The following is a 72,089-nucleotide window of genomic DNA, read 5'->3' on the forward strand; positions in this document are numbered from 1 at the left end:
TATCCGTATAAAATACAATACGAGTCCTGTACTGCATGCATTCAAAATAAACTAAGGTTTAACAACTAATGTCAAGTGTTCAACCCTATCTCTAATCCAAGTCCGGAGCCTCCACTCTAATCACGATCTCTCCTCATCTCCTGGACCCTGATCCTGTCCCACCTGTTGTCAGGTACACATACAGACAAGACAACAGCCGGATATACCGGTGAGAATATAATCCCAGTATAAATCAATGACACATGCAATCATATAAAACAATATAAAGCATGTAATCAGGTAACAGATATATGTATCAAAATCTGAAACATAATCAATATCAATCTGTCGACATAACTCATAATTCAGACTAGACTCAATCCTAGTCTAGGGATCCCGGTTTCCAGATGTGGTATTCCTATATCGAATTCCGTAAAGGATGGAACCATAATTTCTATTACTCGATATAACCAGTGCCCTGGTATTCCTATATCGAATTCCGTAATAGAAGAATTCCAATACCCTTTACTCGATATAACCAAATATGGTGTTCCTATATCGAATTCCGTAATAAATTCCATTACTCGATATAACCAAACATCCAGTGTCCTGACCTAACCGTCAAGGACTGTAGCTCTATCGCTAATATCCTATCTTGAGACATCGTGCAATGTGCCGTAGCGATACCACCACTATCCGGCACTTCTGTCACAAGATAACTCGTCTAATACCTGTCATCTAAATTCAAGAGAACAAGTACATTAATCAATGTAATGCAATTATCCATGCAATAAAATAAAGTATTTGATTTAGGGAAACCCAAGTCTAAACCGACTCAAGTCCATCTCCCAATACCACATTGACTTATACCTTTCTTTCGTCGGTTTCTGGCTCAGTCGAAGTCCTGAACTCACAGCCTGTCTGGCAATGACAATATCAATAATCTCATGTCAATATACCATTCCAATTAATAACAATCTGATCAATCTGGATTTAATTCAAAATCAACAGTATAACGGTACAATCTCAGTATTCCCGTTCATACTATAACACCAGATAATAGTTACAATCCATAACCCATATCCAATACAGTCCGTAATCTACTCACGATTCAAATCTGTCTGGTATAAATCAATATACCCCAGAAAATTCATAACAATTCCATAATCAGTCCGTTTCTTAATCTGACTTCGATTCTATGATGTCTACTATGTCAAGAACGACATATATGAGTTCCATTCAATTCTGACAATAGCATAATTTCAAAGCATGTCAAAACGTAGCAAAACTTACGTCAAGTTGTAGCCTACGTCGCTAGGAACTCGGTACCGAAGTCGGATTACAATTCAGATGGACGGATTTCTCATAAAAGACGTAAGGATTTTTCACTCTTTTCCCCTGACCCTTTTCTCGATTCCTTCTTTGTTTTCTTATCAAAGAACAAACGTATATATGTATATATATACTTACGTTGCATGTTTCAGCAACGTGTCACATTTCTTGAATCTCGGCTGGCGCTCGAGCGGTAATAAACTACCGCTCGAGCGCGGCAGTTTCTGTCCGATTCCTTTCGGATTTATACATTGGCGCTCGGGCGGTCAAAAACTACCGCCCGGGCGCCACTTCTTCTGTCCAAGATGTATTCCTATTGGACTTTGGCGCTCGGGCGGTCATTTCTTACCGCTCGGGCGCCAATGTTTCTGTCCAACAATTGCACCCTTCAAATATAATTTTATTTCGTGTCCCGATTAATCCTTTCGTAATCATATCACATTATAAATCAATAATTACCGATTACTAGGATTAAATTTCCGGGCATTACAATATAGTTCGATTAATAACTTGTGATTTGGTGATGATTGTTTTCTTGAGATGATGATACTGATTTGCATCATTACATTGCATATTGAGCCACTTGTCGATTCAGATTTGATATGGCAGAGAACGCCTTGATTTATTGATTTGTTGGACGTATGGGGCTATAGTTGAGTTGGCATAGTGTTTGCGGAGGTCGCTGCTATGGCCTGAACACTCTTTATAGGCACACCATAGTCTTGGGATTGTAGAACACAGCAACCCACCTCGAGCGGATGAGTCGGTTGATGTTGCTGGGGGATTCTCTTCCCTTGGGTACCCTATGACCAGATGATTCACTTGATCTTGAGATTTATTGATAGCTCACAGCTTCTCATATATTGCATCTTTATGAATTTCATATGAATTATTTGTCATTTTAAATTCTCATATGTTATTGATTGTATCATACTAGGTTTATACTCACCGGCACGTCGGCTACCTATTGTTTTCATGTGCTTGACGGTAGGTGAGGCCAGGCTTGGGATGCCAGAGTCCAGCTCCAGGCGAGGAGATACGAGTTAGAGTGGGATTCTCGGGTCTTAAGAGCTATTTTATGATGTTGGGATTACTTTGGTTCACTACTTTATTTTGGCATGTTAAAATTTATATTTCAAACATTTGTGACATTTTAATTATTTTGACGATGTTTATGTGGATTTGTGAACCACATAATATGTATTTTACTCAATCATTTGGTCTGTTACATTTATAATTATTAATATTAGATGTCGACCCGGGGCCCCACACAAGAGTTGTCACTTCCCGTTACGTTTGTGGAGAATCAACCCTTAGTGTCTCCCTTGGCTATTCTGAATCATCGTCGAATTCGCCGGCAAAATACGTGGGTGCCTCAAATCTTGGTACAGTTGTCAGGTCTGCCTTTAGAAGATACTTCTTGGGAAGATTTAAGCTCATTCCAGCAACACTATTGAGCTTTTCACCTTGTGGGCAAAGTGTTCTCTAACGAGGAGGGCAATGTTACTAGTCCAGGGATGCTTGAGGAAGGAGAGCAGAGGCAGCAACGCATGAGAAGTGCACCTAGGAGATTAGTAGACTTTATATCAGAGTAATTGTATATCAATTGTATGAGAAGTGTATATCAATTGTGAGATTAGTGTACAAAGCGTGAAATAGAGTTGAGGAGGCAAAACACGTTTATAGCTTGACTATTGTAAGTCAAAATGAAAGGGACTTGTTTGCATATAAAGAAAGGAAAATAAAAGAAAAAGGGTAGGCCCCTGAATCGACTTCTCTCTTCTCTGTCGTTCTTAACTTCTCTCTGGATTTCTCTTCTTAGATGCTAACTTGCAGGTGGATCTGATCTCCGAAGCGGTGCTCTCACACTGGCCCATTTGAAAAATATTTTAATATTTGCTTTAGTTTTAAGTACATATAGACGAGTTTACCTGAAACCCTCAAAATCTTCTATTTTGTATAGCAGAAGAAAATATGTCCATTCCCCATTAATGAGTAGTTCTCAACTCCCTAAAAATAGAACGTGCTCTTAAAACAATTGTATGAGGTTTTTAGTTAATTAAATGTTATTTTAGGACATTATTTGCATCCAATGATCAACATTCATTTTTGAAGGGTTCATATAAAAAAAAAATCATGTAAAAATAAATATAAGTCGTTGGATATATACACATTTAGGATAATACTTTAAGGTTATGTTTACTTGTTATATATGATAAGCATAGAATTTTACTTAATACTATCAATATCATATTTACTAGTTCTTTTATGGTCCGTACTAGCTCTTAAAATCACATTCATACTTATCTAATTTAGACTTTAACACTTGATGATTTATCACAAATAAAAAGTGTGATAAATAATCATTTTTAACTAATACTATTTCTCACTTAAGAAAATTAATTAATACCCTTTATTTCCAAAAAAAAAAATTATATGAAAGCTCATTAAAAAACGTAACATGAATAGAAATTCAAATAATTTAAAATACTTTTTTAATACATTTCATTTTCTTTTATTCTTATTCATGGAAAATTTTTTAAATTCAATTTATTTATTATATTCTTTAAATTAAATAATACATATACCCAATATTTTCGATGAATTAAAATAAATTTATATGTGAATTAATAATAATTTGCATTTCTCAATAAAAATCACAATATCTTTTTACAAATACAAATTTAAAATAAAATTATCTATTATAAGTAGAGGGGAAAATTGTAACTCGTCACGTAATCATAATTTTACGTTCCTACACACCAGTAAAGAGCATATGACTCCTCCAGCTGTTTGAAATCCGGAATGTATGTTCATGCATCTCGGTTGTATATGTCTTGATAAGTACCTTTATGATATGTTGTATATACGTTTTGAAATGCTTTTAAAAATGGCTGCATTGTAGGAAAATGCCTCTTGAGCGAAAGGTTAACGAAGGGGAGGGATAGTTCGTCCCGTATAGTGGGTGACTTTAGTAACCTCTTGCAACAAGAAGCCACAGTCCACAGCAAACAAAGTCAACAGCTCATGTGCATGCAAACTCAAGCACAAGGACGGGGAAAACCTCAAGGTAGAGAGCAAGCTAGACAAGAACAACACAATGAAGGGACCGACGACCAATTATTTATCTATCTTATTCCACATCCTCTAAAAGAAGTTCAATAGTCTCATATGATTTATCCACATATGATCACATCTCACTAACCTGATCTTTATTCGTGTTTTCACATTAATTTTTAGTAGAATTCCATCTGAATGAAGCGAGGGTCTTGAGATTACATTTACAGGAACTAAGAAGAAAATGCTTTCGAAACATGGTGCTCTGATTACCTCAAATATTGGAAGAAACTGCCTCTGTACGACAAACATCCCATAAACACAATGCAAGGATGATACCCAAAAGCCACTACCACAAATTGATGATAATTACACACTTCTAAGTTACAATGCTGATCAACTGTACAAACTACACAAAATGCTACAGTGCACTGAATCGGAGCCGACTGTAAACAATCCACACCTCGTCCTACTCCACCGAAGAACTTGTTTCTGCATTTCCCTCATCTTCACTGAAACTAGATGGCATCTCTGCTCTGGACCTAAAGCATATGATAAGTGCATCGTGATCAGGCAAATTAAAAAAAAAAAACCTATAGAAGTACAAAATGTGTTGCCATTTTAAATTCTAATAATTATCTACAGCTTCTTGATTTAGCTGGTACATATAAATCGAGCTCGAGTATGAGTAATGATTCCTTGTCAATCTGAAGGCATACTTCATTCACTTTATAAAAAATTTTAAAATTATTATGATATTTGAGTTGTTCAACCATAACCTGTCTTGCCGACAGATATTTTGAAGATATGAATTGTAGCTTAGTCAGTTTCAAAATTCTAAAATTTTCAACCTTTTTGAACAACTGAAACACATAACAGTCTGAGCTCGAGTATGTTACTGCTCAAGCTTAATACGGCTCGTGTGCACCCAACTACCAAGACTCGTAGATTGTGAGTGTAAGGAAGATAGAGCCAAGATCACTGGAATTCCGTAAATAATTTCAGGGAAATGTATAATGTCAAACCTCATCACATGAGAGGTCAATGGCCGGTTATCAACTGGTAAGGATCTTTGCTGATATTGCTGGTGCAATGTTTCACCCCTCATCCTTTTGGGAGCCTGTGTTGAAAAAGATGTTGGGAAAAAATGCTCATGGCTCGATTGGGAAAAAGTTGAAGATTGGTGTTGGCATACAAAACGAACTTACAGGCATCTTATTCTTAAAAGGTATCTTGACTTCAGCTGGCTCATAGTTTTCATTCATTATTCTCCTTTCTCCATAAAATTTGCCATCCTACATGATTGGAGTATAGAATTTCAGCACCAAAGTATATAAATGCAGTACTTGATCGAAACTTCAAAGTTAACATCGCACCTTAATAATATGTCGGGAAACCCCTCCGTCTGATATATTGCGATAATCGTTGGCTTTAATGGCCATATAAGAAGGCTGCTTCTTGACATCTCCCAGAGATATCTTAGCGATGTGATCATTGGATTTACAAGTCCAAGTCTCTGCAGGTTCTCTTTCCACCCTCACACCACGGGATCTAGGAGTCCAAGTCTCCGCAGGTTCCCCTTCCAACTTCACACTACAAGGAAGTACATGACCATTATTCAGCAATGAACGCTTTCTCACTACTTCAACACCTTGTCTTGACCTTATTTGGCAGTCATCTCCATCATCGCAACCAGTTGCATACTTGGATGAATTTTCGGGCAATTCTACCGAGAAGTTCATCCTCGGACAATAAGCGCCACTATGGGGAAGCAAAGTCTGTAGCCCAAATTTTTGCTGGAAGTTATTGTCTGAAGTATGAGACACGTTGGTCGTATTAGCTCTATCCATGTTTGACTTATAAGAGGTTATGCCCGAGCTGTATCCAACGTCCCGAGAGGACTGAGATAAAATGAAACTATGATAAGAATAGCTGTAATATCAGGTTATAACATTAATCAATGATCTTAAAATAGAATCATCTGCTCTTCACAACTTGTTAAGAAAGCAATTACCAAATTTCTGAAGTGTGATTGCGATATTATATCATATTTTTCAGATAAAGACTCAAGGGATTTCTCACAGAAACCCCAAAAAAAAAAGTTGTTTGAGACATCGACAAAGATTTCATAATCAAAAAGAAAAAAATTCTTCAAGACCTCATCAAAAGCCTAATTTCAAATTTTGTAGTCCTGCGGGACATTATAGTTCTTCAATAACTTGTCCATTAGCAAAACATGAACAAAGTCAAACAATCAGTTCTTATCAACTTTAGGTGTATCTCACAAGAATCCAAATAGAAATATGTTTTAGTTACTCAAGAATATGGTCATCCATGACATCGACCCTTGCACCATGTTTTTTGCCTTTCCTATCATAAGCAACAGGACAATAATGCATCCATAAAGTTTAAGCTTGCAGTTGTCATAGCATATGTTAAAGATTAGATAATCTTAGGAAAAACTGAAGCAATAATTTTTAAACTCCAACACTTGCTGTATTTTAACAACTTAATAAGCCTGAAAATAATCCAAGTAATTGTTAGTTCTTTAAGAAAAAGTCACAAAATTGACTCACTATTTTAACAAATTAATAAGCCTGAAAGTACTCCAACAAGCAATAGTTAGTTCTTTAAGAAAAAGTCACAAAATTAACTCACCTTGTCAAATGTGGGGTACTGGCAGATCTTTGAAACATTGGGAGAAGCAGGAACAATAGGTTCTCCAGAGTCGTAAGGTTCTGAAAAATATTCACATTAGGAAAGAGAAGTCAGAAAAAACTGCTGAGTGGCATCCAAACAGCTCAGATAAAGTGATGAATCGCCATGTATTGTAATAGGAATCAGGTAAATACCACAAATTGAGAACATATCATATTGCCAAATGAGAAGTAACATGAGATGAAATTATATTCACCATAGTTCCCTAACTGCTGACAGTTGCAGTTCAGGATCAACATGTCAATAGAGTAAACTAAGACCATTATTGCTAACATTTTCCAGGCATGGGTATGGCTGATAATTGTGACAATCAAATTTCAGGAAAATGGCTAGACCGATGTCTGACAGTAGTATCTCGAAAATGAAATCAAGACTTACACGGTGAAATATAATCTCACAAGTGGCATATAAGGAAGTTAGCGTCTGTGAGCTCCATCCCAATATTACAAACACTGATCAGACAGCATTTTAGAATTCCACAGTAGACAAACAATATCTATTTCTTTTAGGAAATAGAACACTCCTGCAAATATTTTATCTGCTAGGCATCATATGAAATCTTTAACATTAATAGTTACCAAAGTCAAGAAAAAAAATTGAAGTTTATCATGAATCCCAAATCAGCTCTTTATATGAAATGGTTTCAGACGATTCTAAACGCACTAAATTAAAGCAAATAACATATTTCAGGGGGTTCACAGAATAAAACACTGACATGATTTAAAATTGCAGAGCTAAAGAAAATGATGCACATATTAACAATTTATAATTAACAACTGTTCTAACTTACCATCAATTGAATTCTGCATTGGGGGCTCAAATGCACCAGGCGGAAGTGGATCAAATTCAACACCAAGTGGTGGGCCATCCTCCCGATAATGCCTCCCTAGTTGCATTTTAACAGCTGTTATGGCAGAATTCTCAACTTGACCCTTCACTTTTAAGTAACCTGATGGACCGGACCTAGCTTTTACACCCTTCACTTCCACTGGAAACTTTGGTATTAGATATCTTGAAGTTGCCAAATCCAAAGGCTTCCCATTGCGATGGGAAGACAAGTTAGGTAATGAAGAACTACTTCCTGAAGTTGAATCATTCACCGGAATGTTGTTTCCCATATACTGACTACCACATTCACGTGTGAAGTCTGCTGTGGAAATTTCTTGGAGATTTAATCTTCCACTTTCAACTTCTCTGGTATCAAAATTCCTATCATCGCCCTGTTTTGTGCTGCCACAGGAATCCTGCCGAAGTCCACTACCTCGATCCTGTATAACTCCACTTGAACGGTCTTGTCTTCCAATTACACAAGTTTCCGCATTCAGCAATCTCTTGTCCTTCAACCTCCGGTGGCAAAACCACCCAGAAACTTGTTTTTCTGTCAAACCTATAGACTCTGCAAGTTGTATTTTCATGGTTTCTGAAGGATATTTATGTTCTGTGGGAAAAAAATACTTTCTTCACAATCACGTCAGAGATGCACACAGAAACAGGAAGATTTAAATGAGCAAGTTTACCACTATAAAATTTCTCCAAAGCTTCAACCTGAGCACGTGTCTTGACTATCCTCTTCTTGTTCTTGTCCGGAAGGGTTTTATCATCTTCAGAATTTACCTCACATGATTCTAAGAAATTGAAAAGTAAATGATAGCTATAACCCCAAAGTGATAGATCACAAGAAGCCCAAAAAATCAATGACTGCAATAGTACAAAAAACCTTTTATTTTATCACATATTACCGTCTTAATTTGTCTGGTCTTACTCCTCATATGGAAATTTTTTTTTATCACATATCATCATCTTATAATTTATCTTTCTCATTCATCATTTGTTTTCCACAACAATAAAACGGACAAATAATGCACCATTCTTCTGTTTAATGAAAACAATCTGATCCTCTAAGTATACACGATTCCCGATGTTAGCACCTGAATGATATTAGTCACACGAACCAAAGAAAACCAAAGATCAGAGTATAAAACCTTGCAACACTAACGCAAATAATTATGTCTACATAACATTAGAGTAAAAACCAGTTGAAGCCAAAAAGAGATTCTTTTGACACCAAAACAGAAACTCCAAGAACCAAAATCCAAACCAAGGTAAAAAATCAGTTCTCACAACAATGCAGCAGAAAACATAAACACGAAAAACAAAACCTAAAATCACGAATACCCGAAAACATTCAGGCGTCTAATCAACCAAGAAAATCTAACATCAAAAGCCAATCACGATCTAATATAAAAAAAAAAACTACAAATAAAAAAGCTACCTTCTTCCATATTGAGGTTCTTATGGCTCAGAAATTTCCCAATGTTTTTGTGTTTATACGTTGTACTCCTGCTTCGCTACTGACCCATCAACGTTTCGGACCAACCCCACTTGGCGGAGAATTCAAGAAATTCTGGACAGATAAAAAGAAAGGAATCTTTGTGGGTTTTTCATGAGATGTTCAATTGATGTATATATCCCAACAGGCAAGCAGAGGAGGTTTAATTAGGAAGGGTTTGAAGAATAATTCACATCACTTTTTAACTGGTTTGTCGAAAATATATATAAATTTTAAAAAAAAAAAAAACAACCCACCCAGAATCATATTCCTTTTTTATTATTTCTTTTGGAGTACAGATTCGTATTTCTTCTGGGTATCACTCTGTAATATTATATATGTATTTATAATTTGATTGTGTGTTTCAACTCGTCCACTACAAGCAACTGTAAATATAGATTTTCACGATCGGTTTTGTTGAATTTTCATCACATAACCCTCTTACACATGGAGATTTTCCCATTCCTGGAAAATCACTCGAAATTTGAATCGGGTTCAAAAATTAAATTTTTAAATCGAATATATTCAAATAATAAAAACTTGTAAACTAAATATATTTATTAAAGGAATCGTGACAAGAGCAACAACCCAACGTTGCTCTACATATTTTTCTAATTTTATATATTATATTTTAAAAAACTTTGTCTTAAGCAACTAGGCACTGAACAGTTTCACCCTCCAAATTTTCATAAAGACAATGTCTTTGAAGGCTTTTAAAAAATCGACCTTCTAAGTTGTCGTCTATTCACCGCCGTTGAGACAACTCAAAATCCGTCTAGGGGACAATCAAATTTAATATATAAAATTGTAGATTTTTAAAATTTTAAAAAAAAATGTTTGACATATTTTCAATCAATTTATATCGGATAAATATCAAGATTATGTCATTAATTTTGATTTTGAATCCGACAAAAGAATTATTGATGTATATATATTTATGTAAAACAAATACCGCCTACGCAATGGGTGGGTGGGTGGCTGTTTATGTATATATGAATAGGGATGTATGTACATAAAACTTATTTACAAGAATCAGACTGCATGTTTTGTTCCCTTCTCGGCAGATTTAAACAGCTCCCGCCACTTTTGTGGATCACTTCCTGGGCCTTCCCCCTGCAAATAGTATATTGATTTTGCCATTTATGATCAGATTCAACCACAGGAAGGTTCCAAGAATTTAACTTTTTGTAACCAACTTAAATCTCATTTCCTCTAATGGTGCACCTTCAAATGCGTTTCTTGCATCTATTTTCGGATCGTGTGGAGCCAAACAGCACAGCGTGATAGAAACTGGTTGAATACTAAATCTTAAATGCATACCTGGACAGAGTTAATTTCGTAGATCTGGCCAGCTGTGAAATCTATGTCGAGCGCCTGTATACAAGCTTCTGCAATTACTAGTCTGCTAACCTCTCCAACAAGTTTATCACCTGAGATACGATGAAAAAATTGTCAAGTTAACACCAAGCAAACTCAAGCTGTCAAATTTTCTTGGATTCATTTCATTACGCTCCAGCTCTACCTTGATCTATGACTACTGCACGTCGTTCCCCAACTGTAGCCTGTAGTAAAGTATTGAGATCGTAAGATGTGTAAGGTCCATCTGTTAACCGGCCCGCCCTGGTACAAGGAAAACAGATATTTAAACCAACAGAGATACACCGAAATGTATAAAACTAAGAATAGAAGTGTGTCCAGAACTCCGGATACCTGATTATTGTGAACGGGAGGCCAGAATTTCGAACAAAATCCTCCCCCATTTTCTTGTACTTTAGGACACCAAAAAGGTTCATGATGCTATGGCATAAGACAAATACAATATTACTGAGTCATGGGCCAATATTGTAAGTTACCAATCACAGAAGGGTATGTGCTAGAACAGATGGAAGCATGCCACACCTCCAGGGAAGTTCGTTGAACTTCGTGACTCCAATCGAAGAAACAAGAACAATTCTTTCCAATGACGAAGGCAAAGACAGCACTAGGTTTCTCACACCTTCCCAGTCTACAGAGGCAAAACATAAGTGCTTCAAATAAGGCATTATCATGAAAAGTATAGGACACGGAATAAAAAATAATGAAGGCCGATTTGAAGGAGAAATACCAAGTTCGAGGACATATTCATCTGTAACAGTGATACTAAGGATACAAGTTTTGCCAAAATTGAAGTGTTTAACTATTTCCGAACCAACCAATTTTCCGCTTAGTGCCTTCTCTTACCTAGGAGTATTATCTAAGAGTACCTTCAATGTTTAAGGCCTAAAGTAAAAGGTAGTGTAAATCCTAATTCTACAGTTTAGTTTGGCCTATTCACATTCTAAGGAATACTGCAATTTAAATTTTATATGGTGGAAAATAGCACAATGAGCAAGAAATTGCGATCCATTTACGGAATTCTGACCGACTCTTTCAGGTGAATTATCTCCATTCCACCTCCTAGTTGGAAAGGCTGTCGTTCCAGTGCAGCATATAACATGTGTGACGCCCTATAACACAACATTTTCCAAGATTTATTACTTACGCTGAGTGCTAGAAAACAGGTCCATTTAACATTTATTCGCAAACAAAGCAAGAATGGAGATCTAAAGCAGACAGTGATCCACGAACCTCAAACATAGAGGGAACTAAATCCTCTGGATTCCTAGTATCACCTTTCCATACCTGAAAAGTTAAGAAATTTTCGTTTAGAACAAGGACACCATGAAGTTGGAAAACGATATATTTATTTTTTTGGTATGCCAAATTTGAATGAAAACAAAACAATGAACAGCTAATATTGTTATTAATATTCATACACATTCAGCTCCACAATTAGAGTAAGATGATGATATCTCTTGTGGAAATAAAAATGATACCATGGTCAGAAGCAATGAAGAAGGAAATAATAATCATATTAATGGGATAGATGATTGATTGATAGATGATTGAATGGAGTACATCTGCTTCATGATCAAAAGAGATGATCTGTTATAGTTCTTAAATTAAGGGATTGTAATCTTAGTTTCTACATTTATCTCACATTAAATCCTCTCAATATATGTATATAATAGAAGTTGTAAACCTCAATCAGTAGCTCACGTTGAATATTGAAAAGCAATACATCGTGTATTTCTTAAAATTTTTCTATTGTCAACTAGTCCATATTTCAGATAAGAAAATAAAAAACCTGTAATATTTCCTCGTCCTGTTTGCCAAATAGTGTGGTGGCCTTCTCTGGATTTCGGAGTAAAAGGCGTATCTTGATTTTCCGATTGAGAAATGATGCTACAACCAATTGTCCTATACAAGAGATATATAATCAACTTAGTGCGGAATAAAAAACGAGTTTCTAAAAATAGGCTCACAAAAATGAAATTTAAAGGACTTGTTCCGAGTCATTTATCCCATAAATTGACAGGAGGAGCATTGTTTAAAGAGTTGTCTTCAAACTAGACCTCTCCACGACAAGTCGACTCAAAGAGACTAGTATCGATGCATAAAGGCCTCAAATAGTAATTGGTATTTGGTTCCAAAAGATTCTTGATGAAATGTTGCCCATCCCCCATTAAAAAGTGATTTTGGGATTTCCTCTATTCTACAAGATAGCATGGAAATGTTCCTCGGAAGTACATGAGTCAAAGTCAAATTCTTTATTTTAACAAGATAAATAGACACGCTACTACTGTTCGTCTACGAAAAATTACATGTATACAAGGCCAGCCAGTAGGTTGCAGATTCACATGAGAACAAATTTTTTTCATTAATAACTTTTTTTTCCAAATATCAAATCGTCGCCGGCCTAAAATAAATTAATGCTACTCATCAAAAGTATCGAGTCGGTTTGTGCATATAAACATATGTATGCACATATGCGGCTGGGTGTGTGCGTGTACATGTGAAAAACACAGAATGGAAATAAGGAAAATACCAACGCCACCGGTGCCACCAATCACAAGAACCAGCTTAGACCTCGAGGGCTGTAAAGGGGCATCTTCAAAATCCTGAATCGAGTCTATCGCCAAAGTTTCCCCAACTTTTTCACTTGCAGCATTTGAGCACCACAGATACGATGATTCCACTTTTCTTGTTCTGTAATAACCATGGAAAGAATGAGAATTCAGGGGCAGAAGAGGGAATAAAGGGACTGGAAGGGGGTATTTGGGTAGTGGCACTCTAGATATCGGAAGATCAGTGGCGGGAGCTAGTGAAAATTTGGACGCCATATGCGAGAGAGAGTAAGCTCAATGAACACCACACGTGGTGCGGGCAGTGCGTTGACGGCTGTGGTAGAAATGTGGGTGGTGGTGATTTAATTTTCAAAGTAATAATAATAACAATACCGTTGAAAATTAATATTTATAGGTAACGAAGAATTCATTTTTGGATTATTTGTAAAGAAATTTTATAAATAGGCTCATCATTTGTGAAGAAATTCACAATTGAGTAGAGAGAAAAATATTATAAAGTGTGTAATTTGGTAAATTTTGAGAGTTTGATATTTTTACTTTTTACCATAAATTTTTACTTTTTCATAACACGTTATCAGCACGAAGCTCTAAAAGTCCTCCATATTTTTCTAAGCTCCAAAACAGAAGAAAAAGATAACAAAAGTAATATTATTTATTTTATTGTTTATTTATTTATTGTTTATATATTTAATATATAATATAAAGTTATTATATAATAAATTTTTCAAAAAACTTGTTATAAATCTTGGGAGGAGGTTAAGACGGCATCTCACACTACCGGTAAGGGATACAACAAGTATAAAAGCCAATAAGGTTTTTAAACAAAATAACCAATGACACATCATTATAATAATGTGATATGATATACATAATTATTTAAATATGACTAATATTATGTACACCATATTATTACCATAAAATTATACAAATACATACATTTATTTTTTTTGTACACCAAAGGTCATAAACGGTAACAAAACGGCTAGTTTTTGCCTTATAAATATGATCTCACAATTACATTCAATCACTTCAATTTTCTCTTCTTCTCTAAAAATTATTCTTCATCAAATTTTTCGAAGAAAAAGAAGACTTTCTCAAGGTTATTTTTAATTATTTAGGTTATCATACTCACGAGTCTTGTATTTATCGGAGAATATCCTCCTCGTGTGTTTTCTTTATTTTTACAAATCCTTGTACTTGTTGTTTATCCATTACTTTGTATTACAATATTCATTAACTAATAAAATGCATTGTAATTTTTTTAGTACCACTGTTAAGAAATGAAACTAGCATTTCAAGAATTTTGGTGTATGACAAATCAAAATCAACCGCGGCTAGAATCCTAATAAGCTCCACCGGCAAAAACCTACAGGTTTCTCAACCGCTGATTCTTCAGATTACGGCTAAAGTGAACCGGTTCATTTAAGAGAATCACTTATTGCTAAAAGACATTCTCTGACCGATTGAATGCATTCAAAACTCCTTGAAGTCAACGATTACACATCAATTCCAAGAATGATATGCATTTAACTTTCTATCCCATAAAGGAAGCTCAGAGATAGACTTCGTATTCTGATGCTAAAAGAACAGTTGCCTTAAGAGGAAATCCTTAAGGAAAGAGCTTCATATTTATGATGAGCAAAAGAAATATTAAATGCGAACATTTATTGCTCATAAAGATGAAAGCGACTCATCTGATTCAGAAGCTCAGGTTTACGTTAACTGTCCTTTCCGACCGTTAAGTCATTCGGCTATATCAATAGAGAGGGATGCAAGCTAAACAAGACAAGCTATACAACTCATACAGACATCCAAAAGATTATTGAGCTTGCCTTCAAAAAAATCTTAGAGCGCAATCATAGTCAATATTCATCTTCGCTCTCTCTGAACGCAGTTTAACAGAAACATACTTGATCATCCAAGGATATTTTCGTGCTACTCAAACAAACTACGATTTCATATCAGCAACCCGGTGGTTATTTGATTAAAATTTGTGGTGTCTGGAGAACTAAGGGTTCTTAATATCCAGAAGTGTAAAGTGATCACTAAGAGTTCCAATACAGGCAGTGTGATAAGTCCTGGTTGGATCGGGCTGTTACAAACATTTTGTAAAGTCAAAGTTTTTTAGTGGAATCCTTCCTAACAAAGGAAGAAGGGGTGACGTAGGAGTATTCAATCTCCGAACATCCATAAAATCCGTTGTCATCTATTTCTTGCATGCTTAAACATTTCACAGTCACTTATTGTTGTTAAGGGTGTCACTAATTTTATTGATCATTGAAAACTCTGAACTGTTTTCCGCACAACTAGTAGTCCAAGTTTTCAACCGTTTAAAAACGGTTGATAGCAAAAATTCAAAAACAATAAAATTTGAAAGAGTTCATTCACCCCCCCTCTAAATTCTTTCCCGATCCTAACAAGTGGTATCAGAGCGGGGTTTTCTCTAAACATTGACATCATTCAAATAATCATGGCATCTTTCAACAAAATTCCTATGTTCTCCAAGGAAGACTATGATGATTGGAAAATTCGCATGCAGGCACATCTAGCAGCACAGGATGACGATATGTGGTTTGTAATTACCGGTGGACCAATGAAGATCATGAAAGTAAACACAGCTGTTGGTACAACTGAAGGTGCTCCTCAAATGATAGAGAAACATAGATCTGAATGGACAGCTGAGGATAAAAAGAAAGCAAACCTGGACAACGTTGCAAAAGATATTCTCTATAAGACTCTGGATAAGAACATGTTCGCCAAAATCAAGACATGTACCACTGCAAAGGAGATATGGGAAAAACTTACTCAACTGTGTGAAGGCAATGATCAGACCAAAGAAAACAAACTGACCGTGGCTATTCAAAAATTCGATAATGCAAAGATGAAGCCAGGAGAAACTCTTGCAGAATTTGATGAGCGGTTTAGCAGCATTATCATCGAGCTCATCTCACTTGGAAAAGAGTACTCCAACAGAGAAATCTCTTTGAAGGTCATGCGAGCTCTTCCCAGAGAATGGGATGTGAAGACCATAGCAATGCGCGAATCCAAAGATCTGAACAAACTGAAACTCCATGATCTGTTTGCTGATCTTAAAGCATATGAAGCTTGGAATACGAACTAAAGAAGAGCCATCCGCAACTCAACAAACAAAGGCTTTGGCAGCTGCTACAGCGACTCTTCCGGTCGAAGAGTCCACAAGTAAGAAATCGGCCGAGCAACTAAGCAATGAAGCCATGTCTCTTTTTGTTAAGAAATTCAGCAAATTCATGCGCAAAAATCAATCTCAAATGAATAAACCTTATTTTAAAAAGTACCATACTGAGGATGGTAAAGGTTGTTTTAACAGTGGAAAGAAGGGACACTTTATTGCAGAATGCAACAGGCCAAAGAAGGATGAAAAGAAACAGGAGAATAGAAGACGATTCAAAGACAACAAGAAATTTGTCAAGAAAAAGAATCAGCGAGTTCTGATTGCAGAAGAAGACAAAGGAAAATGGGCTGAAACCGAGTCAGAAAAATCCTCTTCTGAGGCATCTTCAAGTGAAAGCGAAGACGAAACAGTCGAGTGTCTCATGGCCAAAGAAGATCAAGAATCCACAGATGAAATTTGACTTTAACTCTGAAGAATTTACACGAGAAGATCTTGTTACAGCACTACACGACATGATAAATGAGTTCAAAGGACTATCTATGAAATTCAATGAAGCTGAAGCAGAAAAACAAGACTTAAAAAACAAGTTAACTCTCTCTAACTGTTCGCAGCACAAAGAGGTTGAAAATTTGAAAGTTAAGTTAAGTCTGCTAGCGGCTGAGAATGATGATTTACGAAGATTGTTCCATGCTACACTAAAATAAAACAAACGGTTAATGAATACCGTCAATACTTGGAACAAGTCCTCTGCTTCTCTTAATAGGATGCGTGAGATGCAGAAACCAGCCGGAGACAGAACTGGGATAGGTTACAACATCAATGATTGCAGCACCTTAGAAGCTTCAACTCCACCGTTAATAGAAAAAGACAGTTTAAGATCAATTAAATTTGTCAGATCTAGCTCGGTATATGAACATGATAAACCTGAGGATCAAGGAATTCAAAATATGAATCTTGAGAATAATGGGAGGCGACGTGGTTTGGGTTATGTTCAGAGTGATAAATCCAAACGATATTGATGCAAACCCGGGCCAAAATCACCCGGTTACGATGGCTCAACTGGATATCACTCAAGAACCAAACCTAACAATAACTACAATTGCCGACCAGTTTAAAAGAGGTATAGATTGAATGCCAGTAACCAAAGGCCCAAACAACATATCTTGCATTCACCACCAGATTATTTATCCAATCATGGTTACCCTGGAACACATCACAAAAAATCCGCAAGGATAATTCAAGTGTGGATTCCTAAGGGTCTAATTAATTCAGGACCCAAATAAAAAGGGTACCAATTTATTATCTCAAAATTTCAGGAACTAAAGAAGAAAAACTTGGAAAAATCAACATGGTTTTTAGACAGCGGATGCTCAAGACATATGACAGGAAACAAAAATCTCTTGTCATAAGTTGTGAATTTCAAGGGGCCAACAATCACTTTCAGTGACAACGCTAAAGGTAAAGCCATGGGTAAGGGTACGATTATTCATGACAAAATTATCATTAAAGATGTTCTCTTGGTAGAAAATTTATGTTATAACTTGATCAGTGTAAGTCAACTGTGTGACAATGGGTATACGGTTGAATTTCATAAAGAAAAATGAATGGTTAAAACTAATGCAGGCACCATTGTGCTGACTGGTTATCGAAGTCAAAATACCTATAGAGTAGAATGGAATGACGAATGTTTAAATGCATTTACTTGCTTCATTGCTCTAAATGGTAATAAAAATTGGCTATGGCATAAAAGGCTCGATCATCTAAATTTCAAATCCATTGCTACTATTATTAAGCTTAAGATGGTATCTGGACTGCCTAATGTTGACTTTGCCAAAGATAAAGTATGCAATGCTTGTCAGCTAGGAAAACAAGTTCGATCAAATTTCAAAATCAAGGGAAGAAACTCTTCAGCAAGATGTTTGGAACTCCTTCATATGGACCTGTTTGGACCTATTCCGGTGATGAGCTTAGGGGGAAAGAAATACACTCTTGTAGTTATTGACGACTTCTCCAGATTCACATTGGTATTATTCCTAAGCTCCAAAGATCAAACTGCCGATCAACTAATTAAGCTGCTCAAGAGGCTTCAAAATGAGAAAAGGGAAGAAATTGACAGAATCAGGAGTGACAGAGGAACTGAATTTCTGAACAAATACCTGTCATCTTACCTTGAAGATCATGGCATTAAACACGAGTTATCAGCTGCAAGATCGCCACAACAAAATGGAGTAGCAGAAAGAAGGAACCGCACACTGAAGGAAGCGGCTAGAACCATGCTGGCTGAATCAGGCATCTCACAACGATTTTGGGCTGAAGCCATCAACACAGCTTGTTACACTCAGAATCGGTCTATGATTAATAAAAATCATGAAAAGACTCCATATGAAGTATGGACCGACAAATTGCCAGAAGTGGGGTACTTTCGCATATTTGGTTGTAAGTGTTTTATTCATATAAATGGCAAAATGCATCTCACTGCATTTGATGTAAAGGCTGAAAATGGCATCTTTCTGGGATGCTCAGCAGTAAGAAAAGCATACAGAGTTTATAATCAAAAAAATCTCTCTGTCGAAGAATCCATACATGTTGTGTTCGATGAATCATCTATATGTCATGACAATAGCAACAGTAGCATGCATGATTTGATAAATAATTTTGAACCTGCTAACCTTGAAGCTAGCAATGATGATGACATAAACCTAAGAAGAACAGGTGAAACCATCTCCAAAGAAAATCCAACCGGTCAAGAACAAAATCAGCAGACAAATGAACCAGAAAACAATTATCAACCGCAGAACATACAAATGGAAGAAGAGGCACCAGAATAAGAAAATGACATCAATCAACCAACCGAGCCAAATCCATATGGACCTTGTCTCCGGTGGAACAAGGATCATCCACTCAAGCTGGTTATTGGTAACCCTACTGCTCCTCTTAGAACTAGAAATCAGATGATAAATGAATTTATGTAGGCTACTTTCGTTTCTCAAATAGAACCCAAGAAAATTGATGATGCTCTGTTAGACACAAAATGGATAGAGGCTATGCAAGAAGAACTTAATCAGTTTGAAAGAAACAGAGTATGGCTCTTAGTATCTCGACCTAATAATGCTCACATAATTGGAACTAGATGGGTTTACAGAAACAAAATGAATGAAAGTGATTTAATCATCAGAAATAAAAGCTCGTCTAGTGGCTCAGGGATATAGACAGGAGGAAGGAATAAACTTTGATGAATCTTTTTCCCCTGATTTCAGATTATAAGCCATTAGAATATTTCTAGCTTTTGCAGCATTTAAGGACTTCAAAGTATATCAAATGGATGTTAAATCTGCCTTTCTAAATGGTTTATTAAATGAGGAAGTTTATGTAGAACAACCACCCGGTTTCGTTAATCATGCCTTTCCTGATCACGTTTACAAACTGGATAAAGCTCTATATAGACTCAAGCAAGCTCCGAGAGCATGGTATGACACACTAACCAAATTTCTGCTCGAGCATGGATTCTCTATTGGTACAATTGATAAAACTCTATTTAAATTCTCCAGAAATGATCATTCACTTTTTTTTCAATTTATGTGGACGATATTATTTTTAGATCAACTAATCCTAAGTTATGTGAAAGATTTTCTAAGATGATGCAGGAACAATTTGAAATGAGTATGATGGGCGAATTAAACTATTTTCTAGGGCTGCAAGTCAAGCAGTCTGAAATGGTATCTTCATTAATCAAGCCAAATATACACGAGATATGATAAAGAAATTTGGCATGGAAAATTGCTCTCAAGCACTCCAATGAGTTCATCAATCAAATTGGATAAAGATGAAGGGGGAATTTCGGTGGATGAAAAAATGTACAGAGGACTAATTGGGTCCTTACTATGCTTAACCGCAAGTCGACCTGATATTATGTTTGCCGTATGTTTATGTGCACGGTTTCAAGCTAAACCCATGCAATCTCATTTTACTGCCTCTAAACGCATACTCAAATATTTGAAAGGAAATGCCAATGTGGGTCTTTGGTATCCCAAAGATTGAAGTTTTAATTTTGTAGGTTACTCAGATGCAGATTATGCTGGATGCAAAATCGATCGAAAAAGCACAAGTGGTTCATGCCAATTCTTGGGTGAAAGACTTATTTCATGGGCCAGCAAGAAACAAACGTCAATCACTACATCAACCGCTGAAGCAGAATACTTAGCAGCCGGAAGTTGTTGTGCTCAGATGCTATGGATACAACAACAGTTAAAAGACTATGGAATCCAAGCTGCTGAATCTCCCATATTCTGCGACAACACAAGCGCTATAGCCATAACATACAACCCTGTCATGCACTCTCGGACAAAGCATATCGATATCAGACACCATTTCATCCGAGAACATGTCATGAAGAAAGAAATACGGCTTGAATATGTTCATACTGATCAACAAACAGCCGATATTTTCAGAAAACCACTACCCGAGGCTAAATTCTCTTATTTTCGTAATATGCTTTGTTTGATTGACTTATCATGATATGATTGTTTCTTGTGTATGCTCAGTTTAATTTTACAGGAAATCAAAGAAAAAGGCAAGAAACAGTCAGTAATATAAAATAAAATTATCCTATTATACGAGACGGGGGCAGTACATCATTAGAGGCGGGGGCAGTACATCAACAGAGACGGAGGCGTACACTCTTAATCTCCCTATCGACGTACAACCTCCAGAATGCAAACTAGCTGCTCAGCCCTCCGATGGAAATACGTGAAAACTCCTCTGAGATGGCTATCCTTCTCAAAGCACACCTCTCCTTGAACAGCATGAGAAGATAAACGCCATCATCAGAAAAGACGCCAACATTATCAGCCACGCGAAGACGTCGCCGATATCTTCCCAGTGCCGCCATCTCTCTGGAGGAAGCAGCTAGTCTGCCCTCAAGGATGAACTAGAGTTTTTGGACTTTTGTCCACATGGCCAGCGTTTTCTTCATCACTCGATCCTCAATAGCTCTTTTACGAGAAGCCACCACAGCATTCATGAATTCTTCGGCTGAGTCCGGGCTGTTATCTCTCTCCATCTCTCTTATTTGATTTTATTTCTAACATCGTTGCTTGTATTTATAGATAAAAATCAAGCGCCAAAAGTCTATGTCATCATGACTGCGGTGGGAAATGTGAAGCGTTCTACAATAAGCAACCGACGATTCATTGTCATTCATGCACGTATTTAGGGGGAACAATGGTTAAGAGTAATTATTATCTTCTTTAACCAGTCCCTACCTAATCACATCAATGATCCGGTTCAAATTCTCTGGACATAATACATCCACGTCATTTTCGTAAAAAGCACTCAAACTCTTCGACTGCTTTTGTGTGAAGTGACGTTTTTCTCCTTCAAATTTGAAAATACTCATTTTACCGCCGTCCAAATTTTCAAATATTTTAGAAAAACCCTCCACTAACAGTCCTCCACATGGACTAACTAGTGCATTCTTGAACCGGACATACATACCTTCATTCACATCATTGTTCTCACTGTGTTATCTCATCTAAGCTCACTCTGTAGGAACAAGCAAACAAAATTCTTTGCAAATTCAAAATAAATGGCTGCCTCCATTGCACAGAATACAGTAGCCATCAACTTCCCATCCATCTTTACGATGCCCAACAAGTCTATGAAGGCTATGTTCCGTTCACTGTAAGAATTTGGGCTTCGAACATTTTTGGGCTGCAGCTACAACTACTCCGATACATTACTGAAAGAATTCTTTGATTCTTCTCACATGAAGGACGGAGAAATTCTTTGTTCGGTTCAAAACAAAAAGTTCATCTTCACCCAGAAGGTGTTTGCTGAATTGTTTAGCTTACCAACGGATGGCATCACTGACTTCTCTACACTGTCAGATGGTAATACTGATATTTGGCGAAAAAACTTCTCACTCATTGATTCTCCTATCTCTTACCCAACATGCCATATGCGAGATTTAAAGATCGAATTTCGATTGTTTGCTGATATTGTGGCAAAAGGAATTATTGCCAAAGCTGGTGCATATGATAAAATTACTACGGATAAATTCCTTGTTATGGCCACCATCTCCTCAAATCTAGGGATCAACTGGTCTGATATTCTTTTCAAAATAATGGTAGCCATGATTAAGAAATACAATCAATCTCACGGCTTTGCGGTTCAAATATGCCACATGTTGATCAAAGCAGGAGTCCAACCGGTTGACATGATTGAGGTTGGAAAAACCAAACTGTTTTCTTGGGTATCGGTTGACAAATTCTTTCAGAAAAACAAACCGACAGCTGAAGAATACGTCCTGTCAAAACAGAAACAGGTGTTGAGTTTGTGAAACAAAAGAAACAGAGTGTCTCTACTCCCAAAGAAGCCAAAAGAAAACTGACTTTACAAACAAGCTTTGATGATGTGTCCAAAGATGATGTTCCAGTTGCTCAGGTTTTCAAGAAAAGGAGAACCGCACAACCAACAAAGATTAAGCTGGTCAAGCATATTTCTGCACCGCTCATTCCTGCCCCTATCCCTGCAGTATCTGTCACCATGTTGAAAGGAATTCAAATTACAGAAACAGATATCCAATCCTCCTATTCAGGAGTTCCTATTATTCTCTCCTCCGATAAGGGCAAACAGGTGATGCTTGATAATCCACCACAAAACAATGCAGTCCATACGGCCATCATCCTCACAAGTCAGCGTGTCAATGAGGCTGTTTAGACAAAAATAAAGATGTTTGATAAATGGGTTCAATATCGCACTGCTGTCACTTTTGATTCGCTCCTCCAAACCGGGAATATACAGGCAGTTGCCAAGCTTGAACGGTCCATTTTGGAATGGGCCGAAACGACAGACATTCATACCGCTCTTCAAAGACGCGACTTTCTGGAGATTCAAATGAAAGAAAGCACTCTTCGAATCATTATACAGTTGAAAAGGAAAAATTTTGATTCTACCTGTCCTACAGCCAAGGATGATTCTGCAGTCATATCTCAACTTGAAATGGACGCTTTGTCCCTGGCTATGTCAGTCGCTCACATGCGACATGAGCTCAATCTTCCAGCTATTGCTGAAAAGAGTAAATTTGACTCTATGATGGATATTACTGACGATATCAGCTCAGACCTAGTTCAACTCATTGCCACTCAAAAGGCCTCTTCATCTATTCCTAGCACTAGTTCTAAACCCTCTGTACTAGAACCTACCACAACAGCTCAGAAGGATCTAGATTTTATTCAGGATACTCCACGATCACAACAACTACAAGCCTCCTCCACTGGTCAAGACCATTCATCCGATGCGAATGCTAAAGCCTTCTCACCTGAAGCTCTTCTTGAAACCGATTAACCAACTCATGAAGCGACAGCTCACCCACCCTCTGAAAAACTCATGATGAAGGACCCTCCAAGTGCTGAACAACAATGCTGTCAGGATGTTTCGGCTCTCCTAGTTGTTTCTCCACCACTTTCTGACAATGGCGCATATGCTTCACAGCCTCCTGATGATTAAAACAAAGCTCCAACTCTTTCAGTTGTTGAGGCAGAGCAGTTTCTTTCTGATTTTGATGCGGCTAAACCATTTCAAGAGCCATTTATCTCTTCACAAGATCCTATTACGGATGATACCCCGAACGTATTACAAGAGCAGCTCACATCTTCTCCAAAGGAAGTGCAGGAAGCTGTGATACTCATCTCATCAATGCCTTCCTTACCCAATAATAAAATCGCAAAACTAGAGGAACCAAAGGTCATCGGTTCAAACTCTTTTGTCTCGAATGAGGACATTGATCAATTTATTGAGAGTATCACGGCGGAACCTCATGAGACTGAATCTACTCAATTTGCTGACAAAGCAACTTCCTCTAAATTAATTGCCTTCAAGGCCAACCTACTTGCGAACAAGCAGCATCTGAGGAGGAAGAATTTGTCGAAGAAAACTTTAAACAAGAACTTCTGAACCGCCTTGCAAATATGGATCAGTCTATCCTTGCTCTAAATCGCAAACAGTTTGATCTGAAAGAGGACTTCCACTCTATCAAACGTACCATGTCTAAAGACTTTGATGCCATGACCACAAGAACTTCCCACCAACAGGATCATCATCATACGGTTCATATCAATATGTGCCTTGGTCTTTCGGCACAGATCACTCGTATTGAACAACGAATGGACGCCCTAGGTGCTCAACTTACAGAAATTACGGAATTCCTTGTTCATGGTGATGTCAAAAAGGGGGAAAGAGAGCAGGAAAAGAAAATTCAAGAAGAATTAGAAGTCCTGAAGAAAAAGGAAGTAAAGGATAAAGCTAGGGAACAGAGTTCAGGACTTAAGAAATAGTAATATAATACAAATTCTGGTTCCTTGGTTCTTACTAATACAATTTCTGGTTCCTTGGTTCTTCACTCTGATAAACAAACTTACGGCTCAGTTTTGTCATCACAAAAAAGGGGAAATTGTTAAGAAATGAAACTAGTATTTCAAGAATTTTGGTTTATGACAAATCAAAATCAACCGCGGCTGGAATCCTAATAATCTCAACCGGCAAAAACCTACAGGTTTCTCAACCGCTGATTTTCAACCGTTGATTCTTCAGATTACGGAAAAAGTGAACCGGTTCATTTAAGAGAATCACTTATTGCTAAAAGACATTCTCTGACCGATTGAATGCATTCAAAACTCCTTGAAGTCAACGATTACACATCAATTCCAAGAATGATATGCATTTAACTCTTTATCCCAGAAAGGAAGCTCAGAGATAGACTTCGTATTCTGATGCTAAAAGAACAGTTGCCTTAAGAGGAAATCCTCAAGGAAAGAGCTTCATATTTATGATGAGCAAAAGGAGGATTAAATGCGAACATTTATTTCTCATAAAGATGAAAGCGACTCATCTGATTCAGAAGCTCAGGTTTACGTTAACTGTCCTTTACGACCGTTAAGTCATTCGGCTATATCAACAGAGAGGGATGGAAGCTAAACAAGACAAGCTATACAACTCATACAGACATCCAAAAGATTATTGAGCTTGCCTTCAAAAAAATCTTAGAGCGCAATCATAGTCAATATTCATCTTCGCTCTCTCTGCACGCAGTTCAACAGAAACATACTTGATCATCCAAGGATATTTTCGTGCTACTCAAACAAACTACGGTTTCATATCAGTAACCCGGTGGTTATTTGATTAAAATTTTTGGTGTCTAGAGAACTAAGGGTTCTTAATATCCAGAAGTGTAAAGTGATCATTAAGAGTTCCAATACAGGCAGTGTGATAAGTCCTGGTTGGATCGGGCTGTTACAAACATTTTGTAAAATCAAAGTCTTTTAGTGGAATCCTTCCTAACAAAGGAAGAAGGGGTGAAGTAGGAGTATTCAATCTCCGAACATCCATAAAATCCGTTGTCATCTATTTCTTGCATGCTTAAACATTTCTCAGTCACTTATTGTTGTTAAGGGTGTCACTAATTTTATTGTTCATTGAAAACTCTGAACTGTTTTCCGCACAACCAGTAGTTCAAGTTTTCAACCGTTTGAGAAAATATTTTTCAACCGCCTAAAAACAGTTGATAGCAAAAATTCAAAAACAATAAAGTTTGAAAGAGTTCATTCACCCCCCTCTAAACTCTTTCCCGATCCTAACAACCACCATGTCAAACTTGGCAAAGCTCGAATTCATTGCTCCTGATATTACGGGAAAAATTATATGTCATGGACTCTCGATGTAGAAATGCATCTTGAGTCATTGGGTCTAAATGAGACCATAAAAGAAAATGACATATAGACATCACAAGAAAAGGCAAAAGCCATGATATTTTACGTCGACATCTCGACGAGGGATTGAAATGTGAATATTTAATTGAAAAAGAAATCATGGCTTTGTGGAAGGGATTAAAAGAAAGATTCGAACATATAAGGGAATTTATACTTCCGACCGCCCGGGATGAATGGAATACATTGAGATTCCAAGATTTTTAAAAAGTCAGTGATTACAACTCGGCGATGTATAGAATAATCTCGCAATTAAAATTATGTGGGCATGAGATTACTGAATTGGAAATGCTTGAAAAAACATTTTCCATGTCTCACGCATCGAATATAACTCTACAACAACAATATAGAGTGCGTGCATTTTCGAGATATTCTGAACTTATCGCCTGTCTTCTTGTGGCGGAAAAGAACAACGAGCTGCTAATGAGAAATCATCAGGCACGACCCACTGGTTCAACGACATTTCCTGAAGTAAATGTCGTAAAAAAATATGAATTTAAATCTGGAAACCAAAATCAAAGTTATAGACAAGATTTTGGTCGAGAACGAAATAGAGGTCGTGGACGTCGACGTGGAAGTGGAAGTGGTCGTGGTCGTGGAAACGGCCGTGGTTTTGAAAATAATCGAGATAGTTATTTTTATAGCTCATCTCAAAAGAGCGTCCCAAACCATCCACCGAAAAGGCATCATGAGAATATGAGTGTTAATGAGAATCACTCAAAAAGATTTGAAAGTTCTTGTTTCAGATGCGGTACTTCAGGACATTGGTCCCGTATTTGTCGAGCCCCTGAGCACCTTTGTAAACTATATAAAAAATCAATAAAGGGAAAGAAAAGGAGACCAACTTCACTGAACAAAGTGAACCTTTGAGTGATTCAACTCATTTTGATACTGGAGATTTTCTGATTGATTTCTCAGACAATGATCAATTTGCTGGTGGAATAAATATGTAAAATATTTTATGTACCCGTATGATAATGTTTTATCGTGTGCTATATTTTTTACATATGTATTGTATTGTATTGTATTTTATTTTTATAAATGTATTGTCAGTAATTTTATTTCATTGCATATTTTTTGAAGTTCAAACATGGAAAATGCTATTAACAAAGCTGAAGTTTGCATACCCGATAGTGGTACAATGCACACTATCCTTCGAGATAAAAGATATTTCTTGGAACTAAAACCAACAAAAACAATGGTGGATAAAATATCAGGTCCTGTAGACTTGATTAAAGGATGTGGTAAAACACAATTTTTGTTACCTAATGGTACAATTTTTTTTTATCAATGATGCTTTATATTCACCACAATTGAAAAAAAATTTGTTGAGTTTTAATGATATATATTCCCATGAGTATGATACTCAAACAATGATTGAAGGGAATGAAAACTTTATGTGTCTTACCACATATAAATCAGGAAAGAAATATGTGATTGAAAAACTACCAATGCTCCCTACTGGATTGCATTATACACATAAGTCCCATTGAATCAAACATGATAGTTGATAATTCTTCAATATTAACCAATTGGCATGATCGATTAGGACATCCTGGTTCAACAATGATGCGAAGAATTATAGAAAATACATATGGTCATCCGCTGAAAGACCAGAAGATCTTTCAGAATAATAAGTTTCAATGTAAAGCATGTTCTCTTGAAAAACTTATTATAAGACCATCACCAGTCAAAATCCAAACTGAATCACCAACTGTTTCTTGAAAGTATTCAGGGTGATATTTGTGGACCAATCCATCCACCATGTGGACCATTCAGATACTTTATGGTATTGATTGATGCCTCCAGAAGATGGTCACATGCATGTTTATTGTCAACTCGAAATGTTGCATTTGCAAGATTACTTGCTCAGATAATAAAATTGAGGAATCAATTTTCCGATTATACAATCAAGAAAATTAGACTTGATAATGCTGGTGAATTCACTTCACAAACTTTCAATGATTATTGTATGTCTATGGGAATTACTGTCGAGCATCTTGTTGCTCATGTGCATACACAGAATGGATTGGCTGAATCATTGATTAAATGTCTGCAACTGATTGCTAGACAAATGATTATGAAAACAAATCTACCCATTTCTATATGGGGACATGCAATTTTACATGTTGCTTCATTAATTCGCATCAGAAAAAGTGCATATCATAAATACTCTCCATTGCATCTTGCTTTGGTAAGGAACCAGACATTTCTCATTTGAGAATTTTTGGATGTATGGTGTATGTGCCTATTGCACCACCTCAACGAAAGAAAATGAGACCTCAAAGAAAGATTGGAATTTATATCGGTTATGATAGTTCATCAATCATTCGATATCTTGAACCTCAGACAGGCGACGTGTTCACAACACGTTTTGCTGATTGTCATTTTAATGAGAAAATCTTCCCAATGTTAGGGGGAGAAAAGAAACATATCGAAAAGAAAATTACATGGTATGTATCATCATTGTTACATCTGGATCCAAGAACAAAACAATGTGAAAAAGATGTACATCAAATTGTGTACTTGCAAAGAATAGCAAATCAAATACCAGATGCATTTTCAGACACAAAAAGGGTAACTAAATCATATATACATGCTGCAAATGCCCCTGCTCGAATTGAAATTCCGAAGAAACAAATTGAAGATACTCATGATGTCATTAAACATCTGAAGCGTGGAAGGCCAGTCGGTTCCAAGGATAAAAATCCTCGAAAAAGAAAATTCATAGAGAAACATGATGATCACAAAATAGAGAATGATATTCCTGAAGAAACACACGATAATCACAAAATAGAAAATGATGTTCCTGAAGAAACACATTATGATGATGAAAATGTTCTGTCAGAACCACAAACTGACGAGAATTGTGAAATCTCTATCAATTATATTAATACTGGAAAAATATGGACCAAAAAGATATAGAAGAAATTGATGATATATTTTCTTATAATGTGTCAATGGACATCATAAATGATAATGAAGATCATGAACCGAAATCTTTTGGTGAATGTAAAAATTGGCAGGATTGGATAAAATGGAAAGATGACATCCAGGTTGAATTAGATTCGCTAAATAAACGTAATGTTTTTGGACCTATAGTCCTTACACCTGAAGGTGTAAAACCTGTTGGATACAAATGGGTTTTTATTCGAAAGTGAAATTAGAAAAATGAAATTGTAAGATATAAAGCTCGACTTGTTGCACAAGGTTTTTCTCAAATGCTTGGAATTGATTATGAAGAAACGTATTCTCCCGTGATAGATGCAATTACATTTCGGTATTTTATTAGCTTGGCGGTATCTGAAAATTTAGAAATGCGTCTTATGGATGTTGTTACAGCTACTTATATGGATCACTTGATAGTAATATATATATATATGAAAGTCCCTGAAGGATTAAGATGCCTGAAGCACAAAGTTCAAAACCCAGAGAATGTTATTCTGTGAAATTACAAAGATCATTATATGGGTTAAAGAAATCCGGCCGAATGTGGTATAATCGGCTAAGTGATCACTTAATGAAAAAGGGAGATGTAAATAACTCAATATGCCCTTGTGTTTTCATTAAAAAAACAACATTCAGATGTGTAATTATCACTGTATATGTTGACGATTTAAACATCATTGGAACGAATAAGGAAATTCCAGAAGTTGTTTCATACTTGAAAGAAGAATTTGAAATGAAGGATCTTGGAAAAACCAAGTATTGTCTGGGTTTACAAATTGAAAAAAAACAATGTGGAATGTTTGTTCACCAGACAAATTATACAGAAAAGATCCTTAAACGTTTTAATATAGATAAATCAAATCCTTTAAGTACTCCAATGGTTGTTAGATCATTAAACATAGAAAAGGATCCATTCCGTCCATGTGAAGATGATGAAGATATTCTTGGTCCAGAATTACCATATCTAAGTGTTATCGGTGTCCTTATGTACCTTACAAATTGTACAAGGCCTGATATATCTTTTGCCATAAATTTGTTGGAAAGATTTAGCACATATCCAACAAAGAGACACTGGAACGAAATTAAACATATATTCTGTTATCTACGAGGAACGACAAACTTGGGACTTTTGTATTCAAAAGATGCTAATCCAAGTATAATTGGTTATGCCATTGCTGGATACTTATATGATCCACACAAGACACGTTCTCAAACTGGATATGTATTTACTCGTGGAGGCACTGCAATTTTTTGGCGTTCACAGAAACAAACACTAGTAACAACTTCATCAAATCATGCCGAGATTATTGCACTACATGAAGCAAGCCGTGAATGTGTGTGGTTAAAATCAATGACCTAGTGAGAATATCCAAATCTCATGCGGATTATCATTTGACGAGAATAATGTGATACTATATGAAGATAATGCTGCATGTGTTGCTCAAATGAAAGAAGGATACATAAAAAACGACAAAACTAAACATATTCTTCCTAAGTTCTTCGCATTCACCAAGGAGCTTGAGAAGAATAAATGTATTGATGTTCGTCACATTCAATCAAGTGAAAACTCATCAGATCTCTTCACAAAGGCACTTCCTACGACAATATTTAGAAAGCACATATATAATATTGGGATGCGCAATCTACGAAATTTGTGAAGAATTGTTCGTGTCAACATGAGGGGGGAGTTTACGTGACTGCACTCTTTTTCCCTTACTATGGTTTTTATCCCAATGGGTTTTTCCTAGTGAGGTTTTTAACGAGGCAGTATAAAAACACGTAATGAAGACAATCATTATGATCATCATCACAAGGAGGAGTGTTGAAAATTAATATTTAAAATGTGTGTATTGAATATTTGAATGTTGAAAATAAGAGTTGTAAATTTTGAAAATTAGTGTGTGATGATGTAGGTAATGATGAATTTATTTTTGGATTATTTGTAAAGAAATTCTATAAATAGGCTCACCATTTGTGAAGAAATTCACAATTGAGTACTAGAGAGAAAAATATTATAAAGTATGTAGTTTGGTAAATTTTGAAAGTTTGAGATTTTTACTTTTTACCATAAATTTTTACTTTTTCATAAAAAATACCAAATTGATCAACAATTTTTTTAAAAAAATAATCTTCTTAATACAACTTGTATTACTTTCTATTTTATTTATTTATTGACCTTTTGGAAATAAACTTAAGGGTAAATTCCTTAAAAATTCTCAAGATCAAACATCAATATCTATAAAAAAATTCTTTGTTTGAGCTTTCTAGTTTATTATTATATTCATTTTTATTGTTCTTATAGCCTCTTTCATTATCATATTCATTTCTCTTTGTTTGTAGTGCATTCATTTTTTTTTATTTTTTTGTATTCCCATTAATAACTGATACGATCTCGTTGAAATAGATGAACCGGGTAAGGAGCTCCAACGGACCGAACCAACAATTTATAATATTTGAGAATTTTGAGTGAAGGTAATGGCTGAGATTAACACCTGCAAACAAAAAAGTAACTTGTGAATGGGCGTCGGAGGGGTGTCCGACGTAGTCACTCTAATGCTAAAGTCAGCAGGTTGAAGATGAACACAAGCAATATTTTAGAGAAAATATGTATAATGCTTAGAGTTCAAAGATTTCCAGATCATTAAATGAAATTAATACCTGCTATTTATAGTGGAAGAACGGGTAGTTACCTCGACTTTCGTGCCATCTACTAAGTCGGTTTACCATACTAGCTTCTGATGACTTCTCGGACACTCCAAACCCAAGTTGTTCTGACAGATGCCTGTATCCATTACACTCGAGTGTGGTTCGTTTCTCGAGGTGGTGCAGTTATCGAGGTTTCCCAAGTGGTAATGTTTCCGGGAACTCTGCCCGGGAAGTTGAGAAGCGCTCGGATGGTTCCGTGAGGGCCCGGGTTGTCTGGCAAAGAGCTCGGGTAAAGCCGAGATGCTCGGGAAGAGAAGACTTGCCCAGGTATTCAGGAAACCTATAATGCATACGGGTCATGACCCCGGCTATCCAAGTAACAACCGGGTTAATGTTGACCCGGATTCTAATGGGGGTATCATCACCCATCCCTAAAATAGTCGGGCTAGAGCTTGTCTCGCTGTCCCGATTATTCATATTTGTTTGTCCAGCACTCTCGGGAAGTCCAAGAAGTGTTATTACGCATGAGTATTGGCACTATCGAACATTTATTCGTATTCCGAGGTAATAATGAATTTGCCTCCTCGATATCCACGCACGTCTTTTCATCTGCCCAACACAACTTCCAAAGTTTATCCTAATCGTTCATGTGCTCTTTAGACCAATGGCTGCGATTGACTCCCTTATCCTATATATAATAGGTTACATATCTCACCACCATACCAGCAAATTATAATTTGAGAAATACAATGGCAGGTTCAAGTAATTCGAAGGCTCCCGACATGTCAGCAGAGTTCATGCACACAACTTTGGAGAAACGGAAGACTGAATTGGAGGATGAAGTCTTCCACAAAGTACTTTGATTCTGGGAAAGGCTGTACGAGCTTGAATCTTCTCAGTATGTAGAGGGAATTCCCACTCCTGAGAACGTGGCCCTTATGCGAAAATACCGCCGGCGCCTTCACGTTGCAGATTATGTGGACATCTTTACTCACGAAGGGGTCTACGCATTGATGCTTCAAAAGGAGATGAAGGTCCTGCAGGACATAGCAGATTCTGACAGCTTTTCCAAGAGTTCCACCGGAGTTTTAATTGGTTGGTTAAACCTTTGTTTTTATTTTCTGAAAAATAACAAACTGAAATGCCAAGACCTAATATCACCCGAATTTAAAATATCAAGGCAATGATAAGGTGCCGGGACCTCGAACCTCCCGGGCTACAGAATAAGATACCGGGGCTTCAAAACCTCCCAGGAAACAAAATAAGATACCGGGGCCTCAAAACCTCCCGAGATATGATGTGGTGTCATAATGACGCACGAATCCACATTAAATTCCCGTCGAAAAACGTTTCATATTTCGAAATGGATAATATTGACGGTTTGATAACCGTGCACGTCCTTTTGTCTACCTGGTACAATTTACGAGGTGCATCCTGATAGTCCACGTGTGTCTAAATCACTGGTTTTGTGATTAACTCCTCTCCTGAATAAATGGTAAAACGTTTCACATGCTTCGTGACCTTCCAACTTCCTCCCACATTAAGTGTCACTCGTTTATAAATAAGGGGACAGAACCAAACTGTGAGTATCAGTTTCAAGATGTCTTCAAGTGATTCCACTGCTTGCAGCAGCACACACGTCCTAGTAACCAGCGAAATACGTCCTCATCTGGACGAACTAAAGAAGACGATCGAAGAGTTCATCTGGGTGAAGGTCATGTCCACCTGGTATAAGGTTCAAGACCTGAATCACACCTACCATAATGGTTTGGCTCCTACTCGAGCACAAAGAGCAAGAGCAAGGAAGTATTCCCGAGAGTTTGTAGTAGATCGAGTTACAGATCTAGCTACTGATCAGGTTCTATTACACATGATGCTGTGGAAAGAATGACATTAGTTGAACGAGATTTGAACTGCTGAGTCCTTCATCAATCTCCGAATTCATGAATTGAATGACTGGATAACTGAGTGGCAAGCTTCTGTATCTTCAATAATGAATATTATATCAGTTCGTCGATATTTCCTTTAATAAAGACTTCTATTGGAATACTTTGCTTCCTTATCCTTCTGCAAATGAATCAATGTAAATTGAATAATATATAACCATCGGTAAATGAAATTGCAATGCCAGGATCTAACGTATTCTGAACTTAAAATGAAGTGCAGGGGCCTCGTGTCTCCCAGGCTTTAAGCGAGATACCGGGGCCTCAAACCTCCCGGGTTTTAAGCGAGATACCGGGGCCTCAAACCTCCCAGGTTTTAAATAAGATGTCGTAATGACGTGTGCCCTTTCATTCCAACGGTCAGGAACGTTTCGCATTCCGAAGAGCCGATAAGTCTGACACTTTAATAATTGCGTGCTTCCTTTCGTAGACCCGCACAATTTCCGAGGCTCATCTTAACCATCCGATTTGATCCAAATTAACAGTGGGGATCAACTCCCTCCCTTTATAATTAGTAACCAACCTATTTTGAAAAACTCACTTCCAAATTCTATTTTTCGGCGAAGCCCTTGCAAAACTTCCTCTCAATCTCCAGTGCGTAGATTCATCCCCTTCCGGCGATCTCCCCACTGCTTGTCTATCGTTTACTTGTAAGTCTCTTTCTTTCGTTTTTTTACAAAAATTTCTGATTCAACTTCTTCTACGTCAAGAGCCAATGTGCGAGGCTCGCCTAGCGACGAGTCCGCCGCGCTGCAATCTGACTCTCCTCCGTCCCCCCTCGCCGCTCTATCACCCAACCCTCTAGGAAACCAGTGGCCTTCCAAACTAAACCTCCTTCTTCTGGCCCCTCCCGGGCCCGAGCTCTTGCCAAGAGCAAGGGTAAGGGTAAAGCCCAGGTCCCGAGTCATCGGGCAATCGAGATCCCGGGAACTCCTTGGTTCTCCTCTATGCGCAGCGCCTTGCGCTCGGGGGCAGATGAGGAACTCCGAGCGTTGGGCAATATTCCTTCTTCTATTCCTATTTTGATACCCGGGCCTTCTGATAGGGCCAATGACCCTCCTCCCGGGTACACAACTTTCTTTCGGGATCAGATTAGGAATGGTCTTCGATTTCCCATTCACCCCTTTTATATTGATGTTGCCAAGTTTTTTGGTGTACCTGTCAATCAACTTCATCCCAATTCTTTCAGGATTATGGCCTCGGCCTATGTCCTCTTTAAAATGAATAATCTTCTCATCACCTCTCTCATTCTTCATTACTACTTTTCTTGTCAGTTCGGGGATAATGCATTTTCCCTGAAATCCCGGCTAAACGCTCGATTCCTTGATGACATCCCTTCCTCTCAAAAGGGTTGGAAAGGAAAATTTTTTTATGTCCGACTCCCAGGTCCTCTACCCTGTCTAACCGGGTTTCTCCCTTCCCTTCCCCAACAACCTTCCCTTCCCCAATCCTACAAATTGGAGGAGCCTTTCCTCATGAGCCAAACCCTCGTGGAGGGACACAAATACTCCTCTTCCATCCTTATCTCAGAAGAGAACTTAATAGCCTACGGGTTGAGTTCCCGGGCTGAGGACCCCGTGGATCGGATAATTGATGGGGTAGCTGGCTCGGGCTCTCAACCCAGTACATACTTTTTCTTCTTGGTTTCCTTATTTCTTTGTCTTGTTTCTTTAATTTATCATGACCTTGTCACTGATTTATGTAGATAACTCCGAGATGCAGGCAGCTTTTGCTAAAAGGCGGGCAGCTGAGAAGACAGCCCGAGAAAAAGAACTGGCAACTCGCCGAGCAGCTGCAGAAACAGAACAGAGACGGGCTGCAGAGGAGGCAGCTCGGAGAGTTGAAGTTGCCCAAGAGGACCCTCCTCGGGATAACATTTCCCAGGGTAGCGAGCGATTCGGATGAGACTGAAGACCTAGTTCCTCTCAGCCAGAGTAAACGAAAAGTTGTTGCAACCCCTGAGTTGGTTATTCCTGAAAACTTCTCAGAGGGTGGACAAGGTACTTCCCGATCTGCCCGATCTCCTCCCCTCCTCCAACAATCCAATGAAGAACCTGATTCGGAGCCTCTCCCCACCGCTCACCCTTCTCGGGCTAATGTGTTTTTCGAGGGAGCTACTGCTAGTGGAGCTAAGCGCTTTAAGAAGATGCTTAGCCCTGCTGAGGCGATTTTTTTTGAAAGTATCCCTGCCGGTGGTAGGTTTCTTGAGGGATCGAATCGGCTCCTCTTTGTAAGAATCTTTTCCTCCCTATCTCTTGTATATATATATACATTATTCTGACTCTCCTATTACTCAGGCCGCTCAAATGTTAGTTTCGGCATTTGAGGAGGTGGCCGCAGTGGCTACCAAGAAAGGTAAACAAACCCAGGATGCTCAAGAAACTCACGATCGTCTTCGAGGAGAGATTGCCCGGGCCGAAAAGCTGCATGAGGAGAAAACCACCGGTCTCCTAGCTTCCTTGGAAATGGCCAATCAACAATTGGTCTCCACTCAACGCGCTCGGGACGAAAGTTTGGCCCGGGAGGAGGCCTCTCAGAAGCAAATGGCGTTCCTGGAGTCCCGGGTTCGCTATCTTGAGGAGGAAACCACCCTACAGCAACACCGAGTTGTGGCCGCTGAGGATAAGCTCAAGCTCTTCCAGCTTGCTCAAGAGGAATGGCGGACTGTCTTCCTTCAATCCGCGGAATTCCAAGCGGCTGTTGAAGACAGATCGTATAACTACTTTAAAGTCGGCTTTGAGAAGTGTCGGGAGCAGTTTGAGGAAGAGGGCTTAATCCCGGCGGACAAGGAAGGCTTCCCAGATATTGACAGAGCTATCGACTCCCTTCCCAAGGACGATGAGGCAAACAAGGAGACGGAGGAAACCGGTGAGGAGACCGGCGAGAGGCCTACCATCTTAGAATAGGGTTGTATAATTTTTTTTTGTGTATTTCCCAGCCTCCGGGCTCTTCTGAATGAAAGTGCCATTTCTTCCATCGCTGGTTATGAACGTATTAACAGATCTTTCACAACCAGGTAACTCGTAAATTTTTCTAAGTGTTGAATAGCCGGTAACTTCGAACCAATACCCGGGATTCCGATCCATACGAATAAAGAAACTTATTCTTCAACAATTACTTGTGGTGTAAAGACTTAAATTTAAGCCAAGGTGCGGAGCCTTGGGCCGGGGAGCATGTCCCGGGACTTGTGAATGGTCGAGGTACGGAGCCCCGAGCTAGGGTGTAGTGCCCTGAGCATTTTAAGAACCAAGGTGCGGAGCCTTGGGCCGGGGAGCATGTCCCGGGACTTGTGAATGGTCGAGGTACGGAGCCCCGAGCCAGGGTGTAGTGCCCTGGGCTTTTTAAGAATCAAGAAGCGGAGCCTTGGGCCGGGGAGTATGTCCCGGGACTTGTGAATGGTCGAGGTACGGAGCCCCGAGCCAGGGTGTAATGCCCTGGGCTTTTTAAGAACCAAGGTGCGGAGCCTTGGGCCGGGGAACATGTCCCGGGACTTGTGAATGGTCGAGGTACGGAGCCCCGAGCCAGGGTGTAGTGCCCTGGGCTTTTTAAGAACTGATTTTTTCCAAGTTTTAAGATACGAGAGATAATATAACACTTCTTCTTCGAGAAAAAACATATTTTTTATTATATCTTCACCAAATGATTACATCTGTCATGAGTAATACTGCGTTAAATTAAATACATTCCAAGGCATTTTGATAGAACGTCCTTGAGCATCTTCTAAGTAAAAGGATCCCGAGCTAACTCTCCGAGTAATTTTATAGGGTCCTTCCCATCGAGCTTCTAATTTTCCTACATCCCCAGCAGGGTTAACTTTCTTCATAACCAAATCTCCTACTTGGAAGTCTCGGATCCAAACCCTCCGGTTATAAGATTTCATAACCCTGTTCCTGTATGCTTCCATCCGAATAGTAGCTCGGTCTCTCTTTTATTCTACCAGATCCAACTCCATGGACCGACTTTGATCATTCTGATTTGGGTAAGATTCTACCCGGGAGGAAACTTTCCCGATTTCGACTGGAAAGACTGCTTCAGAACCATATACTAAGCTGAAGGGAGTTTCTTGAGTAGGTGCCCGGGGAGTAGTTCTGTAAGCCCATAGAACACTAGGTAACTCCTCCACCCAATCTTTTCCTTTACCTTGAAGTCTTGCTTTTAATGCTTGCACAATGATTCTATTGACAACTTCTGTCAGGATCGGTTATGGGGGCCCCGACTGAACATCAGTTACGAAGCTGTGCATCAGTCGTTGACCCTTCTGACTAATCTACCAATGAGCTGCAATAGCTCGTGTTCTAAGAATAAATACACTGATGAATTAGATCGAGTTTGGTGTTCAAACCAAGCGGAAAATACTCGAAATAATCCTTCGTTAAGAAAACAAACTGATCAATTTTATATATCTTGTGCAACTGGTTAACTGAAGAAAAGAAGTCAGTTAGAGCTTATATCAGTTCGGTTATGGACAGAACTGAACTGATATCAGCTGGACTGATGAAACAATTAAGAACAACACAGTTAAACAGTTAGACTGAAAACAAAACACAAGATATGTTTATGGATGTTCGGAGACTTCAACTGCTCCTACGTCACCCCTTCTACTCTCCTCGGGTAGGATACACTAGAAGACTTTGATTTATACAAACCTTTGTACAAACCCACCCAGCTTAGGACTTACCCACTGCCTAACTGAACTCCTAGTTCTAAACTGAAGGCATCACCTTCCAGTCAACACTTCTTTAACGTCTATGTGAGAAAGACTACATACACATGTTTTACGTCTGTGTGCAAGACGGAATCTGAGATGATGAGTGAGTGTGTGTGTGTGTGTGTGAGAACTGATCAATGAACACTACCCGAAAGTGTTCTCACACACTGAGGGAAAAAGGCTTCTAATCTAAGCTGATAATACAATGAAGTGTTCCCTCTGGGCTGATTGCTTCTAACAAGCTGATATGTAATAAGCGTGCCCTTGTTCTCTGTTCTCGTTTTTCTCAGTGTTAGTCTTCACTGAACTTCAGCTTCTATTTATAGGCGTTTGGCTGACCGTACAGTAAGACTCAATAATGTGTCCGTTGCATTTTGAATTTGTTCCTCGACATCTTTCCGGAACTTTTGGCTTTAAGCTCTGATGCAACGTCTCTTATTGTACTGTGGTAGTACAATAGCTTTTGTACCTTCGTGCTTAGCTGGATTCCATTATTAAGCTTGTCTTGATCTGCAACTGATTGACTCTGACTGATGCTTTCAACTGGTCAGTTGAACTGGTCTTCTGTTGGGCTGGTGAAATCAGTTGAACTGATTTCACTCTTTCAGTTGAACTGGTCAGCTGGGCTCTTCATCAGTTGAACACTTCATCAGCTGGCCGGGCTTCTGAAGGTCTTCTGCTGAACTGCTCATCAGCTGGACATTCAGTTGAACTAGTCTTTCAGTTGGCACTTCAGTTCTACTGTTTTCAGTTTACGCGATCAGTTGGACGTCTTCAGTTAGCATTCCTCGACAGCTTTAGTTTTGGCTCGTAACTGATTATTTCAGTTCCAGCTTACTGCACACTAAGGTAGATTATTAGAAACAAAATAACAAGTTTTGTTAGCATCAAAATTAAGCAAAGATTGCGAACTTGAAAAGTTCCAACAACTTCTGTTTGACCATTTGCTTGAGGATATGCAACAGAGGTAAAAGATTGAATGATTTTCATTTCCTGGCACCATGATGTAATTCCTTTGCCCTGAAACTCTCTTCCATTATCCGAGATTAATCTCCTGGGCACACCGAACCGGCACACAATGCTTTTCCACAAGAATTTCAATACTTTCTGCTCGGTGATTTTTGCTAAAGGCTCCGCTTCAACCCATTTAGAAAAGTAGTCAACAGCTACTAGTAATAATTTTTTCTGAGCCTAGGCAACTGGAGAAGGACCCACAATATCCATGCCCCATTAATCAAAAGGGCAAGAAGCCCAAATAGGCTTCATGAGAGTGGCCGGGCTGTGGATGAAATTTGAATGATGCTGACAGCCCTCACAAATCTGGACCAACCGACCAGAATCTCGTTTTAAGGTTGGCCACCAAAATCCAGCAAGCATTGTTTTTCGAGCTAAAGACATTCCTCCGAGGTGCTCGGCACAACACCCCTCATGAATCTCTCGGAGAACATAATCCACCTCTTTCTCAGTTAAACACTTCAGAAGCGGTCCTTGGAATGATCTCCTGTACAAAATTTTATTTAAGAGAACAAACCTGGGAGCTTGTCTCTTGATCTTCTGAGCTCGGGCTTTATCCTCGGGAGCTCATGGTTTGTAATGTATGCGATCAGTGGTGTCATCCATGATTCTTCAGGCACGGGTGATGTTTCTTCCTCCGTAGAGAGGACCAACCGAGTAATATGCAGCACTTCCCGGGTATTAACTTCTGATAAAGAAGCAGCCATTTTAGCCAAAGCGTCTGCCTCACTGTTTTCCTCCCGAGGTATTTGTTCAATACTCCAATCCATGAAGCTTTCTGCTTGGGCTCGAATGAGCTGTAAATATTTAAGCATTCTGTCATCCTTAGCTTGATAAATGCCCTTTATTTGTTGAGTGATGAGCTGTGAATCAGAATATAGAATAATTCGGGAAGCTCCAACTTCTCGGGCAGCTCGAATACCTGCAAGAACAGCCTCATACTCAGCTTCATTGTTGGTTATCCGGGAATCAATTCTTAAGGCTAATTTTATCTTTTCTCCCAGGGGAGACACCAACACCACCCCTACTCCGCACCCCACCAGGCTAGATGCCCCATAAACCGACACTCTCCATACCTCCTCCTCGCTGGGCTGGATCATTTCAGATAAGAAATCTGACAAAGCCTGCGCTTTAATGGCCACTCGAGGCTTGTACTCGATGTCATATTCTCCCAACTCTACTGTCCATTTTATCATTTGCCCGGATATTTCAAAGTGAGTCATGATCCTACCCAGAGGACTATTGGTAAGAACAATAACTTGATGTGACAGAAAGTAAGGTCTTAGCTTCCGGGCGGTCATGACCAGGGCCAAAGCAATTTTCTCCACTTCGCTATACCGGAGCTCAGGCCCCCTCAGAGCATGACTGACATAATAGACATATTTTTGATCGGTTCTTTCCTCTTTTATCAGAACTGAGCTGACAGCATACTCTGTAGTAGACAGGTAGACATATAATTTCTCTCCGGATTCCGGTTTCACCAGCACAGGGAGCCCTGCAAGATGAATTTTCAAGTCCTGGAAAGCCTGCTCACATTTCTCGTCCCATCCGAATTGCTGGGCCTTCCTTAAGACTTGAAAGAAAGGATAACTCCGGTGTGCTGATCGGGAAATAAATCTGGAAAGGGAAGCAATTCTCCCGGTTAGCTTTTGTACCTCTTTGACAGATCAGGGAGATGGCATGCTCAGCACAGATTTGACTTTCTCTTGATTCACCTCGATCCCCCAGTCTGTCACAATGAACCCCAAGAATTTGCCACTCTTCACGCCAAAAATACACTTGACAGGATTAAGCTTGATTCCATAATGCGTGAGAGTGGCAAAAGTTTCTTCTAGATCATCAATAAAGCTGGAACCCTCCCGGGATTTAGAGAGAATATCATCCACATAGACTTCCACATTCCGCCCCAATTGCTTCTCGAAGACTTTGTTCATTAGATGCTGGTAAGTTGCCCCTGCATTCTTCAACCCGAATGGCATTACAACATAACAAAATGTACCTCCCGAGGTAATGAAGCTGGCTTTATCTTGATCACTCTTGGCCTAGGGAATTTGATGATACCCCTGGTACGCGTACATGAAGCTTAACAACTTGAAGCCTGATGTGGAATCCACCAATTGATCAATGCGGGGCAGAGGATAATGATCCTTGGGACAGGCCTTGTTGAGATCGCGGAAGTCTACACACATGCGCCACTTCCCGGTAGATTTGGGCACCAAAACCACATTCGAAAGCCATGTAGGGAATTGAACTTCCCGAATGTGGCCAGCTTTCAGAAGCTCCTTAATTTGCGCATCAATCACTTTGTCCTTTTCAGGGCCAAAGTGCCTATTTTTTTCCTTTACCGGGCGAGATCCCGGAAGGATGTTCAATTGGTGCTCCGCTATTAAGGGAGAAATCCCTGTCAACTCCTGCTAGGACCAGGCAAACACACGAATATTAGTTTTCAAACAGTTAATCAGACTAACCCGGGTGGATATACTGAGATCTCGGGCCACCCAGATATGCTGGCCTGGTCCGACTTCTATTATTTCTTGCTCTTCTTCTGCCACAAAATGCACCTCTCCTCTCCCCATCATTCTCTCTCCTTCCCCGTCCACCCTTGCCTTTTTCTCCTCCCTTCTGGTTTTGCTCTGATCTGCCCTGACCGCCTCCACATAGCACTTCCGAGATGATGGCTGATCTCCCCGGACTTCTCCTACCCGGGCTCCCACGAGAAAATTTATTTTCTGGTGGTAGGTGGATGCCACGACTCTTAGTTAATTCATAACCGGCCTCCCTAGAATGATATTGTACGATGATGGGGATTCCACCACGGTGAATGAGGTCATCACCGTCTTTTTATGATCCTGGGAGCCCAGAGTTAATGGCAAAACGATCTCCCCTTCTGGGTATACCATATGACCAGCAAAACCAAATATGGCCGTTTCCACAGCCTCCAAATGATAGCCCTGCAAATCCATCTGCAAAAAGGCATCCTTAAAAATTACATTTACAGAACTGCCCGAGTCCACAAAGACTCGGAGAATATCATAATTTTCCACTCCGGCTTGGATCACGAGGACATCGTTGTGGGGTAGATTCACCCTCTCAAATCTTCCGGGCCAAAACTGATGACCGCCTCATTCCTTCTTGCTCCCTCCACCTCCAAACACTCCCTCCTACTTCTCGAATTCCTCGCCCGGTTGGAGTCTCCATCAGTGGAGCCTCCGGATATCATTTTGATCAACCCCGTAGCAGGGGGCGAGTTCTTCTTTCTCTCTGGCACATGCTCCCTTCTTCTATTAGGTTCAATCCTCGGGAAATTCCTCACACTTCCTCCTCGGCCGCCGGATCCTGGTGGCCGAGATGTCCAAGGTGGCATTCTCGGCCTCTGGCTATTGTTATTGGGTCCCGGGATGGAAGGTGAGACATAATTCCCCTTCAGTGCCTTGCAGTTTTCAGTGTTATGGTGGCACACTTTGTGAAAAGAGCAAAATCCACTCTTTTCTGGCCGGGATAACTGGTGATCCGGGGCCAAATCTCTGCTGCACTCCTGCACTTCCCTCTCCCGAGCAACTTTCAGAGGCACGTGGTGAGAAAAGTGCCTCGTACTGCCTCTCTTCTGTCCCCTCTCCTCGGGCTTAGACACCCGGTCTCCTTTTTTCTTTCTCACAGCCTCCATTTTCTGTTTCTGGGCCTCCGCCATATTGATATATTTTTCTGCTCGCGACAATAGATCCTCGAAATCACCCGGCACCTTCTTAGTCAGTGACTTGAAGAATTCACCCTCTCTCAAACCCTGGGTGAATGCAGTTGTCTTTGTTTCAGTGTCACAAGTAGGGACGTCTAGGGCCACTCTGTTGAATCTTCTGATATAGGCCCTTAAACTCTCTTCCGGGATCTGCTTAACTTCAAAAAGACTAAAATCAGTTTTTTTGTACTTTTTACTGCTGCTGAAATGGTGTAAAAACACATCTGGAAGTCTCCAAAGGAGCTGATACTTTGGGAAGTCAAGCCCTCGAACCACCTCTGAGCTGAATCCACCAGTGTTGTTAGGAACACCTTGCACTTGATTCTATCAGTGTAACAGTGCAACATGGCCATATTTTCAAACCTGGCCAGGTGTTCCTTCGGGTCTGCATTGCCATCATAGTCTTTCACCTTCGCAGATTTGAAATTTCCAGGGAGAGGCTCCCGGACAATGATATCAGTAAACGGGCATCCTTTCGGGACTGCCCGGGCTACGCTTCGTCTTTCCAACTGTCCTTCCAGGACCTTCATCTTCTGCCTTAATTCCAACAATTCCTCTGCCACGTTAGGAGATTGGGACCCGGCGCTGGATTCCTCGTCTTCTCCTGCCATTTCATTCTCCATCCTCCCCTGCTCCTGCTCAAATCCCTGTTCGTGTCCCTGTTTATCACCGGGTGGTGTAACAGGATGAGAGACCTCCTTCCTGGCCATAGCTTGCATGATGGCATCAGCTATCATTTTCTTTAACTCTTTAGGGGTCAGGGTAATGAGGTTTGGTCCGGTGTTATTAACACCAGCTTGTCTTGAAGTCTGTTCCCCATCACCCTGGGCGTGAGAATTGTCCTGGTTGGTTCTTCTCGTACGAGCCATATCAACGTCTCGAACTCAGTATTTCCCGCAGACGGCGCCAATGATACGTTGAAATGGATGAGCCGGGTAAAGAGCTCCAATGGACCGAACCAACAATTTATAATATTTGGGAATTTTGAGTGAAGGTAATGGCTGAGATTAACAACTGCAAACAAAAAAATAACTCGTGAATGGGCGCCGGAGAGGTGTCTGACGTAGCCACTCCGATGCTAAAGTCAGCAGGTTGAAGATGAACACAAGCAATATTTTAGAGAAAATATGTATAATGCTTAGAGTTCAAAGATTTCCAGATCATTAAATGAGATTAATACCTATAGTGGAAGAACGGGTAGTTACCTCGACTTTCGTGCCATCTACTAAGTCGGTTTACCATACTAGCTTCTGATGACTTCTCGGACACTCCAAACCCAAGTTGTTCTGACAGATTGGACTGCCTGTATCCATTACACTCGAGTGTGGTTCGTTTCTCGAGGTGGTGCAGTTCTCGAGGTTGCCCAAGTGGTAATGTTTTCGGGAACTCTGCCCGAGAAGTTGAGAAGCGCTCGGATGGTTCCGTGAGGGCCCGGGTTGTCTGGCAGAGAGCTCAGGTAAAGCCGAGATGCTCGGGAAGAGAAGACTTGCCCGAGTCTTCAGGAAACCTATAATGCATACGGGTCATGACCCCGGCTATCCAAGTAACAATCGGGTTAATGTTGACCCGGATTCTAATGGGGGTATCACCAATAACCGTAAAGCATTTGTTTCCATTCAAGTGAGTAGTAGACGATCAAACAATATCGTGACTGACGAAGTGTAAATTTTGAAAAGTCGGCCAAAACCATAAAGAAGAGGAGCAACCAGCTATATGAAAGCAAAAGTTGAGGTTTTTTGTAAACCTAAGTTCAACACCCTACGTAATGAGACTTCATGCAGGTTGTGTAATACTTTTTGAATAAGGATATAATGTAGTAACAAATAATAATTTTTTTTTTTACGATTTGTTGTTAAAATTTTAGGGTTTCCTTTATACTCTAAATAAATTTGAGTAAAGTCAGACAATTGAAATAAAGATGATTGATTGATTATAATTATGATGTGAAGATACTACAAGATTGAGAAGAATTGTAACACTAAAGAAAACATATATATGGTATGAATAAGTAATCACCATATATCCTGGTACAATCCGTATAAATTACATCACCTCACATGAAGATAATTGAGTATTGAGATGGATACCAAGTAATCAGTGTCCAGAAATTTGGCTTTATAATAAGAAAATTTATGGTTAGAATATCTGAATACAGTTTGGATGAAATCTGACACTTTCAATGAGTAAATTGACTAGAAAAATTTGATAATATTAACCACACCTTCACTACTTGGAGAAATTATGATATTTGGCCACAAGTATCTGCATACCATTTGAGTTAAATGGAGCACTTTCAATGCGTAAGGTAAGCATTATGATATGTATATCAACCACATAACATTCAGAATTTTGGCAACAATGAAAGCAATTTATGGTATGAAGGCACATACACTTTCTTCCAATTTGGTTAAAATTGAGCACCTTCAATGAATATGTAGAACCCGAAAATCAGATTACGTATAAGCCATACATAATTGTTATTATTTAAATTAAAAAAAGTGTTTGATTCATTTTTAATTTGTTAAGTCATGGTTATTTAAAACACGGATGTTTAGTTTTATCTTTTGAGGATAATTACGCCGGGCCAGACTGGAGTTTGGAGATGAGAGATAAGAATAATAATAAGAAAATATTCCTAAATTTAATAGAAGCTAAGGAATAATTTATTTTAATGATAAAGAATGTTCTTAGGAATTATTAGATTAAATGGATTTAAGTTATTAAATAATTATTTTAGGTCCAATATTAAATTAAAGCCTAAATTAAAATGTGTAACCAAGTGGGATAAATTAATCTAGGCCTAAAGCCTAAATTAAAATGTGTAACCAAGTGGGATAAATTAATCTAGGCCTAATATATTCAAGAAATTTAAAATCTAACATTTTAATAGTTAATTTTAGACCAAGCCATGCCATGCAATATTTTTATCTTAATTTTTTACTTCACTAAAATACATAATGGGTGTTTAAAACTTTAAGGATTTAAAATACAAGATTTAAACAATATTATACCATGCAATGGCATCAAAAAATTTCGGTCAACCCATAAACAAATACAAATCTTAGTAACTCCCCATTCAAATCACCCCTCAATGGCCTTTATGGGTATACATTCCCTCACCTTTAATTCACTAATTATTTAGTAAATTCAAATACTATAATCCACCTCATTTCTCCTCAAACCACTAGTCTAGGAGGTTGGTTTGAAACGTGCAGCAAGAAATAATAAAAAGGTTTCAGCAGCAAGGGTGTAAAAGAAACAATTCAAATGTCATTCAAAATTCTTCACTTGTAACTCTCATCTAAAAGCATTTTATGACACATTTACCACCCCTTGTAACCTTCACCTTCATTACCTACATTTCCTACACCCATATGCTCGAAAATATCAGAAGGAATCAGCTGCTGAAATCGTGAAAATAGCAACAGAAGAACAAGAAAGAATATCCAACTCCGACTCCGCCGCGTCGTGTTCGTCATATTGTTTTGTTTTCTTCAAACCAAATTTCCAGGCATGTATATGTTGTTTCCTTTCTCTTCAATCAAGTCATATAGATATTTTTAAATCATTATATAATCATGGTTCAAGTAACAAAACGAAATGGACAGCAAACTTTCCAAGAAAAATCTGTACAGGCCTTCTCGGCCATTTACTTCAAGCTTCACGGTTTGTTGTGTTCTTTTGATTTCAGGAGGTTGGGTCGGTTCCAGGCGCTCAAGGCTGCTTCTATGCATGATTTAGAGTGTGTTAGGGTGTTGTTGGTTTGTTGATTTAGGCCTATGCACTCAGGTTAAAGAATTGACAGCAACATTTCCATAAGTTATAGATTGGGCCACGATTTTTGTCATTTGGGTGTTTAAGGTGAGTGTTCGGATCATGGTGGTTCTAGGGACTGTAACCATGATTAGAACCCTTCCTTAGCATGTCTAGGACGTGACCATGTCAGTCTTTCAAGGCTTGGTTCATAAATTCATCAAAATTCTTACAACAACAAAACAAGTGCCATCGGTTTTTCATTTCTGTGGGTGTGAGTGAGCTTTCGGTTTTTGAGTGTTGGGTGGATTGTGGTTGGATTCTACCCCATATCCATGGTTCACACAATACCTCAACATGTCTAGATCGAGCGATGGTCGATCATATGGCCACTGTAACGAAACAAGACAGCAAAACAATTCAAATAATCGCACAACACGGAATTTTGATGCTCTCAGTTGAAGCTTTGTGTTGTCCTAGGTATTTGCTTGGATTGTGGTTGGCCTATAGCCCTTAGCCATGGTTCAAGCCACACCTTAGGATGTTGGTAAGAGGCTCAGGTTGGTGGTTCAAGCCCCAAGGGCCATTAGTTTCATAAATTCATCAAAACAAGCACAACTGCTGCCAATGTGTTATGAAAACAACATGGTTTCGGTTTAGAGGTCATGTTTGAGTTCTTGGTTGGATTTTAGGCTATGGACTTGAACGGGACAGTACCTCAATGAGTTAGGAAATCATGTTTTTGGTCGTTTGTTATTTGGTTGAGTTTACGGGTCGCACGAGAATTTACAGTACAATGTGCCAAAGTGACTCTCGAAAGAGTGTTTCGTGATTTTGTCTTCCATTCACTAATTTACGTGTATTACAGCCCTATGGATATTTTTTATTATGTTAGGTGTATTTTTATCATGGATAAATGTTGGTTCAATGTTGGTTCGGGTTGTTACGAAGCCATGGTTGGAAATTAAGTTCTTGGTCTCATTTTTGGTTCTGATGTGAAGTTTTGACAAGTTAAGATTATTTGCATGTGTCTCATGTTAACATTAGGTCGCAGCAAGCCTTAGAACGATCCAACTCATCCGGTAAAAACAGGTTATAATTATATTACGTGCATAAAATATAAAATGTTTATTTTTGAGATATATGCGATATGTCTTGTGGCCACCTCAGGTTTATGGGTTTTGAAGCCGGATGCGCAACCAGGGACCTCTCCACCCGGTGACTTACGACCGGTTTACGATTATGTATGGGTACGGACATCCAGTCCAAGGGCTGTGGTGATCTCTACCGCCCAGTATACTGTGGTTTAGTTTGATCAGGCGTTCATGTTATGTTATGGTCCACTTGCTTGGAAACATTATCTCTACCAGAAAATTATGACATGATATGTTATGACAGAGCTCTATCGAGCACAACTTTTACGTATGATTTTTAGATATGCACGTATTCATAATTTCCCATGACACGATTTTCACCTTATGCATTACAATATGATATTTTTACGTTGCATGCGATTTTATGATATATTTACTTGTTACTCATGATATATACATATTGAGCCTTTAGACTCACTAGACTTGATTGTTGTAGGTATGATGAGGTCGAGACTGAGGGCGGTGATCAGTGAGCTAGCTTGGGTCAGCAGTAGTATTAGGAACCCGATGATCTCATGTTTCAGTTTATTTACCTTGTTATGTTCAAACTCAGTTTTAAAATGTTCAATTATTTTTAAGTTGTTGTTTGAAACACAATATTTACTTGCACTGTTATTTTAAAGTTTAAACTATTTATAAGTTTATTTTATGAATGAGGCAAGTTATTTAATTATTTAGAAAAATTTTAATAATCCCGCAGGAGTACGAATACGAAATATGGGCCTTTACAGTTGGTATCAGAGCCTATGTTCTTGTAAAGGGTTGTACTAATACTGATCTTGAGAAGCTCATGATGTCACGTCTTCAGTCAGTAAGTTTTACGTTTACGCATTTCGTTTAAAGCATGAAATATTTTAACAGCATGTTTTCATGAAGTATTTTATGTCAAGATTATGAGTATGCAGTATTTATTTAAATTTAAAGAAATTAGTAGAATTATGCATGTTGGTTATGTATGGGTTATATATGGAACAGTATGCCTCCTAGACGCATTCCTGATCGCGCGAGAAATGATGAACATTTTCATGAGGATGGCGAGGATCATAGGCAAGAGAGAGATTTACCGCCACCCCCTCCACCGGACATGAATGCCCAGATGTTAGCTGGGATGACTCAGTTCTTCGCACAATTTGCAGGGAACAATGCAGGGGTAGCCAGGCCGGCGGGGCCTGAGGCTCTCTGTGAGCGGTTTATGAAGATGAGGCCGAAGGAGTTCTCAGGGACGACAGTTGGTTGCCGAGGGCTGGATTAAGTCCCTTGAGGTTATTTTTGAATTCATGGGGCTTGGAGATGGGGATAGGGTTCGTTGTGCGACCTATCTGTTTGGAGGAGACGCTCGCCTGTGGTGGGAAGGAGCATCTGTAGCCTTGGATTTGGCTACTCTGAGCTGGACGCGCTTCACAGAGGTATTCTACTCTAAATATTTTACTGACGAGGTGCGTTCCAGGTTGAACATGGAGTTTATGACCCCGAGGCAGGGAGACATGACTGTTACAGAGTTTATCCGTAAGTTTGAGAGGGGTTGCCATTTTGTACCCCTGATTGCAAATGATGCTGGTGCCAAATTGAGGCATTTTCTGGATGGTTTGCGACCGATATTTCGCCATGATTTTAGGGTGGCTGACCCTACTACTTATGATGTCGCCGTTACCAGAGCTCTAGCTACAGAGCAGGATCAGAAAAATATTGAGAGCGATAGCCAGGGTAAGCGACCATTTCAGGCGCCGCACCGCCCTCCTCAGCAGCAGCATCATCAGAGTAAGAAGTATTTCCACGGCTCATCCAGGAGCAGAGGACAGCAGCAGCGGGGACGTGTAGTCCCCAAGACCTCGGAGTATCCAGTCTGTGCCAAATGCTCACGCCACCATACTGGAACTTGTATGTATGGTTCGGGGAAGTGTTACAAGTGTGGTAGTCCTGACCACATACTGAAGAATTTCCCTCAGATGAATCTGCCTACCAAAGCAGAGTTTTTGTTCTCCATGCAGCGGAAACAAACCCTGAGACGATGCTCTTGACAGGTATCTTAAAGCATTAAGTTTATATTTGAAATTTAATGATTTGAGAGTTTGAGTTAAAAATTTTGAACTTAGAATTTGTGATAGGATTGCATGTTCTAATCAGTGATATTTTCGGGAATTTAGGTTAGAAGAACTTTGACCTTCGCATACCTATAAGTTTAGTTCTCGTAAATTATTGGGTTAGCATGATGTTCCAATCTTTCAGGAGGAGGTTTTATAGCTGGTTCAGCTACAAATGCCTTGATAGATTTAGGGGCTACTCATTCGTTCATTTCGGAGACCTTTGCAAATTTCCTCAAGATCAAGACCATTGGACTAGATATAGCTTATTCAGTAGTATTGCCTTCTGGAGAGGAGCTGACAGCTAATAATGTGGTCCGAGACATAGACCTCGAACTTCATGGTAATCTTATTTATATGGATCTTATCGTTTTGCCGATGCCATAATTTGATATCATTATGGGTATGGACTAGCTATTGAGGAACATAGTTTTGATTGAATTCCAGTGGAGATCTGTTCTAGTCCGACCACTTGGGAGAGAACAATTCTTATTCGAGCCAGACAGGTATTTTAATTTACCGCGTATAATACCTTATGTCCAGGCTAGGAAGCTCATGCATAGAGGGTGTCGAGCGTTTTTAGCTACTTTCGTATCTGTTCCCGAGTCACCCAGACAGTCATCTTCCGATGTTCCAATTGTCAGAGACTTTCTAGACGTTTTTCCTGATGATGTCTCTGGTTTACCACATGTGCGAGAGGTGGAGTTTTCTATTGAGCTTATGCCAGGTACCGCACCGATCTCAAAATCACCTACCGATTAGCACCAACAGAGATGGCAGAACTCAAGAAGCAGATTCAGGAACTTCTTGACAAGGAATTCAGTCGCCTGAGTTTTTCGCCATGGGGCGCGCCAGTCTTATTTGTGAAGAAGAAGGATGGTTCGATGAGGCTATGCATTGATTACCGGGAATTGAAAAGAGTTACAGTGAAGAACCCACTTCCGAGGATTGAAGATTTATTTGATCAGTTGCAGGGAGTTTCAATATTCTCCATGATTGATCTACGTTCTGGTTATCACCAGTTGAGAGTGAAAGACGCCGATGTTCTGAAGACTGCTTTTAGAACTCGTTATGGCCACTTCGAGTTCCTTGTGATGCTGTTCGGTTTGACAAATGCGCCAGCGATCTTCATGGATCTCATGAATCGCATATTTCAGCCGTATCTTGATCAGTTCGTGATAGTATTCATAGACGATATTCTCGCCTACTCGAAAAATCAAGAGGATCACGGCAGACATCTGACCACAATATTGCAGACCTTACAAAAGCACAAGCTGTTCGCGAAATTCAGTAAGTGCGAGTTATGGTTAGAGAAGGTGGCGTTCTTAGGCCACGTCGTTTCTAGCAGCGGTATTGAGGTAGACCCAGCGAAAGTTGCAGCAGTTAGAGATTGGGTTGTGCCGCAAAATGCATCAGAGATCCGTAGTTTCCTTGGGCTAGCAGGATACTATCGGAAGTTTATTCAGGGATTCTCATCTATCGCAGTTCCACTCACGTCAATGACAAAGAAGAATGCTAAGTATGTGTGGAGCGATGAGTGTCAGAAGAGATTCGATAATTTGAAGCAATCACTTATTTCAGCACCTTCAGGACCCGGAGATTTTGTTTTGTATACCGATGCTTCGAAACTCGGTTTAGGCACAGTATTGATGCAGCATGGGAAGGTGATAGCATATGCTTCTCGTCAGTTGAAGATCCATGAGAAGAATTACCCTACCCATGATCTAGAGTTGGCAGCCGTAGTATTTGCATTGAAGATTTGGAGGCACTATTTGTACGGAGAGAAGTGACAGATCTTTACCGACCAGAAAAGTCTCAAATACTTCTTTACGCAGAAAGAGTTGAATATGCGTCAGAGGCGTTGGTTGGAGCTAGTGAAGGACTACAACTGTGACATTAGCTACCACCCTGGCAAAGCTAATGTAATTGCGGATACATTGAGCAGGAAAGTCGCAGTGATGGCTCATTTGGTGATTTCGAGATCTCTTCAGTTTGAGATACATAGATTTGATCTAGAGACATATCCTCGAGTTAGAGTCCCATGTCTATCTACTTTGACGATTCAATCATCTCTTCTAGACTGTATTCGCAGTGGACAGCAAACAGACGAGCAGTTGGCGAAGTGGAGGCAGAGAGATGAGGCCAAGGGCAGTATCTTGTATACAGTTAGCGACGGTATTGTGAGATATCGAGGCAGAATGTGGGTTCCTAACAGCGATTCTATTCGAGCGGATATTTTATCCGAGGCACATACATCGTCATACTCAATTCATCCTGGGAGTACGAAGATGTACAAAGATCTACAGTTATTGTATTGGTGGCCTGGAATGAAGAAGAATATCAGAAGTTTTGTATCCGAGTGTCTGACGTGTCAGCTAGTGAAAGCGGAACACCAGAGACCTGTAGGTATGCTCAAGCCTCTGCCTATTTCCGAGTGGAAGTGGGAGAATGTTACCATGGACTTCGTTGTCGGTTTGCCGAAGTCGGTCAGAGGGTCAAATTCTATATGGGTGATTGTTGATCGTCTTACTAAATCAGCGCACTTCTTGCCTATTAAGATGACATTCTCCATGATTCAATATGCAGAATTGTATATCCGAGAGAAAGTCAGACTTCATGGTATTCCTGTTTCTATAGTGCCTGACCGAGATCCTATACTCACTTCCTCTTTTTGGAAGAGTCTGCATTCAGCTTTGGGTACGAAGTTGTTGTTTAGCACCGCTTTCCACCCACAGACAGATGGTCAGTCAGAGAGAGTTATCTAGATTTTGGAGGATCTTCTCTGTGCATGTGTCCTCGATTTCTCAGGGAGTTGGGAATCAAAGTTGCCATTGGTGAATTTACCTATAACAACAATTTTCAATCGTCTATAGGTATGGCTCCATACGAAGCATTGTACAATCGTAAATTTAGATCTCATATTCATTGGGATGAAGTAGAGGAAAGATCAGATTGGGTCCAGAGATTGTTCAGCAGACTGCCGATATAGTAGTCAAGATCCGTGATAGAATGAGGATTGCTCAGAGTCGACAGAAGAGTTATGCGGATCAAAGGAGGAGAGATCTGGAGTTTGCCGTTGGCGACCATGTTTTCGTGAAGATAGCACCTATGAAAGGTGTCATGCGGTTCGGGAAGAAAGAAAATCTCAGTCTGAGATTCATCGGACCATTTAGATCCTCGACGAGGTTGGAACGTTAGCTTATCGTGTTGCTCTTCCGCCGAATCTGGCCGGAGTACACAACGTGTTCCACGTCTCTATGCTGAGGGAATATATGACGAATCCTTCGCATGTCTTGAACTTTGAGCCATTGCATCTCACCCCGAACCTGACCTATGAGGAAAGACCAGTGCAAATCTTAGACAGGCAGAAGAAAAAGCTTCGGAACAAACTGGTTAAGCTAGTGAAAGTCAAATGGCTTAATCATTCGGACGAGGAAGCTACGTGGGAATCCGAGCCAGAGATGAAGAGTCGATATCCCGAGTTCTTCGGTAAGTTTAAATTTCGAGGAAAAAATTCCTTTAAGGGGGGAGAGTTGTAGAACCCGAAAATCAGATTACGTATAAGCCATGCATAAGTGGTATTATTTAAATTAAAAAATGAATTTATATATATATATAAAGTGTTTGATTCATTTTTAATTTGTTAAGTCATGATTTTTTAAAACGCGGATGTTTAGTTTTATCTTTTCAGGATAAATATGCGGGGCCGGACTGGAATTTGGAGATTAGAGATAAGATTAATAATAAGAAAATATTCTTAAATTTAATGGAAGCTAAGAAATAATTTATTTTAATGATAAAGAATGTTCTTAGGAATTATTAGATTAAATGGATTTAAGTTATTAAATAATTATTTTAGGTCCAATATTTAATTAAGGTAAAATGTGTAACCAAGTGGGATAAATTAATCTAGGTCTAATATATTCAAGAAATTTAAAATCTAACATTTTAATAATTAATTTTAGACCAAGCCATGCCATGCAATATTTTTATCTTGATTTGTTACTTCACTAAAATACATAATGGGTACGTGTTTAAAACTTTAAGGATTTAAAATACAAGATTTAAACAATATTATGCCATGCAATGACATCAACAAATTTCGGTCAACCCATAAACAAATACAAATGCTTAGTAAATCCCCATTCAAATCACCCCTCAATGGCCTTTATGGGTATACATTCCCTCACCTTTAATTCACTAATTATTTAGTAAATTCAAATACTATAATCCACCTCATTTCTCCTCAAATCACTAGTCTAGGAGGTTGGTTTGAAACGTGCAGCAAGAAATAATAAAAAGGTTTCAGCAGCAAGGGTGTAAAAGAAACAATTCAAATGCCATTCAAAATTCTTCACTTGTAACTCCCATCTAAATGCATTTTATGACACATTTACCACCCCTTGTAACCTTCTCCTTCATTACCTACATTTCCTACACCCATAAGTTCGAAAATATCAGAAGGAATCAGCTGTTGAAATCGTGAAAATAGCAACAGAAGAACAAGAAAGAAAATCCAACTCCGACTCCGCCGCGCCGTGTTCGTCGTATTGGTTGTTTTCTTCAAAACAAATTTCCAGGCATTTATATGTTGTTTCCTTTCTCTTCAATCAAGTTATATAGATATTTTTTAATCATTATATAATCATGGTTCAACTAACAAAACGAAATGGACCGGAAACTTTCCAAGCAAAATCTGTACAGGCCTTCTCGGCCATTTGCTTCAAGCTTCACGGTTTGTTGTGTTATTTTGATTTCAGGGGGCTGGGTCGGCTCCAGGCACTCAAGGCTGCTTCTAGGCATGATTTAGAGTGTGTTAAGGTGTTGTTTGTTCGTTGATTTAGGCCCATGCACTCAGGTTAAGAATTGACAGCAACATTTCCATAAGTTACATATTGGGCAACGATTTTTGTCATTTGGGTGTTTAAGGTGAGTGTTCGGATCATGGTCATTCTAGGGACTGTAACCATGATTAGAAACTTTCCTTAGCATGTCTAGCACATGACCATGTCAGTATTTCAAGGCTTGGTTCATGGATCCATCAAAATATTTACAACAACAAAACAAGTGCCATCGATTTTTCATTTCTGGGGGCGTGAGGGAGCTTTCGATTTTTGAGTGTTGGGTGGATTTTGGTTGGCTTATAGCCCATAGCCATGGTTCACACAATACCTCATCATGTCTAGATCGAGTCATGGTCAATCATATGGCCACTGGAACGAATCAAGACAGCAAAACAATTCAAATAATCGCACAACACAGAATTTTGATGCTCTCGGTTGAAGCTTTGTGTTGTCCTAGGTATTTTCTTGGATTGTGTTTGGCCTAGTGCTCTTAGCCATGGTTCACGCCACACCTTAGGATGTTGGTAAGAGGCTCAGGATGGTGGTTCAAGCCCCAAGGGCCATTAGTTTCATAAATTGATCAAAACAAGCACAACTGCTGCCACTATGTTATGACAGCAGTATGGTTTCGGTTCAGAGGTCATGTTTGAGTTCTTGGTTAGCTTTTAGCCTATGGCCTTGGACTGGACAGTTCCTCAATGAGTTATAAAAGTCATGTTTTGGCCGTTTGTGATTTGGTTGAGTTTAGGGGTCGTACGAGAATTTACGGTGCTATGTGCCAAAGTGACTCTCGAAAGAGTGTTTCGTGATTTTGGCATCCATTCACTAATTTTCGTGTATTACAGCCCTATGGATATTTTTTATTATGTTAGGTGTATTTATATCATGGCTAAATGTTGGTTCAATGTTGGTTCGGGTTGTTACGAAGACATGGTTGGAAATTAAGTTGTTGGTCTCTTTTTTGTTCGGATGTGAAGTTTTGACAAGTTAAGATTATTTGCATGTGTCTCATGTTAAAATTAGGTCGCAGCAAGCTTGGGAACGATCCAACTCATCCGGTAAAAACAGGATTATAATTATATTACGTGCATAAAATATAAAATGTTTATTTTTGAGATATATGTGATATGTCTTGTGGCCACCTCACGTTTATGGGTTTGGAAGCCGGATGCGCAACCAGGGACCTCTCCACCCGGTGACTTACGACCGGTTTACGATTATGTATGGGTACGGACATCCAGTCCAAGGGCTGTGGTGATCTCTACAGCCCAGTATACCGTGGCTTAGTTTGATCAGGCGTTCATGTTATGTTATGGGCCACTTGCTTGGAAATATTATCTCTACAAGAAAATTATGATATGATATGTTATGACAGAGCTCTACCGAGCAAAGATTTTACGTATGATTTTCAGATATGCACGTATTCATAATTTCTCATGACACGATTTTCACCTTATGCATTACGATACAATATTTTTACGTTGCATGCGATTTTATGTTATATTTACTTGTTACTCACGATATATACATGCTGAGTCTTTAGACTCAGTAGACTTGATTGTTGCAGGTACTGATGAGGTCGAGACTGGGGGCGGTGATCAGTGAGCTAGCTTGGGTTAGCAGTAGTAGTAGGAACCAGATGACCTCATGTTTCAGTTTATTTACCTTGTTACGTTCAAACCCAGTTTTAAAATGTTGAATTATTTTTAAGTTGTTGTTTGAAACACAATATTTACTTCCGCTGTTATTTTAAAGTTTAAACTATTTATAAGTTTATTTTATGAATGAGGCAAGTTATTTAATTATTTAGAAAAATTTTAATAATTCCGCAAGAGTACGAATACGAAATATAGGCCTTTACAGAATAAATTGAGTATTAAGATATAGGGATTAGTAGATATTTAGCATCTAGATATTGGTAATCAAAATACTAAGTTGTTCTCTCAAACATTTATCATATATTCACATCAAGGTACGTAGATTACTATATACGGCCGGGTGATTTTTCGTACCAACTGAGTACGATATTACCCGAACTGAGTAATAATGAGTGACATGAGTATTCATTTGTGTGAACCTAGATTGATACCTCTTTTATCGATGTACAAATTTTACAACCCGAATATAATATTTGAGCTATTTTTATTATCGATATGCATGAATTACGAACAATCTCAATTAAAAGTAGATATAAGCAGAAGTATGAAAAGTCACGAATTGATTGTATCGACATTGTATAATAGTCTATAATGATAATTTAAAAATGATTTGGAATTGAGATTTAAATACAATAACATCTTATCTAACTTAATATGTGTGTTTAACATATATACTGGTTTCCGTTAATATATATTGTTATAAGTTTGAAACTTCCTAAGTTTTAATCTTAAACATGTCTCATCTATCCACATCAAACTACGTACATAACTGTATACGAGCACAATGTGGCTCGAATTGTTACTAGTGACATGCATTCATTGTGTGAACCTAGATTGAATCTCTCAAAATTGAGGAACAAAATGTTATAATTCAAGTGAATGTTAAACTATTATGATATTAATATGCTTAAATTATTGTATATCCCAATTAAAGTACATATATGGGGAAGTTAGGAAACCCATGAACAATTTGCATCGACATTGTAAATAATTTATAATGTCATTTAGGATGTTCATTTCAAAATAATTTGAAAATTGAGATTCAAATACAATAATATAGATTTTAGTGATCAAACTCATTGCCCACTACACCTACAGTAAAAGTTAACTAGCATGCAATAACTTACTTAATTAAACATAATCAAAACCTTTTGAAAATGAAAAACGATACCATCATAACCATAACATCTCCGCTATGCCAGGAATCTCTGTATGATACCAAAAATCGAATAGTTTTCTGAAACAAAACCCAACAAGACTAAACCTCCTATGGGAGGCAGATATCCACTCCAAGCTAGCCATTGCCTTGGTCTTCTGATCCATCCAAATCTAAACCTGCCCCATGGATTAGGTTATCCAAGATGAGATCAAGGATGTGATAGAAAAATCACCCACTACATACATTATGAGTATACAAACTTATATGTGTATGCATGAACCATGAACTGGGTATCAAGGATCAAGCTGATATCTCTTGCTTAGACTAAGACACCTAGTGTGTAGCACGTTGGTCCGTCGAGAAAGTTTGTGGCTCGTAAACTCTAACTAGACATTGACCTGCAATGTCCTGGATAATCGTAACACACTGGTCCGTCAAAAATAGTGGATGGCTCATGGTACCCCCGACGTATAAGAAACATGGTTGAACAAACCCACTAGATCATGACTATCTCAAAAGATACAGGTTCAACATGATATGCACATGCCTCCACATAAACATCATGACAGATAAAACATGCGTCATAATTATATGACAAGTAAAATGCAATACATAAAAATCTTAGACTAGATGTCTAGCATGCCGATTGTAGACTTGAGCTTTTCTTTATTCTAATATTATTTTATGTTTTATTAATTATGTCATTTATTTTATATATATACTCATGCAAGCTGCATAAATAAAAAAATGTAATATGCTATAGTACAATGAGGTCGTACATATTATGGATACCATGAAACATATATCAAAGTTAACTACGTATTCTAAATATGTTTCTAGTCGAGTCTGCCGCCTAAAAGAAGGATAAAGTTTGCTCGAGCTAGTTACAAACATCTGTGATGTTGTGTAAAACATTTCATTGGTAGGTAGAAAGAGATGTTCGATCATACAAAATGAGTGGTCACATAACGGGTTCACTGAACAACCCTCCCTCAGATTTTCTAACTGTTTATCATTTATCGAGTGGATAAATTCGTAGGTATGGTTGTATACCATTAGACCATAAGATCCGGGACATATTGAGGCTCTACGTGCTAGTGCTATACTTCGACTCGTTTATGTGATATGATAATTTAATATTGCAATAAGTTTCTGGCCAGAGTATGAGATATGGTTTATGGTAAAGTGGTTCTCTAGCTGCATAGGCCTTGCCACTTGATCACTCAAAGACATAACACATCATTATCGAATTCATATACAACTCTCAATTTACAAATTGTTGCAAATTCGATCAAGAGATATGAGATGAATATACTTTATTGTATGCTAACAATAATCTACTGGTTTTTGCCTATTATCGATCCCTAGGAAATCATGATGCGATGCTACTAGACGTTCTTAATATGATTCAATGAGTGTAAACAAAAATGAGTTATGACATTCTTATGATCAATGGTTTTGATACATAAAATGAGGCTAATTAGGTTCATCTTTTATATTTATAAGGGAGACATGTTTTCTCGAATCATATGAGTTGTGAATCTACGATTAGTTGTATCCATAAACCATTGAGGGTCATACAAGTATTGGTTTCTATATTTCTGTTGAGATAGTCAAAATCAAGGAGTTGAATTTGATAATAAAAGTTTGATGGGGTTAAAAGTTTGTATTATAAAATAACTTATAAGCAGATTCCGCATTTTGAAGTTTTGATATTTAACACGATTGCTGAAATAATGAGGATAGTACAACTGCCTGAATTTTGTGAAGGTGTTCCAAAATTGGCAATTGTCATAATTTGAATCGGTGTATAGTTGACTTTGTTTGACTAGTTGAATTTTCTCAAGTTGACATCGACTAGTTAATTTGATCAATTTGACTTTGACTGGATCGACTTTTGTCAGTTGGTTTTGACTTATTGGTTTTCAAAAAATATTGACTTTGCATTATCATAACGAGTTGTTTACAATCGTCACATCGATAATATCTAATCATCGATAGGAAACATGATTAAACTAAGATCTTGAATTGTTTGATTAATAGACTTGGAATATTCTAATGAAACACTAACTAACTAGTAGGAGTCCAAGTTAGGAAAATCACCTAGTAAGAGTTTTGGTCGATTCATTGGAAGTATCCTAATCAAACGCTAATTAGTAGGAATTTTGACTTGGATTGTCCTAATCAAACACTAACTAGTTGAAATCCTAATTGGGCAAATAACCTAACAAGAATCATAGTAGGATTCTAAGATCCATCTAGCTTTAAGTCTAGAATCTATAGTTAAAAACACGAGTTGCTAGATAATGAAGAACTCTCTCTCTTTCTCTATAACAAAACTGTAAGGTGTAGGAAATTTGAACTACGTAACCTGACTGCATGTAATCTAGGATTTTACTAAAATATGTGTTTAATTATATTATTTAATGATTATTGCATGAATATGTGGTTTGGTTCATTGTTTATTTAAAGTTTCATGCATTAGGGCTTTAAGTTGTATTTCGCGCTCGAACGAGAAACGAAGACCGGTGATATTTAAGAAAAATATTTTTATTAAATAATTAATTTTGAATTATTTAATATATGGTGTAATTAAGTGTTATTTTCGAAAATGGGATTTTGTTGGGTATTTTTACCCGCCGGCTCATATTTTTAACTGATACGTAAAATTTAGCAAGTCGAGGGACTTTTTGAGGGCTCGGGCAATATTTTCAAAAACGTACCCAAATAAAATATTTTTCGGGAGTGTTATTAGGTTTGGTGCGATTATTTTATTGCTTAATGGGCCTAAAACCCTTTTTAACTCCTATAATTATTATTATTAGCCCATTAATGTATAATTATATTAACTTAAACATTATATAAACTTAAACACTCCATTATCTAACCCTAAACCTACCACTACCTCACGGCCGCCCCTCTCCATAGCAGCAGTAGCTTTTCGAAATAGTCATCAGCTTCTCCTTAGATTTTCTCCTTGGTTTTTCAAAGAAGCTCCTTCCCCACCTCTCCGGTGCAAGTTCTACGCGCATATCTCTAGGTTTTCGAGCGTATAAACGCATAAGCACGCCCTAAAACAGTTTTTTCTCATCATGCATGCTATTTTATGATGATGTGTGTGCTTTTTCATGAGGAATGCCTAGATACATTATGTTGTTTCGTTTTTTTGCAAAGGTGTTGTCATGAAAATGCATATTTCCTTCATGCAACTCACATTTTTTGTTATTCTTGTGAAAGGGCTGCCGATTTGTGTTGCTAGGGGGCTGATTATGTCAAGGTTTAAGGTGTCAATGTGTTGGAGACGTGAGGTAGCCACCGTTGTGGTGAGGGCCGATCGTATACTTCGGTGGAATGGCTCGGTTGTGGTTAGACTGGAGGAAAGGAGTGAGCCGGCGGTGCAAGGGACGTTCCAAGCCTAGGACCAGACCCTGGTGGGTCTGAGTCGTGGCCTAGGATGGCTCAAACACTGCAGGTCGTGGTCGTGGCGTCGATCGAGGGAGTTAAGTTGAGGGTTGTCTCTGTTGGGCTTGTTTCGATGGCTCTCGGGTGGTCATGCTTAACATCATGCATGGAGCTGAGGGCTAGGTTTAGTTCCTTCTAGGTGGGTCCAGAGGTAGGCTGGGAAGGGTTGGCTTGGGTATGGTCCATGTCGGTTTGGGATAGGGTCGAGATTTGCGAGGATAGGTGCTCTAGGGTTTTCGGCGCTTGGGTGCAGAAAATCCAGCAACTTTCAGGGACTGTTCGAGGGTCTTAAGTGGTCTGGTACATGTGGTTTAGGGGTTGGCAGGGTATGGTTAAGGCATGTTTTAAGTTTGGAAAGAATTGGATGAGTTTCGGGTTGATTCGGATTAAAACCGAGACTCCTGGTCCAAGTTTTAAAACGGATCGAAAAAAGTTTTGAAACAGGGCTCGAGGCTACGTCTAGAAAATGATCATAAATTTGTTGTGAGATGTTTTAAGGATTTAGGTTGGCTTCATGTCAAACTTTTGAGGTCCAGGGGTAAAATGGTCAATTAGGGTTTCAAGGGACAAAATGGCCATTTTGCACGCGGGCCGAGTTAGCAGTCCTGGCAGCGCCCTGATCACGAAGTTACACTATTTTTTATGCATATTCCATCATGAACATGAACTTTTGTGGAAAAATGAAAAATATGTTGCATGCTTCATTTTAAGAAAAAATTACGTATATGCTTGATTTTCATAAATGATGAATATGATGACATGTTTTGAAGGAAGGGAGTTGGTTGTGACTAATACAAATACGATAATACGATGTCATGTAAGGACAAGGCTGAGTAGATGGGTAATACTGTCGCTGATGTCGATCGTGATTATATGTAGATGGATCCATCAAATAATACGATGATACGAAAGTCACAACTAATAAACAGGAATTCAAATAAAGAAAATGAATACATATATGCTGATATGTTGATACATGTTTTGGGCACGTTATGCTTTGATACGATATGTTTAAGTTCATGATTTTAAGATCATGAAATGTGTGTTGATTACAATGTTTTTCACTATTGCATGTTATGTATATGTACTTATTATAACGCTACAGGTGTGTTGAGTCTTTCGACCACTAGATGTGAATGATGCATGTAAGCATATTTGTAATGCCCGAGATTTTATATCGTGTAAATTACGATTAGTGATTTTTAACCGAGACGATTATTAAAGGGCTAACCGAGATACGGAATGAAATTGCGTGATGAGTTTTGAATGTGCGAGGAATAAACCCACGCGCATATGCGCGACCAGACCAGGCTCATATGCGGGAGATGGGCAGAGAAAATCGCGCATATGCGCCAAGAGTGCGCGCGCATATGCGCGAGTGTGTGCACTTGAGATTGTCAAGTCCAGAGAGTGTCGCGCATGTGCGCGACAATACTGCGTGCATGTGCGCGAACATGGCAAAGGACCTCGCGCATATGCGGGGAGACAGGTCGCGTATATGCGCGAGTGCTTGAAGTGTGTGCGCCGAGACATAGTGTCTCGCGCATATGCGTCGAGAAGGGTCGCGCATATGCGCGAGACGTGTTTTGTGAAGAGATGCGCCACCTCGCCTTAAGCATGCAAAGTATATATATATATATATATATATATATATATATATATATATATATATATATATATATATATATATAAAGACACACATAGTAATCTTTAAAGAATTCAGAGGAAAGAAAACAAGAAGCCGAGGGAGGAATTGAGTTTTTATTCAGAATTTGATTTACGAACAATCCGGCCGTCCAAAGTTGAATCCGAGTATGGCACCGTGTTCCTAGCAACGACAGCTACTACAGGACGTAAGTTTCGTTACATTTTGTCAAGATTTGAAATTATGCTATGTCCAGAATCAGATACGATTCATATATGGTGCTCTTGACATAGTAGACATCATAGAATCGAAGTCAGATTAAGAAACAAATATCATATGGAATTGGTATGATTTTCAGAATGGAATTGATTAGAATTGATGTCAGATTTGTACGTTGGTTGATTATAAGTTATTGGAATTAGTATATACTGGTGTACTATCATGGGTATCGCAGGATTGTAATGTTGTACCGTCAGAATTTGATAAGACAGAGATGTCTTGATTTGAATAGAATATTGATACAATATATTGATATTGTCATTGCCAGATTGAACATTAACAGACTTTGAGTCGAGACTTCGATTGTATCAGAGCGACAGAACGAAAGGTTCAAATAAATGTTGATTCGGGATTGCACAACTCGAGTTAGGTTTGACTTGAGTTTCCCTAAATCACATACTTTATTTCATTGCATTGATATTTGCAAATTATCAGATTGATATGTTTAGTCTATTGAATTATAGCAGAGCAAGAGTTCGAGTCTAGGGCAGATCAGCCTAGCTAGGGAAGAACCGCCAAGTCTTTGGCAGAACCGCTAAGACCCTAGACTTGTGGTATATCGATGAGCTTAGAAGTAGATCGACTTCTATTGTAGATATTCGATATAGAATGCCAAAGTATAAATTAGATTGGGATCCCTAGATTAGAAATGAGTTGAGATGAGATAACGAGTCATTGATTTAAATACAGATTTGTATTGATTCATGTAGTCAGATTGGATACATGTTTTGATGTTTGTTTGTGCTTTTATATATGCTTTATATGATTGCATTGATACATTGTTTATACTGGGATTTTATTCTCACCGGAGTTATCCGGCTGTTGTCGTGTTTGTATGTGTACATGGAAACAGGTGGGAGAGGACTTGGACTAGAGATAGGGTTTAAACCTTAGTGAGACTGATTGTATATAGTTGTTAAACTTGTACTTTTAATACTGACATGTATATTAAAATTTATGCCATTACGTTCCTCCTTTGATAATGTAATTTAAAAAAAAATTAGACCTTGTTTATTATAATTGATTAAATTTGTCCCAATGACGATTAAGAAGATGATTAGCGTCCGGGTCCCCAGAACAGGTGGTATCAGAGCGATAGATCCTTTAGACTTAGATAGAAGCTAGTGAGCGAGGTAGATTGATGTTTTATTTCCTGCTTTTGAATGCTAGCATGTCTTACTGCTTTAATACATGTTACTTTCTTATCTGATTTGATATAGTAATATATTTTATTGAGAATGGATCAGCACCGATTCTAGATCAGCAGTAAGATGATCAGAGGAGGGCTGAAGCTGGTTATTGTATTTGGGTTATTAATCCTGTTGATAACCAGATATGCCTCCCAGACGAATCCCAGAACAGGGCAGTACTTCAAATCCTCCGATGGATGTCACAACTACTCCAATGGAGACACTCTTGAAAAGATTTCAGTCATTTCACCCACCAACTTTGAGGGGAACGGAGACTTCCGTGGATTGTGAGAATTGGCTGGATGATATTGAAATGCTATTTGAGTCTTTGAAATATACTGATGAGCGGAAAGTGAAACTGATAGGACACAAGTTACACGACGTTGCAAAGAACTAGTGGATTACGACGAAGAGGGCATTGGAACACCGAGGTACGACCATTACCTAGAATGTATTTAGAACTAAATTCTATCTGAGGTTCTTTCCAGTGTCGTATAGGAAGGACAAGAGAGCCGAGTTTGCTAATCTGAGATAGGGACAGATGAACATAGAAGAGTATGTGTCCAAGTTCTCTACCTTGTTGAGATTTGCTCCACAAGTTGCTGAAAGTGAAGAAGCTACTGCTGATCAGTTCATCAATGGATTGAACCCTGAGATTTTTACATTGGTGAACACAGGGCGACTGAATAAATTTACTGACGCCATGGACAGAGCCAAAGGAGCAGAATCCGGTCTTATGAGACAGAAAGGGGCTTCATTTGTGCCTCCAGCACCGAGACAACAACCACCACCTCCCAGATTTGAGGGTGGCAGCAGCAGTGGTGGGAAGAAAGAATTTTTGAAAGCCAGAGGAAAGCAATTTAAGAAATCTGGCAGTAGTTCTTCTAGCTCCGGTGGTTCCCGACAGAGTAAGAGTTACAATGGAGTTTATTGTAGAACTTGCGGAGGAAGACATGCAACTGAGCAATGCCAGAGAGTGATTGGTAGTTGAAATTTTTGTAAACAGCCGGGACACTTTGCTAAAGTGTGTCCACAGAGAGGGTTCCAAAGATCCCAGGGAGCCGAGTCATCAGGATCAGCAGCACAGACTGAGAGATGAGCAGCTGCTGTTCATACATTTCAGCCAGTGCCAGCTCAGTCACAGCAAAGACCAGGAGGAAGCCAGACAGGTAGTTAGCCTCCTAGACAGCAGGACATAGTATTCGCTTTGACAGAGGAGCAGGCCCAGGAAGCACCAGATGACGTTGTGGTAGGTAACTGTTCCTTATGTGGTTACCCTGCTTATGTATTGATTGATACCGGTGCTTCACATACATTTATTTCTGAACGGTTTGCATTAAGTCATGCATTGCCTGTAGAGTCTTTAGCTACTGTAGTGTCTGTCTCTTCTCCTTTGGGGACAGGTTTGATATCCGTAAATTCTGTAAAACATTGTGTACTACAGTATGACGGGCATGAGATTGAATTAGATTGCATCGTACTTGGGTTGTCCGGTTTTGATTGTATTATCGGTATTGATATGCTGACCAAGTACAGAGCAACTGTTGATTGTTTCCACAAGATTGTAAGATTCAGACCAGATATGGCTGAAGAGTGGAAATTTTACGGTAAGGGTTCTAGATCGATAATTCCTTTAGTATCCGTATTATCTATGACTCGATTGTTACAAAAAAGAGCAGAGGGATTCCTTGTTTATTCAGTAGAAATACTGAATTCGAGTCCATAATTGGCAGACCTGCCAGTGGTATGTGAGTTTGCTGACGTCTTTCCAGATGAAATTCCGGGATTGCCTCCATCCTGAGAGATAGACTTCAGCATCGAATTGATGCTAGGTACAGTTCCGATTTCTAGAACTCCGTACAGAATGGCACCGATAGAATTAAAAGAGCTGAAAGATCAGTTGGAGGATCTACTGGCCAAGGGATACATCAGACCGAGTGTGTCTCCTTGGGGTGCTCCAGTATTGTTTGTAAGAAAAAAAGACGGTTCGATGAGACTTTGTATCGATTATCGGCAACTGAACAAGGCAACGGTAAAGAATAAATATCCCTTGCCTCGTATTGATGATTTATTTGACCAGTTGCAGGGTTCTTCGGTATATTCCAAGATCGATTTGAGATCTGGATATCATCAGCTGAGAGTCAGAGATTCTGATATCTCAAAGACAACATTCAGAACTAGGTATGGACACTATGAATTTATTGTCATGCCGTTTGGTCTGACGAATGCTCCAGCTGTATTTATGGGATTAATGAACCGTGTATTCCAGAAATATCTCGATTAATTTGTAATTATATTCATTGATGATATTTTGATTTATTCAAAGAATATGAGTGAGCATGCTGAGCATTTAAGAACTGTGTTGCGAATTTTAAGGACTGAGAAATTATATGCTAAGCTGTCGAAATATGAGTTTTGGTTAAGACATGTAGTATTTCTGAGTCATATTATATCTGGAGACGGGATATCAGTAGATCCCAGTAAAGTTGAAGCCGTGATTTCTTGGCCAAAACCGACATGAGTACCCAAAATTCGCAGTTTTATGGGTTTAGCAGGATATTACCGCCGTTTCATTAAACATTTATCAAGTATAGCTAAACCAATAACTCAGATGACTCAGAAGAATGCTCCATTTGTTTGGTTTGAAGAATGTGAGACTAGTTTTCTGGAGTTGAAAAAGAGATTGACCAGTGCTCCGGTATTGACTATCCCTTCCGGTACTGGTGATTTTGTGGTTTATTGCGACGCTTGTCACAGAGGATTGGGATGTGTTCTGATGCAGCGAGGGCATGTTATTGCTTATGCCTCAAGACAACTTAAATCACATGAGACCCGTTATCCAATTCATGACCTTGAATTGGCAGCCATTGTCTTTTCCTTAAAGATATGGCGACACTATCTTTACGGTGAGAAGTTTGAGATATATTCTGATCATAAGAGTTTGAAATATCTGTTTTCACAATCTGAATTGAATATGAGACAGAGAAGATGGCTGGATTTGCTTAAAGACTTTGATTGTGAAATCAAATACTATCCAGGAAAGTCTAATGCTGCAGCAGACGCAATGAGTCGAAAGGTATGTTCTTTATTCTTATCGACGATCAGTGTTTCAAATTTGATAGAAGATTGCTGTTTGTCTGGAATAGCATTTGAAACAGATTATAAACCGTTGAGACTTTATACGGTGCAAGTAGAACCAGAGCTGATTATGAGGATTAAAGCGGCTCGGAAAGTTGATCAGAATGTACAGAGATCAGTATCGATGGTCAGAACAGGGCATCGATCAAAGTATCAGGTACGTGATAACGTCTTGTATGTGAATAATCTTCTAGTTGTGCCAAATGTTTCAGATTTGAAACGACAGATATTGTCAGAAGCGCATAACAGTCAATTCAGTATTCATCCTGGCGGCAGAAAGATGTACAACGATTTGAAAAGACAGTTTTGGTGGAAACAGATGAAGACTGATATTGCAGAATTTGTTTCCAAATGCCTAAATTGCCAACATGTGAAAGCAGAGAGAAAGAAACAAGGAGGATTATTACAGAGTTTGTCTATCCCTGAATGAAAATGGGATCACATTTCCATGGATTTTGTGATACAATTGCCGCGTTCCTCCAGAGGTTGTGATGCGATTTGGGTCGTGATTGATCGATTGACCAAATCCTCATGTTTTATTCCGTACAAGATGACGTACAGATTTGACCAGATAGCAGAGATTTATGTCAGAGAAGTGGTCAGATTGCACGGAGTGCCGAAGTCAATTGTATCAGACCGTGATCCTCGATTTACTTCGCACTTCTGGCAGAGTTTGTAGCAGGCTCTCGGTACGAAGTTACATCTGAGTACCGCATATCATCCACAGACCGACGGACAGTCAGAGCGGACTATCGAGACACTGGAAGATATGCTGAGAGCATTAGTGATTGATTTTAGCACTAATTGGCAAGATGCATTGCCTCTTTGTGAGTTTTCGTACAACAACAGCTATCAGACGAGTATTGAGATGGCACCATTTGAAGCGTTATACGGAAAGAAGTGTCGATCCCCTCTATATTGGGATGATATCTCTTAAGTTCCTGAGATTGGACCCGACATGATCAGAGATATGACAGAAAAAGTGAAGCTAATTCCAAAGAAAATGAAGGCAGCGCAAGACAGACATGCCAAATATGCCAATGTTCGACGTAGACCGTTGGTAAGTTGTCAAATTTGGCAAGAAAGAGAAACTGTCTCCTCGATACATTGGGCCTTATGAGATTCTCGAGAAGATAGGAGATCGTGCCTATCGACTCGCTTTACCACCTTCATTATCCGGGATACATGATGTCTTTCATGTATCGTTATTAAGGAAATACCTTCCTGATGCTTCACATGCTATTCAGCCAGACGAGGCCGAACTGGATGAGACGTTGCGCTATGTTGAAAAACCTGATTCAGATTATTGATCGTAAAGAAAAACAGCTCAGAACAAAGACCATTCCACTTGTGAAAGTTCAATGGACTCGTCATGGCACTGAAGAAGCAACCTGAGAGACTGAATCAGACATGAGACAATTATTCCCAGAGTTATTTCGATAATGTAAATTTCCTATACAGTTTCTGTATATGCTCCTTATTGATACGATTGATTGCCTGTGATTTCGGGGAAGAAATCGTATCTTAGGGGGGGGGGGGGGAGAAATGTAATGCCCGAGATTTTATATCGTGTAAATTATGATTATTGATTTTTAACCGAGACGATTATTAAAGGGCTAACCGAGACATGGAATGAAATTGCGTGATGAGTTTTGAATGTGCGAGGAATAAGCCCTCGCGCATATGCGCGACCAGACCGGGCGCATATGCGCGAGTTGGGCAGAGAACCTCGCCCATATGCGCCAAGAATGTGCGCGCATATGCGCGAGTGTGTGCACTTGAGATTGTCAAGTCCAGAGAGTGTCGCGCATGAGCGCGACAGTACTGCGCCCATGTGCGCGAACATGGCAGAGGACCTCGTGCATATGCACGGAGGCAGGTCGCGCATATGCGCGAGTGCTTGAAGTGTACGCGTCGAGACATACTGTCTCGCGCATATGCGCCGAGAAGGGTCGCGCATATGCGCGAGACGTGTTTTGTGAAGAGATGCGCCACCTCGCCTTAAGCATGCAAAGTATATATATATATATATACACACATAGTAATCTTTAAAGAATTCAGAGGAAAGAAAACAAGAAGCCGAGGGAGGAATTGAGTTTTTATTCAGAATTTGATTTACGAACAATCCGGCCGTCCAAAGTTGAATCCGAGTACGGCACCGTGTTCCTAGCAACGACAGCTACTACAGGACGTAAGTTTCGTTACATTTTGTTAAGATTTGAAATTATGCTATGTCCAGAATCAGATACGATTCATATATGGTGCTCTTGACATAGTAGACATCATAGAATCAAAGTCAAATTAAGAAACAAATATCATATGGAATTGTTATGATTTTCAGAATGGAATTGATTAGAATTGATGTCAGATTTGTACGTTGGTTGATTATAAGTTATTGGAATTTGTATATACTGGTGTAGTATCACGGGTATCGCAGGATTGTACTGTTGTACCGTCAGAATTTTATTAGACAGAGATGTCTTGATTTGAATAGAATATTGATGCAGTATATTGATATTGTCATTGCCAGATTGAACATTGACAGACTTTGAGTCGAGACTTCGATTGTATCAGAGCGACAAAACGAAAGGTATAAATAAATATTGATTTGGGATTGCACAACTCGAGTTAGGTTTGACTGGAGATTCCCTAAATCACATACTTTATTTCATTGCATTGATATTTGTAAATTAATTGATATGTTTAGTCTATTGAACTATAGCAGAGCAAGAGTTCGAGTCTAGGGCAGATCAGCCTAGCTAGGGCAGAATCGCCAAGTCTTTAGCAGAACCGCTAAGACCCTAGACTTGTGGTATATCGATGAGCTTAGAAGTAGATCGACTTCTATTGTAGATATTCGATATAGAATGCCAAAGTCTAAATTAGATTGGGATCCCTAGATTAGAAATTAATTGAGATGAGATAACGAGTCATTGATTTAAATACAGATTTGTATTGATTCATGTAGTCAGATTGGATACATGTTTTGATGTTTGTTTGTGCTTTTATATATGCTTTATATGATTGCATTGATACATTGTTTATACTGGGATTTTATTCTCACCGGAGTTATCCGGCTGTTGTCGTGTTTGTATGTGTGCATGGCAACAGGTGGGACAGGTTCAGGGTCACAAAGGTGAAGAAAGATCGAGATTAGAGTGGAGACTACGGACTTGGACTAGAGATAGGGTTTAAACACTAGCTATATAGTTGTTAAACCTTAGTGAGACTGATTGTATATAGTGCAAGACTTGTACTTTTAATAATGACATGTATATTAAAATGTATGCCATTACGTTCCGCCTTTGATAATGTACTTTAAAAAAAAATTTAGACACTGTTTATTATAAGTGATTAAATTAGTCCCAATGACGATTAAGAAGATGATTAGCGTCCGGGTCCCCACAATATTGATGAGCAGACTGGAGGCACCGAAGACTGAGTAGGCGGGGTTGGATGTACGTACGCTAACCCGAGGACCATATTTTCCGCACATTATGTTTATGAGTTAGGAGAGATCATGGATATATTCACACTCTTTCATTTTTATATGTTGATGTTTGTTAGGGCTTTTGCATGTTTTACTTTTGAATCACTTTGCTCGACGGTCTAGTGTTTGACATTTTGTCACATTTTTAACTGTAGTGTTTTACTGATAGTTGAATACTTTTTTTAAAAAATGTGTAAATTTCAGCTGTTATCGCATACATGCATGCATAAAAAAATGTATATTTCGAGATTTAGCTTACAAAAAAATTCCTAGCAGTTTTTTTTAACAGTAGATGTTTCAGTTGGTATCAAAGCAAGGGTATTCTATAGTTTTGTGCCACCGCCAGCTTCAGCATCTCAGTCTTCAAGCCTCAAGTCTGTAAGTTTAAATGTTTTCAATGCTATAACCTGCATGTTTACGTTTATAGTAATTTACTAAATATGTTTAGCTGTTTACATGATTTAAGGATTAAACATTAGGGGTGAATGATGCAGATGAGCATATTGATGAGAAGACTGGAGGCGTCTAAGACTGAGTATGTGGGGTTGGATGTGCGCACACTAACCCAATGACCATATTTTTCGCACATTTTGATTTGAGTTAGGAGATATCATTGATATTTTCATACTCTTTCATTTTTATGTGTTGATGGTTGTCAGGATTTTTACATGTTTTACTTTTAAATCACTTTGCTCTACTGTCTAGGTTTTGAAGTTTTGTCACACTTTTAACTGCAGTGTTTTTACTGATAGTTGAATATTTTTATATTAAAATGTGTAAATTTCAGCTGTTATCGCATGCATGCATAAAAAATGAATATTTTGAGATTTAGCTTACAAAAAAAAATTCCTAATAGTTTTTTTAGCAGTAGATGTTTCAGTTGATATCAGAGCAAGGGTCCTGTATAGGGTTGTGCCACCGCCACCTTCAGCAGCTCAGTCTTCAAGCCTCAAGTCTGTAAGTTTAAAT

The 72,089-nt window shown here is 38.8% G+C and overlaps 2 protein-coding genes across 2 annotated transcripts; both read right to left on the bottom strand.

The window, feature by feature from the left end:
• Positions 1 to 4,563: 4,563 nt before the first annotated feature.
• Positions 4,564 to 9,616, bottom strand: LOC140841353 (uncharacterized). The gene is made up of 8 exons (XM_073208699.1): positions 9,359 to 9,616; positions 8,604 to 8,711; positions 7,877 to 8,524; positions 7,027 to 7,106; positions 5,745 to 6,269; positions 5,577 to 5,663; positions 5,394 to 5,488; positions 4,564 to 4,910 (listed from the first exon to the last, which is right to left on the bottom strand). The coding sequence occupies exons 1-8, from the start codon at positions 9,366 to 9,368 to the stop codon at positions 4,838 to 4,840; spliced, it is 1,626 nt and encodes a 541-aa protein (XP_073064800.1). The 5' UTR covers positions 9,369 to 9,616; the 3' UTR covers positions 4,564 to 4,837.
• Positions 9,617 to 10,389: 773 nt separating this feature from the next.
• On the bottom strand, positions 10,390 to 13,686 carry LOC140840454 (uncharacterized protein At2g34460, chloroplastic). Its single transcript, XM_073207642.1, has 9 exons — positions 13,323 to 13,686; positions 12,582 to 12,694; positions 12,023 to 12,076; positions 11,817 to 11,901; positions 11,315 to 11,420; positions 11,126 to 11,212; positions 10,938 to 11,035; positions 10,736 to 10,845; positions 10,390 to 10,528 (listed from the first exon to the last, which is right to left on the bottom strand). Exons 1-9 carry the CDS (start codon positions 13,615 to 13,617, stop codon positions 10,448 to 10,450), a joined length of 1,029 nt encoding a protein of 342 aa, XP_073063743.1. The 5' UTR covers positions 13,618 to 13,686; the 3' UTR covers positions 10,390 to 10,447.
• Positions 13,687 to 72,089: the final 58,403 nt, after the last annotated feature.

This window comes from Primulina eburnea, chromosome 9, assembly GCF_022965805.1.
Source record: "Primulina eburnea isolate SZY01 chromosome 9, ASM2296580v1, whole genome shotgun sequence".
NCBI classification, from domain to species: domain Eukaryota; kingdom Viridiplantae; phylum Streptophyta; class Magnoliopsida; order Lamiales; family Gesneriaceae; genus Primulina; species Primulina eburnea.

Excerpts from the sequence above, each read along its gene's own strand:
- LOC140841353 (XM_073208699.1), bottom strand. Across the intron at positions 6,270-7,026 it reads AGTACCCCACATTTGACAAG|TCCTCTCGGGACGTTGGATA; the intron begins GTGAGTTAATTT and ends ATTTTATCTCAG. Across the intron at positions 5,664-5,744 it reads TTTCCCGACATATTATTAAG|GATGGCAAATTTTATGGAGA; the intron begins GTGCGATGTTAA and ends CCAATCATGTAG.
- LOC140840454 (XM_073207642.1), bottom strand. The coding sequence starts at position 13,617 with ATGGCGTCCAAATTTTCACTAGCTCCCGCCACTGATCTTCCGATATCT. Across the intron at positions 11,902-12,022 it reads TAGTTCCCTCTATGTTTGAG|GGCGTCACACATGTTATATG; the intron begins GTTCGTGGATCA and ends GTTGTGTTATAG. Across the intron at positions 11,421-11,816 it reads TAATTCACCTGAAAGAGTCG|ACTGGGAAGGTGTGAGAAAC; the intron begins GTCAGAATTCCG and ends TTGCCTCTGTAG.